The following is a 72,089-nucleotide window of genomic DNA, read 5'->3' as shown; positions in this document are numbered from 1 at the left end:
GGGCTGGTACTGAAAATCAAGTCTGCCTTACTTCAAAGCCAAAATGTATATTTGTGTGTGTTTGTGTGTGTATCCATTCTTGCACTGTTTTTATTTACGAAAGTTTATGAGGCTCTAACAGAATTAAGAAGGATGCATCTCAGAGCACACATCACAGTTTGGGTTAGGGATGGCAAAACAATAGTTATATGTCAGTGTGAACACATTGAATTTGCAAAGATATTTTGGAGACTGGGCTCTCCTAAAGTATTAAGATGCCACCCAGATATCATTTGGGGGCAATGTGTAAAATACTTCTATTAATAGAAATACACAGTACTAAATTATTCCTCAGGAGTTCTCAATATTCAGACAAATCTACTCCCTCTCCCATGAGTGACATCATCCCAAAGCACAACAGCTTGTAAGCCTCCAACATCTGCAAACAGACTGATTGTGTGCCTTCTGTTTTCCTAGATAATTGTTGTAGATCATCACCGCCAGTTCCCCATATCTTTGTAGTCTAAAAATGATTATGATCCCTGCTTTATACAAATCAGGCAACCAGAAATCTACAAATGTAAGATACTAATACTGTATTGGATATATGTCAGAATGGAAAGAGACTTGGCATATGAGTCTGTAAAATCATGGAATCCCTCTCTGGGTTCAGGTTGACCTGGGTATTTCCGGGCTCCCGAGTCCATGATGCTATGTCATTTGCAGAGGACTACCTATGATCTGCTCCTAACCAGTTTGTTTTTATTTGTCACCTAAATAGTTTTCAGTGCATTAGCTATAAGGAAGAGAGAAGAAGGGGGTTTTATAATTTTTAAAAAGCAGTTTTACCACTGGCTAATAAAGGAACCCATAATTTTTCATTGCATGATTTTAGTGAAAGAAAAAGCCAAGCAGATGTTGGGTTTTTAGCTTCTGTAGTAAATAACCATGTCTACAATGGAAGAAAATTGCCCTTTATAAGGCAAAGCAGAAAAGTAAACATTTGCTTGAGTATCAGATAGCCTAAAATGCTTTAGCAGGAACTCTTCAGGTTAGAGGAATTGATGCCTAGAAGTTAGAAAATAAATGGTCAAGTATTCTTTAAGAAGTATTTTCACTTACTCCCTCATTCATAAAACAATTATGCACTGAAGTTTTGGTTGAAGGCACTACTATAGCTATACAAAAAAAATTCCTTAAAAGTACAGCTACAAGTAAACAATTATGATTTGTTAGTGCTACATAATGACATGGCAAGATTTAACATAATATGGTTTGACTAGACATAGCCCTAAATGAGAGTGAAGCAAGCTGATAAAGGCCAAGCAAGCGTAATATAGCAAACAGTGGTCCTAAAGATTCAATCTAAGGATTCACGGAGGTAAAAACTAAGAAACATAAGTAAGCCAGAAACCAAAGGGAAGGAGTCAGATTTAAACTAGTCAGTAGGTAAAACTCATGAAATGGATTTCTTTATGCCTATTAAACATTTAAGAACCAATGGGGCAGCCTATAATATAGTCCTCCTTAGGGCCTACAGCTTTTTTATTCTGACCCTCTTGGCTGTCCTTTTTTCAAACCTTTCTTCAGAAACTGAGGCCATTTGGGGAAGCAGTACATCACCAAGTTCAGAAAGTAAAATGACCTTCTCTTCGGTAAGACTGGATATTTCAGTCCATCTCATCTCTTCCCTTGCAGACCAGGGAACATGGCCTCAGAGATCCGCATGCCGGCCCCAGTGTGCCTCATTGAGAACACTGAAGGGCAACTGGTGGCTAATCAGGAAGCTTTGGAGATCCTGTCAGGCACCAAGAATCCTCTCGTGGTGGTGGCTATTGTGGGCCTCTACCGCACAGGCAAATCCTACCTGATGAACAAGCTGGCTGGGAAGAACAAGGGTGAGTGGCACCAAAAAGCTCCGCGGAGTCCCTTCTGTCCACCTACACTGCCTGCATTGAACGTGATGATGCAAGGACAGGAAGTTAGAGAACGCGGAGGAATATTGAAAGCTAATGTTTGGTTCATAGCTGGCTAATTATGTTCCGAGAAACAAAGGCAGAGGTCTTTTCCTGACATATCACCTCTTTTTTTCCCCTTAGTATTGCCTTGGGAAAAGCATACTTTCCAATCTTAAGGAGTAAGACGTCAATAAAATAATTTTTTATTGTTTTTTAAATTTTAGTTTTTGGGAGAGGGAGAGAGAGAGCACCAACAGGGGAGAGGGGCAAAGGAAGGGGGGAGGGAAAGAGGGAGAGGGAGAGGGAGAGGGAGAGAATCTTAAGCAGGCTCCACACTCAGCACAGAGCCCAATGTGGGGCTCAATCCCACAACACTGGGATCATGACCTGAGCGGAAATCAAGAGTTGAACATTCAACCAACTGAGACATCCAGGTGCCCCAATAAAATAATTTCTATATATGCAATTATAAACTATTAAAATTTTAGCAGCATGACATTCTTGTAAAAAGGAAAAACATCAAATTTCCAACCTATGATATTTGATATTTTAATTTTTCCATTCCTCTATTCTAATTCAGATCAATATTGGTTATAGTTTTTGATGTGTCCTCATCTTGAATTTCTTAAACCCAAGTTCAGTTGTCAAGAAGGTCTCCAATTTGCAGATCCCCTCCTCTATTACAACCTCTCCCCTACCCCTTGCAGGCTTCTCTCTGGGCTCCACGGTGCAGTCTCACACCAAAGGAATCTGGATGTGGTGTATGCCTCATCCCAAGAAGCCAGACCACACCCTAGTTCTTCTTGACACAGAGGGTCTAGGAGATGTAGAGAAGGTAAGGAACAGGAATCCCTTTTGATTCCTCCCCACCTCTGAACATTCTTTACACAGGGAGGTTTTATGTTTTGTTTTGTTTTTCTAAATTTGTACTTCTACTTGACAGAGTGTACCTTTTTTTCCTTTTCTATTTTTAATAGTCAAGACTTGGAAATCTCAGATGAGAAAAATATATTTATAAGCCAGAATCATGACTGGGACAAGACACTAAAATATGGAGTTAGGAAGTTAACTGAAATACGGAAAAGATGATACAAATAAAACCACTGTCCTAAGTCTGATCCTGCAGGGAAGAGTGATTAGGAGTGAGCTCTGGGTCAGAGGATCTTGGATTCAAATCAGGGTTCTGGCACTTGTAGCTCTCTGATTTTGACAAGCAAAACTCCCCCAAATCTTTTTTTCCTCTTTGGTCTTATCCAACTTAACATTTGAACAGTAGACACATGGACTTTTTTCCACTTCTATGCTGGTATTTAACAACCAGCCCACTGAGTGGGGGTGGGGGAAGCCTTGACTGGTAGCACCTGCCAGTTTTCTAAATACTCCCATCATGGCTGATTCCAACAAACTGCGGGTTCAGAATAGATGTATACAGTTAGCTCCTGTGACCTAGTAAGAGCTGGCTCTAGCACATAACTGAATCTGTCCCTTGAACTTCCCTAGTCTTTTATGTTTTCATTTTGCTTTTGATTTATCACAAAATCAAAACAGTCACCTCATTTTGTGCTTTAGTTTTTCTCAACTATAACAATCGGAGATAGTAGTTATAAAGCTATCTTATGGCACTGTTTTGAGTATTGGATAAGATCAGTAATACGAATTAGTGTGTGTTTTTTAAATTCTTTTTTAAAAAATATTTATTCATTGTGAGAGAGATAGCACACACAGGGGAGGAGCAGAGACAGACGAAGACAGAAAATCCCAAGCGGGGGCACACTGTCAACATGAAGCCTGATGTGGAGCTCAAACTCATGAACTGTGAGATCATGATCTGAGCCAAAATCAAGAGTTGGGACACTTAACTGACTGAGTCACCCAGGCATTCCTGAATTACTGTGCATTGTACTGTAATAACTAGTCAATAAAATAAATAACTAGTCAATAAAATAGATACATGCATGTGTGTACAGGCCAAATTTGTTTTACACAATTGAAAATTGTGATTTTTTTAATGCCAGTATAATTAACGTATACTGTTATATTAGTTTCAGGTGTATCATATAGAGATTCAACAATTCTATACATTACTCAGTGCTCATCACTATAAGTGTACTCTTAGTCCTCTTCAGCTATTTCATCCACCTACCCACCCACCCACCTCCCCTCTGGTAACCTTCTGTTTGTTCTCTATAGTTAAGAGTCTGGTTTTTATTTTTGTCTCTTTTTTCTTTGTTTTATTTCTTAAATTCCACATGAGTGAAATCATATGTCTTTATGAAATTATTTAAGAAATTACTTGTCTTTCTCTGACTGACTTATTTCACTTAGCATTATATCCTCTAGATCCACGTTGTTGCAAATGGCAAGAATTCATTCTTTTTTTACAGATGAGTAATGTTCCGTTGTATATCAATTCCACATATTCTTTATCCATTCATCTATCAACACTTGAGGAGCTTCCGTATTTTGGCTACTGTAAATAATGTCACACTAAACACAGGGCTGCATATATCTTTTCAAATTAGTTTCTTTTGTATTATTTGGGTAAATACCCCATAATAGAATCACTAGATCATATGGTAATTCTATTTTTAACTTTTTTTTTAATGTTTATTTGTTTTTGAGACAGAGACAGAGAGATGCAGCATGAACAGGGAAGGTGCAGAGAGAGAGAAGGAGACACAGAATTTGAAGCTGGCTCCAGGCTCTGAGCTGTCAGCACAGAGCCCGACGTGAGGCTTGGACTCACAAACCGTGAGATTATGACTGGAGCCGAAGTCAAACGCTTAAGCAGTGAGCCACCCAGGCATTCCTCTAGTTTTAACTTAAAATTTTTTTTCAATGTGTATTTATTTTTGAGAGACAGAGAGACAGAGCATGAGCAGGGGAAGAGCAGAGAGAGAGGGAGACACAGAATTTGAAGCAGGCTCCAGGCTCTGAGCTGTCAGCACAGAGCCCGACACGGGGCTTGAACTCACAAACTGTGAGATCACGACCTGAGCCGAAGTCCGACGCTTAACCAATTAAGTCACCCAGGCTCCCCTATTTTTAACTTTTTAAGGAACCTCCATACTTTTTTCCACAACAGTTGCACCAGTTTGCATTCCCATCAACAGTGTACAAGGGTTCCTTTTTCTCCACATCCTCACCAATACTTGTTTTGTGTTTTTGATGTAAATCTTGATTTTAAGTATTCTAGTTACTCCACAAACTTTGACTATCCATTTTTCAAATACCTAACTAGTTATAAAAGGAACTGATGAATTAAAAATATATGGTTCCGTATAAAAATTATCAATGTTAATAGAACTATTCTATTCAAAGTTCATATGTTTCTCACGATCATTTTTGTTGGTCTTGTTTAACATTTGTAGGTCAAGGGACTATTTTTAATGATTGTTCATCTGGGAATACCATGAGACATGACTTAAATTTGTTCTTCTAGGGTGACAAGAAGAATGATACCCAGATATTTGCACTGGCAATACTACTGAGTAGTACCTTTGTATACAATACTATGAACAAAATTGACCAGAGGGCTATGGACTTGTTGCAGTATCCTTTTGTGGTCCAAGATGGCACCAAAGCCAGAGAGAATTCTATTCACCAGTTGTGTTTGTGAGTCTTTGTGAATCAAACACAAAAATGAAAACATAATAAGTGTTAAGGTACAAGAAAAAGAGTCCTTATATTTACAAATGAAATGAGGAGTTGGTTAAGACCCAAAGGGGAAATAAAAGTATAGGGAGACATGGAATTAAATATGGGCTTAGATGTAGTCCTATATCCATGAGTTTTCCTTAACTGCATCCCAGCTATGTGACAGAACTGTCAAATCTGCTCTGGACAGTATCCTCACCTGATCTTGATGGGGTTGAAGATACAACTAACTTTGCTAACTTCTACCCAGACTTAGTGTGGACTCTGAGAGATTTCTACCTAGACCTAGAAATAGACGGGCAACTTATCACAGCAGATGAATACCTGGAGAAATCACTGAAGCTAAAGGAAGGTAACAGGGACTTCAGTTTTGGGAAGAGAGAGAGAGAGAGAATTAATACAAGAAATTACCTCTCATGTGTAGGCAGTTAAATTCATTGTCACCTGGCTAAACTACCAAATAAATATTAATTTATAGTGAACTAATAGACTCATCAATATTAAACTGTATTACTCCCCTGTTCTTGGAGCAAATTTGCTTTTCCTTTCCCTGATTAGTTACCTTTTAGCTTTTTGCCTAGGTTCTGTGAACATGTATTGAAATAAAAAATCAGGTGGAAGGCACATTTAATTGAAGAGAATAAATTAACACAAATGTTAATATTATACTAAATGAATCCTATTTTTCCTTCCCCAGGCACCGATAAAAGCCTTCAAAATTTCAATTTGCCCCGTCTATGTATAAAAGAATTCTTTCCAATAAGGAAATGCTTTATCTTCGACTCTCCTGCTCACTGGAAGAAGCTTGCCCAGCTTGAGACACTGCGTAATGATGAGCTGGATCCTGATTTTGTGCAACAAGTGGCAGCATTCTGTTCCTACATCTTCAACCGTTCCAAGACTAAGACTCTTTCAGGAGGCATCAAGGTCAATGGACCCCGTGAGTACCTTTTTAGGTTTTTCCTTCAATTCAACATAAAGAATAGGGTACTGTTAAAAGTTTCTCCTTCCATTGTCAATGTTGAAAATGCATTTCACGAAATTCCAGTGGGTACCAAAAATATTTCTAGTCCGTTTTTAGTAATGCCTCCAAAGTAGAACAAAATAGAAACATACCCTGAAAAAAAGGTCAAGGTAAAGAAGTTCTCCCCATAAGTGGTCCACCATTGAACTAGACTAACCCACATGGGTTGGCATCATTTGTTTCACCAATAGAACACATTATATATCATAGCCTTTGGGAGACACAAGATGAGGATATTCTCTGTAGAAATGAAGTAAGCTCACATAAACATTAAACAGAGGCCCAGGTTGTCTAGAACCCTAAAAGAAATCTAAGCAGAATTCTAGGTCCAGTTTCTCCTACAATCTGTACATCTCAGAAGTCTGTAAATTATTACGTACTCTGGAAGGAAGTGGAGTGCAAACAAAAGTATGCAAAGGACAAGGGAGACAAACAGGAAAGTTCCAACAAAGGGTAGAGGAGACGTAATCTAATGTGCTTACTTTGTGCTTTTCTAGAGCAGGATAACACTAATGCCAGCTTTACATACTGAAGTGAAAGACGGAAGGTAATTCTGAAGAGAATAGAAACCTGAGGAAGAGGGAAATAAAGGGAAGAGTAAAGAGGCAAAAGGCCCATAGCCTCCTAATCAAATGAAAATGCCTAACTTTATATAACCATTTTCTCATTCCACAATGGGAAAAAGATGAAACGTGGATGATCACACACATCTTGAGTCTTCCCCTTTGAATACTTTCTTTTCAATCTTAAAAAGAACTATCTTGCTTCTTGGTCACATAATTTCCCAAAGGAACTTATTTGGGCCACACGAACAGTGTGCAGAATGCTAAGAAAATGCAGGCAATGTGTTGGGAAATTAACATGCACAGAATTACCCAGTGTGCCACATGCCCTCTTTCTTGCAAATAACATAAGCGTCTCTTCCCCCTGTGAAGATCTGAAGAGCCTAGTGCAGACCTGTGTTAATGCCATCAGCCGTGGGGATCTGCCCTGCATGGAGAACTCAGTCGTGGCCTTGGCTCAGATCAAGAACTCAGCAGCAGTGAAAAAGGCCATTGCCCACTATGACCAGCAGATGGACCAGAAGGTGCAGCTGCCCACAGAAACTCTCTCTGAGCTCCTGGACCTGCACGGGGCCTGTGAAAGGGAGGCCATAGAAATCTTCATGAAGAACTCTTTCAAGGATGTGAACCAAAAGTTCCAGAAGCAATTAGAGGTAATTATCTTTTTCCCCCATCTAGTTCATGGGACTTATGAGCCATAAGAGGCAAAGTTGATTTTTATTGCTATGAAAGGCAAACAGGGAATGAATGATGAAAAGCAATCCTCACTAGACTGAAAAAATAATGATTACCACTTCTGTGATCAAGTTATCACTGTTATTCTGAAAACAAACAAACATGTGACTACTCTGGGCCCTACAGATTCTAAAGCTTCCACATACACACAACCTACCTTACCACGTTACACCTATGTAGAGTCATCTTTTCCCTTAAAACATTTTATGCATAAGGTATTCATTAACTTTCCTTTTTTTTATTAAATAAGCATACAGAATTGCCAAATGGGCCTACTAAAAGATTATGTCTCCAGGTTTAATAGCACATACTATATCATTCCAGCCAGGTATTGCATTCCCCTTACTCACTAGTAACCCCAGAAATGTTGTCAAATAGTAGGTTGCATTTAAAATCAAGGCTTGAGGCTAGAGATCTGTAGTCTAAAGACAACATCCAAAGCAGAAATAGCAAAAGAAAGAGGTTTTAGGGGATTCTATACACAAAAGCAAAGTAATTTTTCTACAGTGTACCATCTTTGGAACTTTTCTAGGTTTTGGTGGGAAGGATATAGTCTTACTTGTAGTCCTCCAGTTTCTAGAAAAAATATAAAGATTCTTCTTGAGAACCATTTCTAGAAATGCTGAAGTGCTGCTAACAGTTTTTCCATGGCTGCTTATCCCTTTGAAGACTCTGCTAGAAGCCAGAAAGGATGACTTTTGTAACCAGAACATGGAGGCATCATCGAACCGTTGCTCAGCTTTACTTCAGGCTATATTTGGTCCTCTAGAAAATGAGGTGACACAGGGGATTTATTCAAAGCCAGGAGGACATTTTCTCTTCATTCAGAAGACAGAAGAGTTGAAAGCAAGGTACTATCAGCAGCCCAGGAAAGGAATGCAGGTATTCTGAGTTTTATCTATCAGTTGCAGGAAAGTGTTAAGGGGCTTCTTTCAAAAATCAATGAGGACAGGAAGGAAGTATTTACACTCTAATCATAGCTGTGGAATTAAACTGAAGTATGTCACCATACTCACCAGACTTTTATTGCAACCATAAACATTCACTGTAATGAAGGGACTGTCTTGGTTACATGGCACAGAATCCCAATAATCGAAGCTAGCTTGAGAAAAAATGGTAATTCCTTGGCTCACTTAAACTAAAAGCAAGATATTTAAATGTCATTTCAAGTATAGCTACGTTCAGGAGTTGAAAGAATGTCATAGATTTCCCCCCTTCCTTCTTTCTTTTCAATCTCCACTTCAGTTTTTTTGTTCTGTTTTCCTTACTATTGGTTTCATTCTCAGGCAGGCTCACCCCACATGGCAGCAGGGTGACACCAACAGTTCCAAGCATAACTAGTCTTTTGTGCCCTCAGTCTCAGGAGAGAGTATATTTGCCCAGCATCCGTACCCGCCTCTAACACATCCGCGTGTTATTTCCCCACCTGTACCCAAATTCTTTGCACCTAGTGGCCTTGGATGCTCTGATTGGCCAGCCCAGGGCTTGTAACCACCCCTGTGACAGAAGAGACTTGATTGGCAGTTTCACCAAGTATGGGGCTGAGCACTTACGTGAAGGAAAAGATCCTGGGACAAAAAAGAAATAAAGGCTTGTAACATTCCTTGTCACGGTTTCCTACTTCTAACTGCATGTTTTTGGGGTTCCTAGGCTGAGAAAGCTCTGCAGAGATATTTGCAGTCCAAACAGTCTACAAGTGATACCATCCTACAGACAGACCTGGCTCTCACAGTGAAGCAAAAGGTGATGGAAGGTGAGATGAAAACGAAGGAGAGGCAAGACAGACATTCCTACAGATGTTAACTTAATTTCGCCTGGTTCACCTGCGATCAGAAAACTGGAGCAAGAATCCCAAAGATGATTCCTAAATGTAAACAGGGCATATACAGTCAGCTGCAATATGGTTTCCTGGAAGGGAAACACAGTTCCAGGGAATTTTCTTTATGATGTGGTAGCAATAACAAGAGTGGGAAGCAGAAGGAAGAGGCCCTTTAATCCTAGAGAGGGTTGTCATTTTCTTTTTTCCTCAGAGATACATATGAAAGCAGAGGCTGCAAGGATTGAAGCACAAAGGTTGGAGGCAATTCAAAGGTACAACCAGCAAGTGATGGAGGAAAGGCAGCGACTCCATCTGGAACAAGTAAGACAAATGGAAATGTTCCAAGAGTACCAGTTAAGACAACAGCAGAGGGTCCTGCAACTTCGATTCCAGGTATTCATCAATTATTGCATCTCAGGGTTTTCTCACATCTCCCCTCCCTGTATTGATGAGAGCAGGAAGCAGTGACAAGGGGGAGGGGCAGCACAGTATTATGGCTCAGGACAAGGACTCTGGAGTTAAATATCCCGGGTATGAATCCCAGCTCCCACCTCCTAAATATATGGTTCTTGTAAGCTATCTATCCTCTCTGTGCCTCGGTTTCCTCTTGTGGAAAACAGAGACAGTAATAATGCCCACTTGATAGGGTTATTTTGGTAATTAAGTGAGAACATTTGCGTTTTGAACTGTGCATGGCCCAGAATAAGCACTAATATGTGTGAAACGCCCAGGAGCTTTCTAACCCCTGGTAATTAGCACTTGTTTGTTTTTGTTGCTGTTGGTTTCTTGGTCATTGCTCTAGACAGTCTTCTTTGGGTGTGATTACCTTATTAAATTAATTCATCTTTTTGTGTCTATGCCCTGTCCTTGCCTTAATCATCACTGGTTCTGAAGGCCTTTACTTGCAGTTTGTTTCATTCAGTCCTTTACAATTATCATTGCTCACAAAGCAGTAGCTCCTATTTATTTCGCACTATACAAAGCACTTTGCATTCATGCTCTCACCTATCCTGTTCATTGCGAAGCACAAGTATTAGGTCCCTATTTCTGCAATGAGAAAAATTAAGTTGCAAAGAGGGAGAACACAATGTCAATATCGACTCAGCAAGTTACCTAAACTGCCTTCCCAGAGAGGAGGATCTGCAATGGTTTGTTTCTGCAAACCTGGTGGAAAAATCTTAGGTGAATACTCTTCTGAGACAACACTTCCCCAGTGTGGCCCGTCGACCAACAGGTCCCAGTTTCCCAGGCACAAGCTCCAAGACCTTTTGAGATTACAGCTCTGCACTGAAGGGCGGTATAGTCAACCCAAGGCTCTTGGTCCCCTCGCTCTCCTTGTACTTCTGCCCCATAACTATGAAGACCTAGAAAAAATTGCCTCATCAGAGACTCAGACTCCTCGCGTGATTGTAGAGATCACCTACACACCCTCCTACACACCTACACACCCTCCTCTGCAAGCTAGAGCTGACATTCCTCTCTGTATAGATGAGAATTAAAGTTGAGGTGTGACAAAGATCACCTGAGAAGGATGTATAAAATAAGGGGAGAAGGAGGAGGGGGCCTCAGGGTATATTTCTTGGGACACCAATATTTCAGGGATCGGGAGATGATGCTCCTGGAACTAGAGAGAGAGGTATGGGAGAGGGATTAGACAAGAGGAGACCAAGAATGAGAAATGCACATGAATGGGAAAGAATTCAGGGACTGTCTTCGGTTATTTACTGATGGATTAAAATAAACAAAGAAAAATCAATGATTTGGGCTTTTTCCCCTCAACTGATCTGGACATGAGCGTCTGCTAAACTCCATTGTTTTACTTATCACTCTTTAGGAACAGACCGTAAATCTCAATAGGGAAATCGAAGATGAACGCAGAAGACTTCACAACGAAATCCAGGATCTCCAGAGGAATATTGTCTCACAAGATGATACATGCATCTTACTTTAAAGAGCTAAACATCAGACCTTTCCTCATTCACTTTCACTAAAGAGAAAAAAGAATGAGAAACTATAGAACTTGGGACAATCACCACTTAAATAAACTTCATAATTATTGTATCAAACTTTTGTACAGTTATATAGTTGCAAGGCTTCTAATTAGTAAAATGTACATTTCAATAATTCCATAGTTTAATTGATTATCGCTTCCTTAAAGAGACTGTGAATTGTGTAATAAGGGAATTTTATCAATGTCTCTATTTGGGGTGATATTGGGTTGGTTCCATCAGGGAAAACTTTGTCTTATAACTCAAATTCATCCCTCCAATTTTCCATTTTTGCATTGGGGGGATTAGAAGTGGCCTAAGGGGTGTTATTCACAATGAGCTAAGTCAAGTAGAATTTGGCCAAAGTCATGGGCTGAGTTGAGTATCACCCCTGCCAAGTGGTCTTATGCTGGATGTCATCAGAGGGAGGCACCAATGGTGAGGACAACTAACCTCGCTTCTTAGGGAAATAATGTGTGGTTCTCAAGTGCGTGTAGGCTCTAAGGGCAATGATGTGAATCCTAGGTACAGTTAGTAAACAGTCTGCTTAGATTTTAAGCTGAAAAAAAATCCCACATGGTAATAAAATAGGGGTACTCCAGAAGATGGAAAGAACTACCAGCATAGAAACTATGCCATTAGCTGAGGGCTAAATAAGACTTTTCTTTGTTCATCCTCACAAAGGGCATAACTTAAATAGGACAGTTTATATCATGAGGCAATTTACATTAGACTTAATGACTGTGTGTCACATGTTTATAATCCTTTAAGGCCTATAAATAAAAGGTATATGGAATGCTAGATAAGGCGTCAAAAAATCTGATGGGGATCATTTAATTTTATGCTTACCTTAGTGCTTAAGTTAAATCATTGTAATTTTTTGCAATAACATATAAAAGCCTACTGATTTTTCTCTAAAATTATGGATTGTGTAAACATATTTGTTCGCATATATTTTTAACTGTAAATAACGATTAAATTTTTCAAAAACGTAACTGTACTCCTTTGTTTCTATTTTCTCCAAAATTGGAAACATTTGGAAGGTCCTAAATGTTTCAGACACAATGTTATCCACTTGCATCCACTGCTCTCTCTCTCTACATGCGCCAAACATGGCCTCTGAACGGCAGGACACTCTCACGTGGCTAGCTTCCAAGACAGAGTGCTCCAAAGAGCAAAATAAGAAATTAAAGATCTCTTAAGACCCAGTGAACTCAACAGCCCTTTCGTTGCATTCTGTTGATCAGGATAGTTCCTAGGGACAGCCCAAGGCAGGAGAAATGAAATCTACCCCACTCTGTGAAGTATGGCAATATATTTGCACCCATTTTTAATCCATCACTGACTTGTGTACAGAACAAAGGTGGTACATTGATCTCAGCATTCAAAAATTAAGTAAGACTGGGGGCGCCTGGGTGGCGCAGTCGGTTAAGCGTCCGACTTCAGCCAGGTCACGATCTCGCGGTCCGTGAGTTCGAGCCCCGCGTCAGGCTCTGGGCTGATGGCTCAGAGCCTGGAGCCTGTTTCTGATTCTGTGTCTCCCTCTCTCTCTGCCCCTCCCCCGTTCATACTCTGTCTCTCTCTGTCCCAAAAATAAATAAACGTTGAAAAAAAAAATTTAAAAAAAAAAATTAAGTAAGACTGAAGCTGATGGGCTATTTGGAATACTGACTATGTACAGACACAACTGCATTGTTGAGGGGTTTCTTACTACTCAGATTCACAATGGAAAGCTGGTTCACAGACCCAAGGAAGTAAAGGCCACTCCTTAGCTTCTGCCAATCCATAGCAAACTGCTATAATGACAGTCTTGTCTGCTGTCCTAGCAGCAGCAAGGCTTGAACTGAGAAGAAGGAAAAGAAGCAGCAGCAGCAGCAGCAAGGGGCGCCTGGGTGGCTCAGTCGGTTAAGTGTCCCATATTGGCTCAGGTCACGATCTCACAGTTCGTGAGTATGAGCTCCACGTCAGTCTCTGTGCTGACAGCTCAGAACCTGGAGCCTGCTTCAGATTCTGTGTCTCCCTCTCTCTCTACCCCTCCCCTCATTCACACACACTTTCTCTCTGTCTCTCTCTCTCTCTCAAAAATAGATGAACATTAAAAAAGAAAAAAAAAAGGCAGCAGCGGCTGCGGCAGGTTGTCCTTATGTACGTCACATTGGCACACTGGCTATAGTTGCTTCCCAAGTGCTCAGCATGCCACATGCATGCCTCAGATTGTGCAGGCAGAGAGAGAACCTGCAGATAACCTTCTCATCACCTGAAGAATTTTGCCTAAGATAGAATGCCAGCTGGACGTTCTGAGTCCTGTTTTGTTTACGTGGAATTTTAATTGAGATTCTATGTAAGGACACAGGCCTCAACTTATTTACACTCGACTAAAGTAGAGGTCACACGAGAGAAGAACTGCTATTAGGCTGGCATTACAACGACTACTTTGCTTTCGACTTAACCACTTATCTATATTCCTTGAAATTTTCCCCATTTTCACTCACTTGCTATGTGTCGAAAAGTGGTTTCTGTTCCTTTTGTAAAAACTCTAATTTTAGGCTGCTTACAGTTGTGTGGTATGGTAAAGTCTCTATGCTCACATTCGTTACATCCAAGCATTTATACATTGACTAAACTATCATTGAACTGGTTAAGTCTTCACAATGAGAAATCCAGACCAAAGGTTTTCATGGTATTAGAGGGGTAAGTATACATATAGTTTTCAAGAGTTTCACAATGCCTCTCATTAGCAGGTATATATACACTGTGTACTTATACATAAACACTGTGTCAAGTCTATATATACACACATATGTATATTCATATGTATATATACATATGTATACACACACATATACATATACATACTGTGTAGCTACATACACATACTGTTTCAAGCATGCAATATATACATATATATATGTATCTATATGCTGAGTAGCAATGGTTCAAGCTGAAATACATTAGGTGATACATTAGATAATCTTCAAAACTATAATGATTTTTGAAACAGAAATAGCTTTCCAGAAGTGCTTTACTTTAACAAAAGTGGAAAAAGTATATATACATATATATTTCTATGATTATAAAAATAATTCAATCATTGAAAAGAAATTCATAATATACAGAAAAGTATAAAAACAAAATATACCCTCTAATCCTTTGAAACTAGCAAAAAATGCATGGGATATACTTTGTTATAAAACATATTGCTGAACTAGAAATACTGTTAATTTTGGACTATATATTCTTCTAGGAATATATATTTATATATTATTGATTTATAGGGCTTTTTTTCCAGGGACAGAATGATCTTATACACACCATGAATTATTCTTTTTATTATTTATGTATTTATTTATGCATTTATTTATTTTTATAATGTTTATTCACTTCTTGAGAGACAGAGACAGAGTATGAGCAGGGCAGGGGCAGAGGAGAGGGAGACACAGAATCTGAAGCAGGCTCCAGGCTCTGAGCTGTCAGCACAGAGCCCGATGTGGGCCTCCAACTCACGAACCATGAGATCATGACCTGAGCTGAAGTCGGATGCTTAACCGACTGAGCCATCCATGAGCCCCATGAATTATTCTTTAAAAAAAAGTGTTTAAGAAAGAGAGAGCATGAGCTATGGAGGGGCAGAGAGAGAGACAAACAGAATCCCAAGCAGGTTCCATACTGTCATGCAGAGTCCAACTCAGGGCTCCATCTTGCGAACTGTGAGATCATGACCTGAGCCAAAATCAAGAGTCAGACACTTAACCAACTGAGCCATCCAGGTGCCCCCACCTGTTGATGAATTATTCTTCACCAACATTTCCAAATTTGCCTACAGACAATATGTTTATCAGAAAGCAGTTTGAAGGGTGCACAAGAAATTCAGCTCTTCTACACACAAAATTCACAAAACATTCAATTGTCCCTGGAATTCTTTTTAGTTCTCTGGAATAAACAGTAGATTGTAATGAATAGGAAAAAGCAGCTGATTTCTCAGCATTAGACCAATTTCAAAGTAGCCCTGCCCTATTGTCACTTTCAGTCTCAACTATATTAATAGAAAATAAAGTTTTAAACTTTGTCTTGAAATTGGAACCACACATTTATGGAGAGACAAGGAACTTTGGAAATTACCCATTGCAAAAAAATTACCAGACAGAAACTTAGGGAGACAACAGGAAAGACAGAATCAATGAGTCCTTGACTAATATCACTCAAATTATTGTGGAATATAACTCCAAACTCTTTTGATGCAATGACCATTTTAAGATCTGAAACTATTTTCTTATGGCTTGGGTAAGAATCCTAATTTATATCAGACTTTATATTATCCAGTAATCCTCCAGTGTCCTGACTTTATTAGATAACTTTGACATAGAAGAGGTAGAAGTTTGGAGCATGTTTCTTTTTGTCTTTCTTTTCTTTTTTTTTTTTTTCTTTGTGATTAAGACAAATATTGGTAACTAAAGGTCTCAAGCAGACTTTGTATTAATATAAGGACTTCTAAGAGAAATTTTTTTAACTTTTCAATTAAACTATAACATAGGGACTATAGAATGCTCAGGTGAAAAGTATACAGTGGGTGAAATATCACAAAATGTACATATCCCTATAATTATTACCCAGATCAAGAAAACAAAGACCTTTTTTTTCTAAGAAAAGTAACATTCACAGGTTATGGGAATTAGGACATGGATATGCCTTTGATAGCTCATTTTTTTAAACCTATCACACTGTTCCAGTATGGATGAGCACTTAAGATATTACACTAGCTAGGGGTACCTGGGTGGCTCAGTCGGGTAAGCATCCGACTTCAGCTCAGGTCATAATCTCACAATTTGTGGGTTTGAGCATCAGCTTGGAGCCTGGTGCCCGCTTCGGTATTCTGTGTCTTCCCCCACAACTGCCGCCCCCTGCCTCTCCCTCTGCCTCTTCCCTGCTAGTGTCTTTCTCTTTCAAAAAATAAATATTTAAAAAGATACTAAAGTAGCTATATTATAAATAAACACTTCTATGATTATTCTGCTTTGGAGGGCATGTGTATATGTGCCTGTTGACTATATAATTAGGAGGGAAATAGGCAGGCAATTGGCTACTTACGCTCAACTTTAGGGTTTATGGCTTTAGGGGTGCCTGGGTGGTTCAGTCAATTAAGTTTCCAACTTCCACTCAAGTCATGATCCGTGGTTTGTGGATTCAAGCCCTGAGTTGGGCTCTGTGCTGACAGCTCAGAACCTGGAGCCTGCTTCAGATTCTATGTCTCCCTATCTCTGCCCCTCCCCTGCTCATGCTCTTTCTGTCTCTCTGTCTCTCAAAAATAAACAAACATTAAAAAAATTTTTTTAAATGACTTCAAATAAAAAAAATGACTTCAAATCATCCTCAAAATTATAATGATTTCTAAAACAGAAGCAGATCTTCAGGAGTAGCATTTTTACTACCATACCCATTTGTGTGTTTAATTAGCTTATTCATAGTAGATATATCGGTTTACAAATGATACACTCCTGCAAAATAGCCAAATAATGTGAAGAATACATTTTGTAATAAATACACATTTCTGATTCAACGGGCTGTGCATAACACCCTATGAAGAGGAGGAGCTGTTTGGCTTCAGAGAAGGAGAAAAAGAGGAGGGAAAGAAGGAACGGACGCTGATTCTGCCAAACCTCTCTGAAACATGCTGGGCATACCACCTCAGCAAAAAGTGGCATCACTGTAACAGTAACAGCTCTCCTCAGTTGCAAGGGGTTGATACTCTCCTTCATGTTTGCTCATTGCTCCCACAGTGGGAAGGATTCCCATATTGGAGAAGGATTTTTTCCTAAGTAGCTGGTCCAATTAGTGATCTAACTCTGGTGTTTAGGTTCTGGCTGGCACACCTCAAGCAATATTGGGAAGCCTCTCTAACTACCAGACTCCAGGATGTCCTTAGACCTTGAACCCTTCAAAGAGCACTCAGGGGATCTAGATCAGGGAATTCAGAGCCTTGTACACTTCCTAGTATGAGCCTTTTTCTTAGATTATGCTGTATCTATTAATTCTGTTTTATCAACACAAATGCTGGTTTGAGATCCTTGGAGCTATAATAATGACAAATAGGCAAAATGCAAGTCAATTGCTTTCAACAGTGGATTTTGACTGACATGATACCAAATTCATAAATTTGAAACTTCCTTAACCTTAAATGAACTATCCTTGAAAAGTTTTAAAAATGTATAACAGACACATGCAATTTTACAAGAATCTACTCACATGTAATATTCACCACCTGGAAACCAATGTCAAGTCCAAACAGTTACTGTTTTAATTTCACAGTTTGGATCTTGAGACCAAAGGTGAAGATGTTCTTTCCAACTGGCCTCACTTACAAATCGCTAAATCTGTTCTTGGGGAAAGAGGCCAAGGCAAGCAAAGGAAAGACCAAGAGTCTGGGCAGTCCCTGCAGGTAGTACCTGTGGTCACCATCGATGATGTGGCATGAAATGAATAGAAGGAGTTAGGTGTAAAAGAGGAAAAAAGGTACAGTCAGCTGAACCTGTGCCAAGGAACAAGGAACCCAAGTGTCTCTCAGAGGGTGACATAAAAGATCTTTTTCATATTTACAAATAGGTGATACCATATTTGGAAGGAAGCTATTTTTGTTCTCTAACCATTCATCCTACAAACAGGAAATCTTCCTAAATTTTCATCTTAGTGGTCTGCCATTCATTTCCCTTAAGGCTGCTGCTGATGAAACCTTGGCTGAGGACAGCAGGAGTTCTCATTACTGCTTCCAATATGGGCTCTGCTGTTACTCACAGTTCGGTGGCCTCCTTACTCCTGAAAGTCTTGCCTGTCCACTATACCTTCTCTGACACCACCCAGTGAGAAGGGGGAAGGGTGCCTCATGATCACACAAAAAGAAAGAGAGCCTAGGGGAGCGTGGGTGGCGGGGTTGGTTAGGCATCCCACAGGTCATGATCTCACTGTTTGTAAGTTTGAGCTTGGGATTCTCTCTCTGACTCCCTCCCCCCTCTACTCTCTCTCTCTCTCTCTCTTTCAGTATAAATAGAAACTTAAAAAAAAAAAAAAGAATGAGAGTCTACATTTCTAGTGGATTTTCTGACACCATTTAGGCAGTGGATAACGGTACCTCTTTACTCCTAGGTGAGGCAGAAGTCTAGGCCTTTCCTTGCTCTATGGGAGTCTGGAGGTTGGTCCACAGATCTTACTGTGCTGTTGGGCTGGAACGAAGTGCTTTGTCTAGAATTTTCTTTGTCTTGCCAAGTTGCCTCTTTTGTAGGCCTCTGGCTAAAGAAAATGTGCTTTGCTGAGGTTTTTTGTTTGGGAGCCTACTGATATTTATGGGTTGTCAGCTTTCCCAGCACTAAAACTGGTACACAGCTAATTTGCCTTCTCCTCCCCTTCCAGAATCTTCTAAGGTTTGTTATGCCAACAATATCCAGGACAGTTAGTGGTAATTAGTGTGGGGAATAGGGAAAGCATTTCTCCTTTATCCTTCTGGAAACAGAACTCTTCTCCTCAACACTGAATATTTTTAACTTAGGGTAAAAATAGTGGGGAAGATAAAAAGGAAAAGGGGCAGGAAAAAATAAATCCTCTCTTGACCCGTATTTCAATCACAACACAATCTTTTGCTCCTTTTCAAAGCAATATTTTGACAAATGGCATCCCCGTTTTTGAAGATTTTGAAATATGACACATACGTAAGAGTGCACAGAACATAAATGTAAGATATACAATATAAATATAATTTTTAAACAAATACCTAATTACCACTAGGTATAGAAATTGAACATTTCTAAAATTCTAAAGGCACACATTTCAACTTCTGACAAGCCTGCTAAGGGCCAACTAACATCACACATTTCACAATCCCTTTCTAGGATCTGATCATGTACATCTGAGCCCTAAATAACATTATTTACTTTGGCCTGCTTTCAGGCTTCACATAACTAGAATTACATTGTATGTATTGTATCTTGCTTCATTTGTTCAATAAGCTATTTGTAAAAGTCTCCTAGTTCATCATGTGAATTGTAAGCTGCAAACGTTGAGCTGTATGAAGATAATTTATTCATTCTACTACCAATAAGTATTTGGATTTTCAGGTTTATTTTTTTTGAAATATTAAAGATTTGTTGAACACAGGTATAAAACTCCCTTGCATAATAAACTCAGAAGTGGAATCCTAGGTCATAGAGGAAGGTTTGTCTTGGTATTGCTGAGTAGAAGGACCAGAAAATGCTTTCTAAGCTGTACCAAAGCCTCCTGAATAAGCTGTCTCTCCGGTGTCCCCTCTCTATTCCCCCTCCCTCTTCTCCTCCCAACAGGGTGATGGAACTCAAGCACAGCTCTGAACGTGTCTAACAATCTTCAAAGACTACCTGCCCTGGAATAAAGTGTATGATCCAGGTAGCAAATGATATATTTTTTAATTTTTTTAATGTTTATTTATTTTTGACAGAGCGCGCAAAGCAGGGGAGGAGTAGAGAGAGAGGGAGACACAGAATCGGAAACAAGCTCCAGGCTCTGTCAGTACAGAACCCAACATGGGGCTGGAACTCATGAACCATGAGATCATGACCTGAGCCAAAGTTGAACATTCAACTGACTGAGCCACCCAGGCACCCCAGCAATTGATCTTTCAACCTCAACCTCAAAGAGCCCACTGGCTACAATAGACTCCAGGTGATTCCTAGCATTTACTCACTACCTTTACATATTTGCTTATTCCCTTCCTTTGCTTTCCAATCTCTGTTTGATGAAATCAGAGTCGTTCGTCCTCCAAGATCCAGCAGAAATGGCACCTTCTTGTGAAGCCATCTACATATAATTTTTCCAAGTACAATTAATTGTTGCTCTTAAAAAGACTCAAATGTTTCAGTTGTAACATATTAGCACCAATCACTTCTTATTTAATTTATAGTATCTGCCCCTTCAACGTATGGTTTCACCAAGAGTAAGAACTCTGCTTTGGTCGTTTTTAAATATCCATTAACAATGAGTTCCATCTTGAGTTACACACATTAGTAAAATGTGCCCCGGAGTGTTGCAGAAGGAAAAAAAAACAACAAAAAACAAAACAAAACAAAACAAAAAACCCTCATTGCCCAATTTGAATAATCCCAAATAAAGACAACTGAAAAAAATAAGAATTTACTTTCACCATGATACTACCTAAGAAGAGTACACTTTAATATTTAATATGAGGAAGTATGGTATACAGGCTCGTTGAGGTCAACTTTCCAATAAAAATGTGATTAATAGCATTACATAATACATCAAAGAAAAAGAGATTTTAAAACAATATGAAATTTCATATTGAAATTCTTTTTATATGGTAGGTTACACTGTTATGATACAAGTTTGTCACATTAGGAACTTTAAAAAGCTATGAAAGTGAATCTCTAATATCTAAATGTTGGTACTTAGTTTCTACCTCATTATTGTCAGTCAATTTCACAAAAATATACTGGTGAAATTGGGTAAAATCCTTAGTATCTTCTCAATTCACTCAGAACATTCTGGACATAAAAAAGCAGCGGACGAACCAGAGACCACATGGGTCTATTAAAACAGCTCCTACCTATATCCATCCAGAAGACAACATAATGTCGTGAAAGACTAATTTCAGTTCCTGTTCTGTTGCTCAGTATAAGGGAATACAATTTTAAGATGCATTCAAATAGTTCACCTGTATGCCTCAACTTTATATGCCAGAATTATTGCTCAAACTGAAATTCAAATATGACAGGAAGGAAGCACCCTAACAGAACTAAAAACTGGAAACGAAGATAAAATGTTTGTAGCATTTGTCAGCTTAAAAAAAAAAAAATAGTTGCTTATGATTCCTTTGCTCGTTTTAAATATTTAGAGTTTTTATTCGTTATTTTCTTTAAAGCAGAACCCGAAATTATATAAGCTTCACGATACCAAAACTCATATGAACACATAGAGTAAAATTCAAGAAAAATATGCAACAAAATCATAGTGATTACCTCTGGACTGTTAATACTAGGTGTTTTATATACGCATGTGCATATATGTATTTTATTATGAAAACAATACTCACGTTAACCACAAGCGTACTTTTTAAGGTAAGCGTGAGAAGAGAGAAAAAATAAGAAATGAGTAAGTAAATATTACAACCCCCACCCCCACCCCAAGCCCATTCAAGGAAACCAGCCCCAAGGCATCCCGGGAAACCGGCGGGTTCCTGAGGAGCCAGACGCTGGCGGAGCGCGCGAGGGGCGAGCGAGAGCTGCTGAGAACTTGTCCCCTGACCGCAGCGCCAGCGCCACGTAAGTTCGCTCCTAAACCCGGCTTTCCGCGCGCGCTTCGGCTACCAGACTAACAACACAGGCCCAGGCGCAGGCTCCGCGCCGCCCGCGGGAAGGCAGCGGGAGGCCGGCGCGGGGCGCTTTGCTCCCGCCACTCAGCGAGTGCGCGTCCACGCGGGCGCCTGGGGGGCGACGGCGCACGCGCGCCGCCGTCCCGGGAGGCGCCGCTCCCCCTCGGGCGTCCCGGGGAGCCCGGCGCGGGAAAAGGACCCGTGCGGGCCGCCGTGGCTGCGGAAGGGGGGGCCGTAACCTTCCTCCGGCTGGCTGGCGGACAGACCCCCGACCCCTCCTCGCAGGGACGCCGGGTGGGGTCGCTCCCTCCGGGCAGCCCCTCCCTCCTCCCGCCGCCACGACGGTCCTCAGCTCCCCAATAACTTCAATCCCAAAAGATGGTTTCTGGTTTATTTTGTATTAACTATATTGAATTCCATAGAGGCTACAAAGCTGTGTTATGTGAACAATTCAGTCTCGTTGACACTGATCAACTGTTAAAAAGATAAAGTTTATTCATGTTTATGTATCATGTACTTTTTAAATACATGGTCCATGCACAAACTACATCAGAATTAAGTGGTTGCAAATATGGATGGAACACTTTAAAATTTTTTTTAAACATTTATTCATTTTTAAGAGACAGAGATCACGAGTGGGGGAGGGCAGAGAGAGAGGGATACCCAAAACCCGAAGCAGGCTCCAGGCTTCGAGCTGTCAGCACAGAGCCAGACAGGGGGCTCGAACCAAGAACCGTGAGATCACGACCTGAGCGGAAGTCAGAAAGCCTAACCAACTCAGCCACCCAGGTGCCTCATGGATGGAACATTTTTAATCATCACTCTAGATTACTCTTATGAAAAGTTTCTTTCGGAACTGTTGATTGGCTAAAGATCTAATAGAATTATCTCATTCTACTTGCATAATTTGGCGTTAAACGCTTCTTTGCTTGGATATCTCAGCCCTCCAGTAATATTTAATGTTATTGATCACTGCCTCCTTTGGGACATCCGCTCCAACAAGGCTTCTGAGGCATGTTCTCCTGGAACTCATAAGACCATTTCTGACCACTCCTTCTCAGTTTCCCTCATGTCTTATTCTGTCTGTAGTAACACCCAAAATATTAGTGTTCTCAGGGCTCCATCACCATTCCTTTGCTTTTCTCATTCCAACTTTATGCATCCTCTGGGCAAAGTGTTATAAGGATATTCCTACTGTTTCCATGCATACACTAGAGTCTTACAGATATATAATGCATGTGTATCTAACTTCCCAGGGAGAACTTTCTCCTAAGCCACACATTAGTTCATGGTAGCAATGTTTACTTAGTATCCTGTATGAACTGAGAATTGGCCTCACATCACAGAACAATACATATAGCCTCTGCCCCCTTGAACTATCAGGAGATACAGATAAGTATGATAAACTGTGAATAAATGCTTTTCTATCAGGAGATACTTGTATTCAGGGTTATGTAATTCCATTTGAATGTTCTATGAATATACAAGAAATTAAACATTTCTAGAAAAAATTCAACATCGACTGAATTTTATTTTTGTTACTTTTTGACATCTACTTAGTTATTCAAGCTAAAAACCTAGGAATCATTTAGATACCTTCTAATCATCTTAATCCTTTAAATCATTCTATATTCTGTTACTTTTCAATTTTAACTCTCTTCATCTTTACTAACTTGCTCCTTCTAGAAACTTTTTTTTGCTCAGTTTTCCTTCAGTGATATTAGATTATCCTTCTTTTTTGAGTATAGTTGTCACACAATGTTAGTTGTCACACAATATAGTCACACACAACTTACTGATTTGGCAAGTTTATATGTTCTGCTATGTTCATCACAAGTGCAGCCACCATCTGTCCTGCTACGTTGCTATTACAGTATCATTGATGGCTTCTTTTGAAGCTGTTCCAAAAAATAGATACGCAAAGAAAACTTCCAAACTCATTCTATGAAGCCAGGATTACCTTGATTCCAAAACCAAACAAAGACCCCACTAAAAAGGAGAACTACAGACCAATTTCTCTGATGAACATGGATGCAAAAATCCTCAACAAGATACTAACTAGCCCATTGGATTCAAAAATACATTAAAAGAATTATTCACCACGACCAAGTGGGATTTATGCCTGGGATGCAAGGCTGGTTCAATATCTGCAAAACAATCAGTGTGATACATCACATCAATAAAAGAAAGAATATGAACCACATGATCCTCTCAATAGATGCAGAGAAAATATTTGACAAAATACAGCATCCTTTCTTGATAAAAACCCTCTAGAATGTAGGGATAGAAGGATCATGCCTCAGGATCATAAAAGCCATACATGAAACACCCACTGCTAATATCATCCTCAATGGGGAAAAACTGAGAACTTTCCCCCTAAGGTCAGGAACACGACAGGGATGTCCATTCTCACCACTATTATTCAACATAAGTGGAAGTCCTAGCCTCAGCAATCAGACAACACAAAGAAAAGGCAGCCAAACTGGCAAGAAGAAGTCAAACTTTCACTCTTCACAGATGACATAATACTCTATATGGAAAACCCAGATATTACACCATAAAACTGCTAGAACAAATCCGTGAATTCAGCAAAGAGCAAAGTCTCAGGATATAAAATCCATGCACAGAAATCGGTTGCATTCATATTCATCAATAATGAAGCAACAGAAAGAGAAATCAAGGAATCGATCCCATTTACAATTGCACACACACACACACAAAAAAACCATAAAATACCTAGGAATAAACCTAACCAAAGAGGTGAAAAATCTATACACTGAAAACTATAGAAAGCCTATGAAAGAAACTGAAGAAGACACACAAAAAATGGAAAAACATTCCATGCTCATGGATTAGAAGAACAAATATTGTTAAAATGTTGATACTACCCAAAGCAATCTACATATTCAATGCAATCCTTATCAAAATAACACCAGAATTCTTCACAGAGCTAGAACAAACAATCCTAAAATTTGTATGGAACCACAAAAGACCCGAATAGACAAAGCAATCCTGAAAAAGAAAACCAAAGCTGGATGCATCACAACTCTGGACTTCAAGCTGTATTACAAAGTTGTAATCATCAAGACAGTATGGTACTGGCACAAAAACAGACTCATAGATCAATGTAACAGAATAGAGAACCCAGAAATGGACCCACAAACATATGGCCAACTAATCTTTGACAAAGCAGGAAAGAACATCCAGTGGAATACAGTCTCTCCAGCAAATGGTGCTGGGAAAACTGGATAGCAACATGCAGAAAAATGAACGTGGACCACTTTCTGACACCATAACACAAAAATAAACTCAAAATGGATGAAAGACCTAAACATTAAGACAGGAAGCCATCAAAATCCTAGAAGAGAAAGCAGGCAAAAACCTCTTTGACCTCGGCCACAGCAACTTCTTACTCAACACGTCTCTCAAGTCAAGGGAGACAAAAGCAAATATGAACTATCGGGACCTCATCAAGATAAAAAGCTTCTACACAGGGAAGGAAACAATCGGCAAAACTAAAAGGCAACTGACAGAATGGGAGAAGATACTTGCAAATGACATATCAGATAAAGGGTTAGTATCCAAAATCTATAAAGAATTTATCAAACTTAACACCTAAATAACAAATAATCCAGTGAAGAAATGAGCAGAAGACATGTATAGACACTCTTCCAAAGAAGACATCCAGAGGGCTAACAGACACATGAAAAAATGCTCAACATCACTCATCATCAGGGGAATAAAATCAAAACTATAATGAGATACCACCTCACACCAGTCAGAATGGCTAAAATTAACAACTTGGGCAATAACAGATGTTAGTGAGGATATAGAGAAAGAGGATCTCTTTTGCACTGCTGGTGAGAATGTAAACTGGTGCAGCCATTCTGGAAAACAGTACGGAGGGAGATTTCCTCAAAAAATTAAACATAGAACTACCCTATGATGCAGCAATTACACCACTAGGTATGTATCCAAGGGATACAGGTGTGCTATTTTGAAAGGGCACATACACCCCAATGTTTATAGCTGTGCTATTGACAATAGCCAAAGTACGGAAAGATCCCAAATGTCCATTGATGGATGAATGGATAAAAAAGATGTGGTATGTATGTATATATGTACATATATATATATACATATATATGTATGTGTGTGTGTGTGTATACACACACACACACACACACACACACATAATGGAGTATTACTTGGCAATCAAAAAGAATGAAATCTTGCCATTTGCAACTACATGGATGGAACTGAGGGTATTATGCTAAGCGAACTTAGCCAGAGAAAGACAAATATCGTATGACTTCACTTATATAAGGAATTTAAGATACAAAACAGATGAACATAAGGGAAGGGAAGCAAAAATAATATAAAAACAAGGAGGGGGACAAAACATAAGAGGCTCTTAAATACAGAGAACAAACTGAGAGTTACTGGAGGGGTTGTGGGGGGGTGGGCTAAATGGGTAAGGGGCATTAGGGAGGACACTTGTTGGGATGAGCACTGGTTGTTATATACAGGGATGAATCACTGGAATCTATTCCTGAAATAGTATATTATAATCAGGAATTATAGTACTATATGCTAACGAACTTGGATGTAAATTTAAAAGTAAATAAGTAATTTAAAAAATAAAATTAATTTTTCAGGTGTGGAGTTTGGTGAGTTCTTTATAGATTTTGGATACTAGCCCTTTGTCCGATATGTCATTTGCAAATATCTTTTCCCATACCACTGGTTGCCTTTTAGTTTTGTTGTTTCCTTTGCAGTGCAGATCTTATGTGGATCTTGAGAAACTTAACAGAAGACCATGGAGGAGGGGAAGGGGAAAAAAAAAGTTACAGAGAGGGAGGGAGGCAAACCATAAGAGACTCTTAAGGACTCTTAAGGACAGAACAAGCTAAGGGTAGATGGGGGGTAATGGTGAGGGGAAAGTAGGTGATGGGCAGGGAGGAGGGCACTTGTTGGGATAAGCAATGTGTGTTGTATGGAAACCAATTTGACAATAAATTATATTTTTAAGATAATAATAAAAAATAAAATTAATAAAATAAAAAAATTAAAACAACACCCGATTTTTACCTGGACACATGACACATAGGTTGCAATGACAATGAGAAATTAGAATTTCTAATTTAAGTAGAATAAGAAATTACAACTAGAGAGATTAAACTCCCCAGGCTTCTTTGCAGATAATCTTGCCATGAGATGTAATTCTAGTAAATAATTGTAAGGAGATGTTATTACACATAATCATTTAAGAAACGTATTAAAGGGAGGAAACATTGCCTCTTTTTCCCTATATTCTTCTGCTGAGTTGAAGGTACATGTGAAGATAAGAAAATTTTGACCATGATGTGGCATGTTAAACAGCTAAGGCAGCATATGAAAGGAACCAGGGATGTTCAATTCTTATAAGAGAGGGGGAGAAAAAAAACACATACACACACATTAGGCCACCAAGGCCAGCTGAATGGGTGCGGACTGCACATGCATTGGACTCTAAAGTAAGGGGAGCCAGGGACCAGGAACAGGATGAGTGTCAACAAAGCCTAATCACAGGAGCAAGCTCTTAGGGCTATAAAGTATCAACCTAATTCCAAGACATGACCTACAGAAAAGCCCATATTCTCCATGAAGGCAAAGCAGAAGGAATCAGAGCTCAATCCCAGTATAAGGCAGGGGGAGCTGACAAGGGGTTTTATCCAGTAAAACAAGCTAATCAGAAAGGTCCAAAAGGGGGACAACTGTAACCCATTTGCAGCAGCCCTTTCAGAACAACTTTTGGGGAGTGGCCTCCCTCCCTGAATCCATGCTGGTGGTTGGGGCCATGCTAGAATGTCACAGGCATGAAGGATCCCTGGGAGCAAGGCGGTGGGAACAAGGCCTCCCACTGATCACAAACCCTGGCTACCCAGTGGGGAATATTGCCCCTGAAGGCAGAATTGGAGTCAGTGGCCTTGCCAGGGAGGTGCCAGGGCCTGCTGGCCAGGTGACCCTCTAATAAGTGACACCTGGGGGCCCTGGCTGCTGGAGAAGCCTGTGACCTCTCTAGTGCACAAATCCAAATGGGGATTGGCTGTTGCCAGTTTAAAGCCACCCCTCGGAATGATTTTCACCAAGTGAACTTCCTCCACCCTGGAGTCTCTGAGGGGGCTAGAGACTGGCCCAAGCCCCCACAGACAAGGAGGGCTTAGGCTGCCCCAAGCCAGCTGATGAAGTGTCTACTACCTATGTGTGGTCTGAGCGGGGCAGGGTAGCCAGGCACCTGGAGCAGGGTTAGTGCGGGCAGAGGCTGACTCACAGCGCACACTCTTGGAAGTACAAGTCATCTGCCTAATTCCAAGCCCTAAATTACACAAATGTGCACATTCCCCCTGAAAGCAGAGCTGAAGGAATCTGTATTGCCTTACCTGGTTCTGGATGGACTGGCTAGTGCGCTGACCTTCCATTAAGATATACCTGGGAGACTTGAATCTTGGAGAAGCCAGGACTCCATTATGCAGCAGGTTCAAACGGAACCTGTCGCCCAGTAGCACCTGAAACCTCAGGATTTTCAGGAGATGGGCTGCTTCCACCGTGGAGGGTACACCAGTAGTCACGGAGAGTCGAGCTCTACAGGTCTGGAGAGCCTAGGCGCCCCAGGCCAGCTAATTGGGTGCTTTATGCGCGTGCGCAGTCTGCAAGGCGCCAAGAACCAGCAGCCGGCAATTGGCCAACTAAGCATGTGCATATCACAAACTCTACCTACCCAATGGGGCATAGTTTCTTTGAAGCCAGAGCTGGGGCAATCTCCATTGCCTTCCCAGGTTCGGGCGGCACTGCCTGGCTGAGATTCCTCCCGTGACAGACTCCTGCAAACCTTGATTGCTGGAGAATCCTTGGATCGTATCAGGCAGCCAGTCTAAATGAGAATTCACTGTGGCCAGTTTAAAGCTACTGCCTCAAAAAGGTTTCAGGATATGGACTCTCTCTGCTCTGGAAGCTACGGAGGTGGCTGGGGCCTGGCGGAAGTTCTACAGGTACGGAGGACCCCGGCTACCTAAGGGTGGCTGATGAGAGGCTTACTGCGCATGCGCAGGCTTTGCAGGGTAGCATAGCCCTGGGCCTTGGAATAGTGCAAGTGTAGGCAGGTGTCCGGTCTCAAGAACAGGCTTTTGGAGGTGCAAGGCATCTGTCTAATCCTACGCACTAGGTACCCAATAGGGAATATTTCTGAAGGCAAACTGGAGATTTTTCACAGCTGCCTTGCCAGGGAGGGGCTGGGCAGGCAGGATAGGGTATCCTCTGTTAGGAAAAACCTGGGAGTCCTGGTTCCAGGAGAAGCCTGGGTCTCCATCAGGTGGGAAGGCCACATGGGGACCGACTGTTGCCAGTTGAAAGCTCCTCCCTCAGGAAAATTTTCTTGTGGTCAACTTTCTCTACCCTGAGACTATGCAAGTGTGTGGGGATCAGCTTGAGCCACACAAGCATGAAAGGGACAAGCTGTCCGAAGCCAGCCTATGGATTGCATAGTTCACATGCATGTGCCCTTGCAGAACAGGGTAGTCAGGGGTCTGGATAAGAGTGTCAGGATAGGCCAGGTCACAGAAATGGGCTCTTTGGGATACTAGGCATCTGCCTCATTCCAAATATTAAACTACACAAACGTGCATATTCTCTCTGAAGGCAGACCTGGAGGAATCTGGGCTGCCTTGCCAGGCAGACTTGTCATGATATCCTCTAATAAGAGACACCGGGGACTCTTGACGGGTGGAAAAGCCCAGAACTCCATCAGGCAGAAAATCCAAATAGAGACTGACTGTCACCAGTTTAAGGCTCCCGCCTCAGAAAGATTTTTACTGACCCAGTTTCTTCCACATTTGAGGTTATGCAAGTGATTGGGGACAGGCCTGAGTCTCTCAGCTGCCCAAGGCTGGTTGACAGAGTGTGTACTGTTCGGACATGGGCCAGAAGGTTCAGAGTAGCCAGGGACATGGATCAAGCAAGTGTAGAAAAAGGCTGGGTCACAGGAATAGGTCTTAGGGGTTCCGGGCATCGGCCTAATTCCAACCTCTCACTTAAACAAATGAGCATATTCCCCCACCTGAAGGCAATACTGGAGGATACTATGCTGCTGACTTGCCAGGAAAGACGTGGCTGGCTTTCCAGTCTATTCCAATAAATTATACCTTGGAGCTCTGGTGGGGAAAGTCTGGTCTGCAATCAACAGCAAGTCTAAATGGAAAATGACTGTAGCCCACTTGCAGCTGCCACCTCAAGAGTAGCACCTTTTGAGATGTGGGCTCCTTACATCCTGGGAAGCAATACAAATGTTTGGGCCCAGGCCCTAGATTCCCAGTTCCAGTAAGTCCCAGCTGCCCAGTTTACTAAAGGGGTGTGTACTGTACATACACTTGCAGCTCATTTCAGTATTGTCAGTGATGTGGAATATAGCAAGGGTTGGGAGAGGTTGATCACTAGGAGCAGAATCTTGGCTAAGTAAGGCATCTGCTTAATCATAAGCCCCAAACTACCTACTGGTTAATATTCCCCCGAAGGCAAAATGTGAGGTTACTGGCATGGAGGTGCTTGGCTGGTTCATCCTGGTTTCCTCCAACAAGAAATACCTGGGATTATGGGAGAAGCCTGGGACACAATCAGACAGCAAGTCCATTGGTGCCTGGGTGGCTCAGTCGGTTGAGCATTTGACTTCGGTTCGGGTCATGATCTAGTGGTTCTTGAGTTCAAGCCCCACATCAGGTTTGCTGCTGTCAGCCTGTCAGCGCAGAGCTCACTACAGATCCTCTGTTCCCCTCTTTCTGCCCCTCCTCTGCTTGAGCTCTCCCCAAATAAATATTAAAAAAAAAAAGACAGCAAGTCCAAATAAAGACTGACTGTTGCCAGTTTAAAACTGTTGCCTCAAGGGGCGCCTGGGTGGCGCAGTCGGTTAAGCGTCCGACTTCAGCCAGGTCACGATCTCGCGGTCCGTGAGTTCGAGCCCCGCGTCGGGCTCTGGGCTGATGGCTCAGAGCCTGGAGCCTGTTTCCGATTCTGTGTCTCCCTCTCTCTCTGCCCCTCCCCCATTCATGCTCTGTCTCTCTCTGTCCCAAAAATAAATAAACGTTGAAAAAAAAAAATTTAAAACTGTTGCCTCAAAATAATTTTTAGCAGGCTCTCCATCGTGGAGTCTATACAGATAGTTAATCATGCGCCTGAGCTCACAGGCCTAGGGACCCTGGATTCCCAAGGCCATAGGGTGGAATATGTACTGTGTTTGGGGGAACAAGGCATCTGCCATTCATAAGCTCTAACATACCCAGTGGATAATGTTACCTATGAAGGTGAAAGAGTTTACTTGACTGTCTTGCCAGGGAGTTGAGTGGACTGGCTATAGTAACCTTCAAAAGGAGACACCTGTGTGCCTTGATGGGCATATTCTCATGGGAGTAGGTAATGGCAACCTGGGTAACTTCCATTTCTGAAAGTCGATTTGTATCGTGTAACCTAATCGTGGGTTGAAAATCCAACAAATTCCCAGGGATGATGCAAATGCTTTCTTTGACTTAACCTGGAGCTTGATAACTAGTGTTCTATACAGGATCAACAGTTCTTATTATTTGTTATATGCATGAGCTTATGCTACCTCAGTGGAACTGAGACTTAATTAGGATCAAACTTACAGTCCCTCCCCAACAGGAATAACATATTAAGGAGATGGTACTTAGGCCTGACCCAGACCCAGCTCCTTCCCACTCTCGGTGGGATGGTACCCACGGTATCATGGGAAGGTATAAACCCTAGACACTCCCACTTTTCATGTGCAGTCATATGCAAATATTGGACAAACTCATCAAAGAGCACCCTAAAGTGGTAGAGAAATAGACATAGTACTTGTTGAAATTGTTAAATATGAAATCTTGACTCTTCATAACTAGGGGTTTTCAAAAGTGGACACTTTCTCTTTTATAGAACTGCTTAATGAAGAACTGCTTAATGGAAGATTTAAAAAACTGAGCAGTAGGGGTGCCTGGGTGGCTCAGTTGGTTAAGCCTCTGACTTCAGCTCAGGTCATGATCTCACAGTTTGTGGTTTGTGAGTTCAAGCCCCACGTCGGGCTTTCTGCTGTCAGCACAGAGCCTGCTGCAGATCCTCTGTCTCCCTCTCTCTCTGCTCCTCCCCAGCTTGCATGTGTGCACGCTCCTTCTCTCAAAAATAAACAAGCATTTTAAAAAGTCTAAAAAAATAATAAAAACTGAAGAGTTGCATTTAGAGATACATTGACTAAAAGAAGAAATTGAAACAACTAAAAAAATAAGTGGTTATTGATTTCAAAGGTCATTGATATGTCTGGCAGTGTTACAATTGTTTTACTATTTGGTGTTGGGATAAAAATTTTCAGTTCACTAACAAAACAGGTGTATATTTCCTGGCACGGATATTATAAAATGAAGTGTCTTTTGTTTTAATAACATAATACTGTAGCTCATTTTTGAAGTCTGTACGTCCTGTGACTTTCATTCAACAAGAGTTCAAAAATAAAGAAATTGTAACAAAAAATATTAGTATATTATAATTATTAATATTATCAGCACTTTGCTTAATTTCTTTTTTTATATTTAATACACATTTGTAAAGTCTATTCGACTTTATTGCAGACCTTATTGCAGAGTTTTCTTCTTTGTAAAATAATAATCTTCTAAATACAAGTTGTTAGAGCCATGGATTTATAGACACCATATTCTAATTAAATGACTTTCCTGTTTTTGTCCAATGGTCATAGGTGAAAACAGCACAGGGGAACAGCACAGTGAACACTCAAAAATGTTCACTGACAGGCTCAGCTGATAGAGAATGTGACTCTTGATCTTGGGGTTGTAAGTTCAAGTCCCATGTTGGGTGGAGAAATTACTTAAAAATAAAATCTTTAGGGGTGCCAGAGTGGCTCAGTTAGTTACGCATCCCAGTCTTGATCTTAGCCCAGGTCTTGATCTCAGGGTCATGAGTGCAAGCCCTACATTGGGCTCTGTGCTGGGTGTGAAACCTACTTTAAAAATAAAATAAAGGGGCGCCTGGGTGGCGCAGTCGGTTGAGCGTCCGACTTCAGCCAGGTCACGATCTCATGGTCCGTGAGTTCGAGCCCCGCGTCGGGCTCTGGGCTGATGGCTCGGAGCCTGGAGCCTGTTTCCGATTCTGTGTCTCCCTCTCTCTCTGCCCCTCCCCCCGTTCATGCTCTGTCTCTCTCTGTCCCAAAAATAAATAAACGTTGAAAAAAAAAATTAAAAATAAAATAAAATCTTTAATAAAAAATGTTGGAATCCTTCTCTATTGGAAGTTTATCCTCCTATGATGTTGGTTCACAGTATGGATTTGGTCAGGAAAAAAGGGCTACCACCATGCATTAGAGAATTAGGGAATTATGTCAATTTAGGACTAAATGATGCAGGACATCTGGGGTGTGAAGGTCTGTATAGGGGAGACATGGTGGGATAAAGAGTTACTAAGCACTTCTGCCCGAAGCTTTTGTGCACCAATAAAAGTGGAGGTTGTAAGAAAGTCCAAAAACCTGTGCCCATCTGACTATCAACATAACACTGGAGAGATCTTCTGAACAGTTGCATCTGACCAGCACTGTGAATGAAGAAGCCAAAATTGCTCTAGAATAATGGTGTTGGCTCCACATCTGCCTTCCAAATAACCCTTGAAACTTGTATCTAGAATGTATAAAGAGCTCTTACAACTCAATAATAAAAAGAGAAATTACCCAAAGAACACATGGGCAAAAAATCTGCATAAACATTTCTCCAAAGAAGAAGATATACATGTGGCCAACAACACATGAAAAAATGCTCAACATCATTAGCCATTAGGAAGATTAAATCCAAACCACAGTGTGATACCACCTCACACTTACTAGGACGGTAATAACCAAAAAGAGAGTAACATGTGTGGTGAGGATGCAGAGCAATTGTGACCTTCATACATTCCTAGTGAGAACGCAAAGTGGGACAGTCACTTTGGAAAACAGACTGGCATCTTCTCAAAAGATGAGACGTACAATTCCCATATGACCCAGCAATTCCAATTCTAGCTGTATACTAAGAGTAATTAAGTCAGGCACACAAAACCTCATATTGTATAATTCCATTTATGTGAAGTTAAGGTTGAGATACATTTAATTTGGTTTCAGTTTGGGATGATGAAAAAGTTCTGGAGATGGATAGTGATGATGGTTTCACGACAATGTGAATGTACTCAATGCCACTGAACTATATATTTAAAAATGGTTAAAATGGTAAGCTTAATGTTACATGTATTTTACCACAATGGAAAATTAAAGAATCTGTTTACAGCTTTATTGGTCCAGCAACATCTAAATGGTCTGTTTTATGGTAGAATCCATTGAATCCATGGTCACATAAATTTAAACTCATTCTGTATTGTGTCAGTACCCAAGTTCATCTGCAAGAATTGAAGAGAAGCACACCTTGAGAGGAAGCTGTTGATGTTATGTTGTCCTCCTGGTATCCAGTGTAGAAAAGGAGCTAGCCAAAGAGCTATGGCTTTAACAGCAAATTAATAAGATGACTTTTAAGAATGAGCTACTTTTATTTTCTTATCATTTTGATGTGCTAGTACATGTGCGGAGGAAAAAATAAAGACTCAATATAAGTTGAAGATAATATTGATAATATTGAAGAATTGAACATGCTGAAAATATTGAAGAGTTGGGGGTGCTGAAAATAAAACTATCTGATTCCTAATCAAAGTAGACCTCTGGCAGGTCATTAGTGCAGTTTCTGTTTTTTTCATACTCTAGGAAACGTAACAACCAAGACAAAGGAGGTTGGGTTTAGTGATGTCTCTAATTTCCTCCCACTGAAGAAATTGTGTGAAATGATAAAATGTAGTCTAAGTACTGCACTCTACTTCTATATTTGTGACGTGATTGTTAGAAACAGTATTTTGAAAGAGTAGTGGAGATGAGTAAGAAAGCAGACACTCCTGCTGGTGTATGTCTTGAGCTAGGAGGCTTAATGGAACCCATGGAACTGAATGAAATTTCCATTACATTATGAGCTCTTTATGGTGAAGAGGACAGAGACACTTAGGTCTTCAGGTTTTGAATTAGATTTGTTTTATCATCATTATTGTGGTAGGAACACTCAATATGAAATATACCCTCTTAACAAATCTTTTTTTTTTTTTTTTTAATTTATTGTCAAGTTGGCTAACATACAGTGTATACAGTGTGGTCTTGGGTTTTGGGGGTAGATTCCCATGACTCATTGCTTACATATAACACCCAGTGCTCATCCCAACAAGTGCCTTCCTCAATGCCCATCACCCACTTTCCCCTCTCCCCTGCGCCCCCCATGAGCCCTCAATTTGTTCTCTGTATTTAAAAGCCTCTTATGGTTTGCCTCCCTCCCTCTCTGTTTGTAACTATTTTTTCCCCTTCTCCTCCCCCATGGTCTTCTGTTAAGTTTCTCAAGTTCCACATATGAGTGAAAACATATGATATCTTTCTCTGACTGACTTATTTCACTTAGAATAATACCCTCCAGTTCCATCCACATTGCTGCAAATGGCAGGATTTCTTTCTTTCTCATTGTCAAGTAGTATTCCATTGTATATATAAGCCACATCTTCTTTATCCATTCGTCAGTTAATGGACATTTAGGCTCTTTCCATACTTTGGCTATTGTTGAAAGCACTGCTATAAACATTGGGGTACATATGCACCTATGAATCAGCATTCCTGTGTCCTTCGAATAAATTCCTAGTAGTGCTATTGCTGGTCATAGGGTAGTTCTATTTTTAATTTTTTGAGGAACCTCCACACTGTTTTCCAGAGAGGCTGCACCAGTTTGCATTCCCACCAACAGTGCAAGAAGATTCCTGTTTCTCCACATCCTCACCAGCATCTGTTGTTTCCTGAGTTATTAATTTTAGCCACTGTGACTGGTGTGAGGTGGTATCTCAGTGTGATTTTGATTTGTATTTCCCTGATGATGAGTGATGTTGAGCATCTTTTCATGTGTCTCTTGGCCATATGGATGTCTTCTTTGGAAAAGTGTCTATTCATGTCTTCTGCCCATTTCTTCACTGGATTATTTGTTTTTCCAGTGTTGAGTTTGGTGAGTTCTTTAGAGATTTTGGATACTAACCCTTTATCCAATATGTCATTTGCAAATATCTTTTCCCATTCTGTCAGTTGCCTTTTAGTTTTGTTGATTGTTTCCTTTGCAGTGCAGAAGCTTTTTATCATGATGAAGTCCGAATAGTTCATTTTTGCTTTTAATTCCCTTTGGAGATGTGTCAAGTAAGAAATTGCTGTGGCTGAGGTCAGAGAGGTTTTTTCCTGCTTTCTCCTCTAGGGTTTTGATGGTGTCCTATCTCACATTCAGGTCCTTCATCCATTTTGAGTTTATTTTTGTGAATGGTGTAAGAAAGTGGTCTAGTTTCATTTTTCTGTGTGTTGCTGTCCAGTTCTCCCAGCACCATTTGCGAAAGAGACTGTCTTTTTTCCATTGGATACTCTTTCCTGCTTTGTCAAAGATTAGTTGGCCATATATTTGTGGTCCAATTCTGGAAGATATACATGTGGCCAACAAGCACATGTTCTGTATTCTATTCCATTGGTCTATGTGTCTGTTTTTGTGCCAATACCATACTGTCTTGATGATTACAGCTTGGTAGTTGAGGCTAAAGTCTGGAATTGTGATGCCTCCTTTTTTCGTTTTCTTTTTCAACATTACTTTGGCTATTCAGGTCTTTTATGGTTCCATACAAATTTCAGGACTGTTTGTTCTAGCTTTGAGAAGAATTCTGGTGTTCTTTTCATTGAAATTGCATTGAATGTGTAGATTGCTTTGGGTAGTACTGGCATTTTAACAATATTTGTCCTTCTAATCCATGAGCATGGAATATTTTTCCATTTCTTTGTGTCTTCTTCAATTTCCTTCATAAGTTTTCTACAGTTTTCAGCACACAGATCTTTTACATCTTTGGTTAAGTTTATTCCTAGGTATTTTATGGTTCTTGGTGCAATTGTAAATGGGATCAATTTCTTGATTTCTCTTTCTGTTGCTTCATTATTGGTGTATAGAAATGCAACCAATTTTGGTACATTGATTTTGTATCCTGCAACTCTGCTGAATTCATGTATCAGTTCTAGCAGCTTTTTGGTGGAGTCTTTTGGGTTTTCCATGTAGAGTATCATGTTATCTGCAAAAAGTGAAAGTTTGACTTCTTCTTTGCCAATTTGCATGCCTTTTATTTCATTTTGTTGTCTGATTGCTGATGCTAAGACTTCCAAAACTATGTTAAACAATAGTGGTGAGAGATGACATCCGTGTCATGTTCCTGATCTGGGGTGGGGGGGACTCTCAGTTTTTCCCCATTGAGGATATTAGCAGTGGGTCTTTCCTATGTGGCTTTTATGATCTTGAGGTATGATCCTTCTATTCCTACTTTCTTGAAGGTTTTTATCGAGAAAGGTGCTGTATTTTGTCAAATACTTTTTCTGCATCTATTGACAGGATCATATAGTTCTTGTCCTTGCTTTTATTAATGTGATGTATCACATTAATTGATTAGTGAATATTGAACCAGCCCTGTAGCCCAGGAATGAATCCCACCTGATCATGGTGAATAATTCTTTTTATCTGCTGTTGAATTCGACTTGCTAGTATCTTGTTGAGAAGTTTTGCATCCATGTTCATCAGGGATATGGGCCTGTAATTCTCTTTTTTTGTGGGGTCTCTGTCTGGTTTGGGAATCAAGGTAATGCTGGCTTCATAGAATGAGTCCAGAATTTTTCCTTCTGGTTCTATTTTTTAGAACAGCTTGAAAAGGATAGGTATTAACTCTGCTTTAAATATCTGGTAGAATTCCCCTGGGAAGCCATCTGGCCCAAGACTGTTATTTGTTGGGAGATTTTTAATAACTGATTCAATTTCTTCATAGTTGTGGGTCTGTTCAAATTTTCTATTTCTTCCCATTTGAGTTTTGGTAGTGTGTGGGTGTCTAGGAATTTGTCCATTTCTTCCAGGTTGTCTAGTTTGTTGGCATGTAATTTTTCATAGTATTCTCTGATAATTGCTTGTATTTCTGAGGGCTTGGTTGTGATAAATCCATTTTCATTCAATGATTTTATCTATTTGGGTCCTCTCTCTTTTCTTTTTGAGAAGCCTGGCTAGAGGTTTATCAATTTTGTTTATTTTTTTTTGAAAAGCTAGCTCTTAGTTTCATTGATCTGTTATACTGGTTTTTGGGAAATCTATACTGTTTATTTCTGCTCGGATCTTTATTATTTCTCTTCTTCTGCTGGGTTGGGGGTATCTTTGTTATTCTGCTTCTAGTTCCTTTAGGTGTGCTGTTAGATTTTGTATTTGGGATTTTTCTTGCTTCTTGAGATAGGCCTGTATTGCAATGTATTTTCCTCTTAGGACTGCCTTTGTTATATCCCAAAGGATTTGGATTTTTGTGTTTTCATTTTCATTTGTTTCCATATATTTTTAAATTTCATCTTTAATTGCCTTGTTGACCCATTCATTCTTTAGTAGGATGTTCTTTAACCTCCATGCATTTGGAGGTTTTCCAAACTTTTTCCTGTTGTTTATTTCAAGTTTCATAGCATTGTGATCTGAAAATGCGCATGGTATGATCTCAATTCTTTTATAGTTACTGAGGGCTCTTTTATGACCCAGTATGCATTCTGTCTTGGAGAATGTTCCATGTTCATTTGAGAAGAATGTGTATTCAGCTGCTTTTGTATGAAATGTTATAAATATATCTGTTAAGTCCATCTGGTCCAGTGTGTCATTCAGGGCCATTGTTTCTTTATTGATTTTCTGCCCAGATAATCTGTCCATTGTTGTAAGTGGAGTATTAAAGTCCCCTGCAGTTACCATATTCTTATCAACAAGATTCCTTATGTTTGTGATTAATTGTTTTATGTATTTGGGTATTTCCGAATTGGGTGCATAAACGTTTATAATTGTTAGTTCTTCTTGATGGGTAGACCCCATATTATGATATAATGCCTTTCTTCATCTCTTGTTACAGCCTTTAGTTTAAAATAGTTTGTCTTATATAAGTATGGCTACTCCGGCTTTCTTTTGACTTCCAGTAGCATGAAAGATAATTCTCCATCCCTCACTTTCAATCTGAAGGTATCCTCACTTCTAAAATGAGTCTCTTATAGACAACATATAGATGGGTCTTGTTTTTTATCCATTCTGATACCCTATGTCTTTTGATTGGAGCATTTAGTCCATTTACATTCAGAGTTATTAATGAAAGATATGGATTTAGTGTCCTTATGCTATCTGTAGGTTTCATGCTTGTGGTGATGTTTCTGGCCCTTTGTAGTCTTTGCAACATGTCACTCACAGAGTCCACCTTAGGATCTCTTATAGGGCTGGTTTAGTGGTAATGAACTCCTTCAGTTTTTGTTTGTCTAGGAAAACCTTTATTTCTCCTTGTATTCTGAATGACAGCTTTGCTGGATAAAGGATTCTTGACTGCATATTTTTCCTATTCAGCACATTGAATATTTCCTGCCACTCCCTTCTGGCCTGCTAAGTTTCAGATGATAGGTCTACTACTAGCCTTATGTGTCTACCCTTGTACATTAAGGGTACAGAATTCTCTTTCAGAATTCTCTCCTTATCTTTGTATTTTGCCAGTTTCACTATGCTATGTCGTGCAGAAGATCGATTCCTATTATGTCTGAAGGGAGTTCTCTGTGCCTCCTGGATTTCAATATCTTTTTCCTTCCCCAGATTGGGGAAGTTCTCAGCTATGATTTGTTCAAGTACACCTTCTGCCCCTTTCTCTCCTTCTTCTTCTTCTGGAATTCCTATGATACGTTTATTATTACATTTCATTGAATCACTAAGTTCTCTAATTCTCCCCTCATGGTCTAGAATTTTTTTTATCTTTCTTTTGCTCAGCTTCATCTTTTCCATAATTTTATCTTCTATTTCACTTATTCTCCCCTCTGCCTCTTCAATCCTCACTGTCACCACATCTAGTTTTTTTGTACCTCATTTACAGCATTTCTTAATTTGTCATGATTATTTTTTAGTTCCTTGGTCTCTGCAGCAATAGATTCCCTGCTGTCTTCTGTGCTTTTTTCAAGCCCCACAATTAATCTTATGACTATTATTTTAAATTCTTGATCAGATATATTGTTTATATCTGATTTGAGCAATTCTTTAGCTGTCATTTTTTCCTGGAATTTCTTTTGAGGAGAATTCTTCCATTTCATCATTTTGGCTAGTTTTCTGTCCCTTATATGTTTTTTTAAATTTTTTTAATGTTTATTTATTTTTGAGACAGAGAGAGACAGAGCATGAGCAGGGGAGGGGCAGAGAGAGAGGGAGACACAGAATCCGAAGCAGGCTCCAGGCTCCGAGCTGTCAGCACAAAGCCTGATGCGGGGCTCGAATTCATCAATCACGAGATCATGACCTGAGCCAAAGTTGGATGTTCAACCGACTGAGCCACCCAGGCACCCCATGTCCCTTGTGTGTTTTAAAAGTTTGTTATGTGTCCTGCACTTACAAGCACTACTATATTAAAGAGGGGTCATACAGTGTCCACAGCCTGGCCCTTCAGGAGGTGGTTTTTGGAGTGTGTTACTTGCTCTCTGTTGTTGTGACTCTGGTTGCTTTATCTCCCTTCTTGTAGTGATGTTTTGGGCTCTCCACCAGGTGTGCTTTGATTTGTTCATTGAAGGGAGCCCTTTGTATTTCCAGTCATAATCACAGAACCAGGTCCAGGTGCTCCAAAAAGGATGCACAGGTGAATGATTAGCCCTTTGGTGGCCTCGGCCAGTTTTCCCAGAATACCTTCTGCCGGCCGTGGAGGGAGCAGGATACCCCTGCATTTTCATCCTGGTCACCAGATACTTTAGAAAAGGAACAAAAATTTTCCCTCTGCCCTTAATGGTGAGTGCTTGGCTGAGACACCTTTTCCTGTAGGGCACCTCATAGATGCATGAGCTTATGTAGGACAGAAGTTCTCCACCATGGCTGCTGTAACTCAAGATTGTCTTTGGTGGGGTTAACGTGCTATTTCAGCCTTCCAGCAAAAGACTCACTGGAGGCCTCACACCAGATCCACTCTGGCACTGGAACCAGTCAGTTTTTAAAGTGGACGCAGAATAACCCTTACCCTCTTAACAAATCTTTAAGTGCACAGTACATTACTGTCAGCCATAGGCATGTAGTTACACATCAGATCTCTAGAACTGATTCATTTTGTAAAACTGAGACTTTATGTGTGTTAAGCAGCAACTCCCTATTACCTCCTTTTATTAGATCCTGCTTTTTCCTCTGGGGTGGCTCTAAATACAACCTTTCCAAAGTCTATCAACTTTTATTATGTGAACTCTCTGATACTCAAGAAATGGTAACATTAATCCAGGGATAACATTTTCTCCCTTATAAATTGGGCGTGAAGAGGCTTTAGAGTGAGTACTGCCTAACAGTGAGACCTGAAACCAAAGTCAAAAATTTCAAAATTTCTCAACTTAAAGTGAACCAGCCCTGACAAGTGTTGCAAACATGTAAGGGGGAGTACTTCTTGAGGTGTGGCCCAACAGCAGTGCACTTACATATGTCTTCACAGCAAAACAGATGTGCTGGGCCATGGTGGGGCCACACAGCTGACTGTTGTAAAGGTATTTTCCATATTGGGTCTCTGGGACAAGGAAGAAATGTTTTTTTCACTTCAGGCCCACTTATAGTCACTGAATTGTTCTCTGGGGGAGTCAGGGCAGTGTCTCTGAAGGGTGACCCTGAAGCAAGAATAACCAGGTACTTGGAGCTATAGCCCAGGGAGTGCAGTGATATGGCACCAGACTAAGTCTCACATCATTTAAGGGTGAATGAATGAAGGGAACACACTGGACTGAACTAGTGTAGAAAAAGGGAACAGGGGATCTCCCAGGGCCTCTCAGAGAGTGACACGAGAGGTACTTTGGACTTTGATAAACTCATAAATATGTAATAATAGCTTTCCAGTGTCCAGACATTCCTCATGGCTCTTTCTTCTCCTAAATATCTATCCTACTAATTAAAATCCTCTGTAATTTTAGTGTCCATGTGTTCCAAAAACATCATCACTGAATTGAATATGTACCCTTCCCTCTAGTGATGTAACCGTTGCTCTAGCTTCCTGGCAAGGCGACATATTTATTATAATCAACACCCAAGCAAGATCCATTGCCTTACATTTTGCATAGTTCTGAATTCTCTTCTTTTTTTTTTTTTTTTCAACGTTTTTTATTTATTTTTTTGGGACAGAGAGAGACAGAGCATGAACGGGGGAGGGGCAGAGAGAGAGGGAGACACAGAATCGGAAACAGGCTCCAGGCTCTGAGCCATCAGCCCAGAGCCCGACGCGGGGCTCGAACTCACGGACCGCGAGATGGTGACCTGGCTGAAGTCGGACGCTTAACCGACTGCGCCACCCAGGCGCCCCTGAATTCTCTTCTTTTATTGTGTTTTTCTTTTTGTGTGTGTGTGTGGCAAAAATACCATCTATCCTTTAAGCAAATTTCAACAATAGAATACAGTATTGTTAGCTATAGTCACATTGTGGTAAATTAGATCTCCAGAACTTATCTTGCACGGCTGAAGTGTTGTACTCCTTGATCAATATCTCCCCATTTCCCCTCCCCCAGCTCCCAGCAACCTCCATTCTACTCTCTGCTTCTATGATATTATTATTTTCGATTTTACACATATAAGTGAGATCATGCAGTATTTGTATTTCTGCATCTAGCTTATTTGATTTAAGATTTGTTCTCTAGTTCATTCCATGTTGTCACAAATGGCAGGATTTCCTTCTTTTTTTTAAATGAATAATATTCCATTTCATTTATATGCCACATTTTCTTTATCCATTTATTGAGTAATGGGCATTTAAACTTTTCATATCTTGGCTATTGTGAATAATGCTGCAGTGAACATGGGGGTGCAGATATGTCTTTGAGATCCTGATTTCATTTCCTTTGGACATATATCCAGAAGCTGGATTGGTGGGTAATATAGTAGTTCTGTTTTTAGTATTCTGAGGAACCTCCAATTCATAATAGCAATGAAAATAATACAATACTGAGAAATAAACTTTACCAAAGAGGGGGAATATTTGTACACTGAAACTTATAAAACATTACTGAAGGAAAATAAAGAAAACACATATAAATGGAAATATATACTACATTCATGGATTGGAAGAATTAATATTGTTAAAAGGTCTGTACTACCCAAAGTGATCTACATAGTCAAAGCAATTCCTATTCAAATCCCAGTGGCATTCTGTGCAGAAATAGAAAAATTATCCTAAAATTTGTGTAGAGTCACAAAAGACGCTGAATAGCCAAAGCAATCTTGAGCAAGAAGAACTAAGCTAGAAGCATCATATCCCCTGGTTTCAAAATATATTTTAAGTCTAACAGTAATAAAAAGAGTATATACTGGCATAAAAACAGACATATAGACTAATGTAACAGAATATAGAGGCCAGAAAAAAACACACATATTTAAGGCCAACTAATCTTTTACGAAGGTACCAAAAACACACAATATGAAAAGGATAGTCTCCTTTAAAATGACGTTTTGGGGGCACCTGGGTGGCTCAGTTGGTTGAGCATCTGATTTTGGCTTAGGTCATGATTTCGTGGTTCCTGAGTTCAAGCCCCACATTGAGCTCACTGATGTCAGCCTGTCAGCACATAGCCCACTTCAGATCCTCTGTACCCATCTCTCTGCTCTTCCCCCACTTGGGATCTCCCCCAAAATAAATATTTTTTAAAAATAAAATAATAAAATAAAATGATGGTGTGAAAACTGGGTATTCATATGCAGAAGAATGAAATTGGACCCTTACCTTACATCAGATGCAAAAATAAACTCAACATGGATTAAAGGCTTAAACACTGTGGGTTTTGATGCTCAAAAACACCCAACATGCTTAGTTTGCAGTTGATTTTTATAGTAATATCACAGTGCCTACCCTTTATGATTCTAGAATTCTTTAAGCCCTGTGCATCTTGTCTCTAAAGGACCCATATTCCTTTGCACACACACTTTTCTCAGCAACAGAATTGCATTAAACAGATTTCTAAACAAAAACTACTTTAAGCTTGTGTTCCTTCGGAAGGGCTAGGACATCCGTAGATTTATCACCAAGCTTGGTGTAGCAGGATGTTAAAATGAAACTCTTCCTGTCTGAGAATTTCCATCAAATAAACAGTTCCTAAAACACCCCCATTATTTTTGGAGTTAAAGTAGTATAACATGAAAAAATTTTCACTTTAGCTAACCTGTTTCATTAACTTCCATAAGTTTAGGAAACTATTCAACCATTCTTTCATTACTAACATTATACTCTCATTATTACTTGGACTATAATTTTAAATTTAAACCTTCAGAGATTTTTTTTTTTGCAGTAATTACAAACCTGGAAAGCTGGAAGAAAGACTCAAAATTAATTTTCTTCCATTGCTAAATAATAATTATTATTACCTTATTATTATAATTTTTAAAGTAAATATATATTTTACTTAAATATATAAAATATAAACATCAAATTTAAAAGATATAAAATAATAAATTAAAATAACTTTTTAGATCTTTTAGGCAAAAATAACTAGCTTGAAATTCTTCATCCCTAGATTTGCATTTTTATAGCCTCATGAACAAAAACAAAAGAGACAGAGAGAAGCTTTTAATCAAGTTGGCTGAAGGATTGTACTCATGGGACTTGGCTCATGTGCCCACCCCTCCTCCAACACAAACCTCCGTTTCTCAAGATATACATGGTCGTTGTACTTAGCCCAGCTAGGGTTCAAGTTTTGAAGCTGCTATATTCAATTTCACAACTTAAAAACATCTGTCTGTGATATTTTTGCATAGACTTTTGAATGATAACCAACCATTAAATTCTAAATTTTGTATTTTTCTATTTTACCAAGTATCCCGCCCCCCAGCAAAAAACCTGAATCCATCCTAATATAAGCTGAGAGGAAAACTGGAAGACAATGAAACAAAATATTGATGAATATCTCTGGAGTATAAAATTAAGGATCTTATATATACACACATGTATTTTTTGTTACATATGAAAAAAAGCAGTATTAAAATAAGAGTACTTCTGAAAAGGGGGGAAGAGAAAAGAAATTACTAGGTAAAATCTTTTTAAAAAAATGCCTTCTCACTAACAAAAAATACTCTCAAGAGAGACGCTATAGAAGTCTTCTCAACCTGCCACTATTTTGTTCACATTCACACCTGGTTCTCTAGATTTATTGTGCTAGATGAGGATGTCTAAGGTACTTGTGGAAATTCCATTAATACTTCTTTGTAGATGGGCAGAGACAAGAAAACAGGGGTAAATACTAATGTACAAAGAAGACTTTAATAGACTGCAAGAGATAAGGAAGGACATTAAATAATAATGAAAGTATCAATTCACCAAGAAGATATAACAATTATGAATATGTATGTACCCAACATCCGAGCTCCTAAATATATGAAGCAAGCATTGACAGAATTGAAGGAAGAAACATTTACATAATAATAGGAGAATCAATACCTCCCTTTCAAGAATGAATACAATAATCAGACAGAAGATCAATAAGGAAAGAAGGACCTGAGCAACATTAGAGGCCAATTGCACCTAACAAACATTTATAAAACGCTACACCAAACAACAGAATGCACATTTTTCTCAAGTGCATATGGAACATTGTCAGGGTAGACCTTATGTTAGGACACAAAATAAATCTTAAAACATTTAAAATTATTGAAATCATACCACCCGTCCTGATCATAGTGGAATGGAACTAGAAATAAACAGCTGAGGGAAAATCGGAAAATTCACAAACATGTGGAAACTATACAACACATACCTAAACAACAAATGGCCTAAGATGAAATCATGAGAGAAATTAGAGACAAATGAAAAGTAAAACACAACATACCAATAAATAAATAAATAAATAAATACATAAATACATAAATACATAAATAAATAATAAAACATAACATACCAATGCTTATAGATACAGCAAAATAAGTGTAACAAGGGGCACCTGGGTGGCACAGTCGGTTAAGCGTCCGACTTCAGCTCAGGTCACGATCTCGTGGTCCGTGAGTTCGAGCCCCGCGTCAGGCTCTGGGCTGATGGCTCAGAGCCTGGAGCCTGTTTCCGATTCTGTGTCTCCCTCTCTCTCTGCCCCTCCCCCGTTCATGCTCTGTCTCTCTCTGTCTCAAAAATAAATAAACGTTAAAAAAAAATTAAAAAAAAATAAGTGTAACAAGGGGAAGTTATGGCTATAAATGCTTACATTAAGAAATAAAGAAGATCTCAAATTAACCACCTACCTGTACACTTTGAGAAACTGTAAAAAGAAGAACAAACTAAATCCAAAGCTAGCAGAAGGAAGTAATAAAGATGAGAGCAAAGACAAATGAGATAGAGAATAGAAAACACAGAAAATCAACAAAATCAAGAGTTGGGTTTCAAAAATATCAACAAATTTGACAAATGTTTAGGTAAAGTAACCAGATAAGAAAAAAGGAGAGAAGACTCAATTAAAATCAGAAATGAAGGAGAAGACATTACGACCAATTTTATAGAAATAAGGATTATAAAGAATGAAAAATTGTATGCCAACAAATTAAATAGCCCACATGAAATGGATAAGTTCCTAGAAACACAAGGCCCACCAAGACTGAATCATGAAGAAATAGAAAATCTGAACAGACCTCTAATTTGCAAGGAGATTGAATCATTAAACAAAAACCTCCCAACAAAGAAAAGCCTAGGACCAGATGGCTTCACTGGTGGCCACTACCAAATACCATTACATTCTTTAAAGAAGTAAAACCAAACCTCTTCAAACTCTTCCAAAAAATTAGGAGGGAACATCTCCAAGCTCATTCTATAAGTCTAACACTATTCTGATATTAAAACCAAACATCAAACATACAGAGAAATTGAATCACTCTGTTATACATCTGAAAGTAACATAACATTTTGTGTCAACTATTCTCAAAAAGACCAATATCCCTGATGAATATTTATACAAAGGTCTTCAACAAAATACCATCAAACAAAATTCAAAAGCACATTAGGAGGAATATATGCCAAGTGGGATGGACTCCTGCAATGTACAGATGGTTCACATTTGAAAATCAAGCAATGTAACATACCACATAAACAAAAAGAGGAAGAAAACCACCTAAAAATATCAATTAATGCAAAAAGCATTTGCCAAAATTTGACAGCCTTTCATGATAAAAACACACAACAAACTGGGAATAGAAGAAAACTACCTCAACATACTAAAACCCACATATGAAAAGCCCACAGGTAATATCATACTCAAAGGTGAAAAACTGATTTTCCTCTAAGGTCAGGAAAAAGACAAGGACCCTCACTTTTGCCACTTCTGTTCAGCATAGTACTGGAAATCTTAGCCAAACAATTAGGCAAACAAAACAAATAATAGCTGCTAAAATTGAAAAGGAGGAGACAAAATTATCCCTGTTTGAAGACAATATAATCTTATATGTAGAAAACTCCAAATATTCCACACACAAAAAAAAGATGTTGGAATTAATTCATTCAGCAAAGTTTCGGGATACAAAATTAACACTCAAAACCAGTGGCATTTTTATAAGTTTATAATGAACAAATCGTAAAGGGAGTGAGGAAAACAGTTCCATTTACAATAGCACCCAAAACCAATAAATTCTTAGGAATAAACTTAAATAAGAAAGCTGAAGATGTATACACTCAAAAACTACAAAACTTTGCTGAAAGAAATTAAAGAAGACAACAATAAATGGAAACACATCTTGTGTGCATGGATTGATTGCAAGAGTTAGGATTGTTAAACTGTCAAGACCATCCAAAGAGATGTATACATTCAGGGCAATTCCCATCACAATCTCAATGTCACTTTTTGCAAAATTAAAAACACAAACAACAAAGCATAATAAACATCCTAAAATTTGCATGGAATCTCAAGGAACCCAGAATATCCAAAACACTCTTGAAAAGAAACAATGAAGTTGGAGGTCTCACAGTTCCTGATTTCAAAATTTATTTTAAAACCACAGTAATCAAAACAGTGTGATACTGGCATAATGACATATAGACCAATGGAAAAGAAGAGGGAGCCTAGAGAGAAACCCGGCTTATATGGTCAAATGATTTTCACCAATGGTGCCAATACATTTAATGGGAAAAGAGCAGTCTTTTCAATAAATGATGTTGTGAAAACTGCATTTCCACATGTAAAAGAATGAAATTAGACCCTTACCATATACCATATACAAAAAATAATTTAAAATGAATCAAAGACCTAAACATAAACATAAAACCTAAAAGTGTAACACTCTTAAAAAAAAACATAAGCAAAATGCCTCATGACATTGACTTTGGCAAAGATTTCTTGAAAATGCACAAAAAGCAAAGACAAAAAATAGCATATGAAAATTAAAAAGTCAAACATCTGTGCATCAAAAGACACAACAGAGTGAAACACAACTTTCAGAATGGGAGAAAATATTTGCAAACCATATTTTTGATAAGGGGTTAACATTTAGAATATATAAAGAATTCCTACAACTCAACAACAAAAAACAACCCAATTTTAAAAATGGGGAAAGGACTTGAGTACACATTTTTCCATAGATGATACACAAATTGCCAACAAGCATATGAACGGATACTCAACATCCCTAATCATTAGAGAAATGCAAATCAAAACCACAATTTTACCTCACACCGTTAGGATGGCTAGTATCAGGGGGAAAAAGACTATAACAAGTGTTAGCAAGGATTTAGGAAAATTAGAACCCTCGTGCACTGTTGGTGAGAATGTAAAATGGTGCAGCTACTATGGAAAACAGTATGGTAGTGCCTTAAAAAAGAATTACTATATGACCTAGCAATACCATTTCTGGGTATACATACAAAAATCTTGAGGGGCGCCTGGGTGGCGCAGTCGGTTAAGCGTCCGACTTCAGCCAGGTCACGATCTCGTGGTCTGTGAGTTTGAGCCCCGCGTAGGGCTCTGGGCTGATGGTTCAGAGCCTGGAGCCTGTTTCCGATTCTGTGTCTCCCTCTCTCTGCCCCTCCCCCGTTCATGCTCTGTCTCTCTCTGTCCCAAAAAAAAAAAATAAAAAAAATTAAAAGGAAAACAAAATTCTTGAAAGAAGGATCTTTTTTTTTTTCAATGTTTATTTATTTATTTATTTATTTATTTATTTATTTATTTATTTTGGGAAAGGAGGGGGCACACAGAGAGAGAGAGAGAGAGACAGAGAAAGAATCCCAAGCAGGCTCTGTAAAGTGGGATTTTAAAGAGACTTGCACACCCATGTTCACAACATTATTCAAAACAGCCAAGAGATGTAAACAACCCAAATGTCCATCAATGGATGAAAAGACAAACATAATGTGGCATTATACATGAAATAAAATATTATTCAGACTAAAAAAGGAAGGTAATTCACATGCTACAATATGTGGAAATTATGCTAGGGAAATAAACCAATCCCAAGATTTATATGGGGTATCTAGAATAATCAAATTCACAGAAAGAGAATGTAGAATGGTGGTTGCCAGGGACTGAGAGAGAGGGAAATTCGGAATTACTGTTTAATGGGTATAGTTTTGCACGATGAAAAGAGTTCTGGAAACTGATCTTTAACACTATTAAACTTTCTGCTTAAAAAATAGTTAAGATAGTTATGTTATACACATTTTTACCACAATTAAAAAGAAATGTGATTGGCTGCATTCCATCAAATATCACAGGAAATGGGTCTATTCAAAATTGACAATTAAAAATTTGTTTTCTGATACTCCATGTACTTTCTTGATTCAAGTCTGTGATTTTAAGAAGCCATTTTTGATAGCGTTATAAACAATGAATCTCTAACATCTCTTAGTACTTCGTTTTTACCATGTTATTTTCAAAGAGCCGATTTCACACAAACATATTAGCAAAAACGTAATTAATACTCTTAACATCTTTTCAATTCACTCAGAACGTTTTAGGCAGAGGAAAGCCGTCAATGAACCAAAGCGCACAGATTCCATGGCACAGCTCCTGTCTATATTCATCCAGAAGGCAACACATTGTAGTAACAGAGTAATCTGTTACACAGTCCAGTTCTGTAGCTCCATACTATGGAATGCCTTAAATTAACATATTTTGTTATTTTTCCAGAATTCTTGCTCATACTAAAGTTCAAATATGATAGGGAGTACCCTAATAGAAGAAACACTGAAAACGGGGGGGGGGGGGGGGGCGGGGGGGGAAATGCAGCATTTGTTAGATTTAACTTTTTTTTTGTTCTTATTTCTTTGTTCGTTTTAAATAAATACCTGCTTCTGAAATTTTCCTGATATTTGAGTGACCCCCCCCTCCCAAATATATAAGCTCCAGTTTCCCAAAATCTGCATCCATCTAGGGGAAAAAAATTGGAAAAATATGACTTAAAATAATAGTGATTATTTCTGAACTATAAAATAATTATTTCTAAACTACATGTACATATCCCCCAATTTTATACGTACACATACATATTTTATTATTATTTTTAAAGTACTTACATTAATACCAAAAAGACTTTTTTTTTTTTTTTTAAAGCAGTGGGATAAGAAATAACCAAGTAAAAACTTAAAACAGACAAACAAAAACTTGTTCCCTGACAAAGTACCGCTGCGAAAACCGGCTGTTGAAATATTCACAACCTACTGTTACTTCGCTCACATTCGCTCCTACTGTTCTGTATTTACTGCGGGACCAGGGAAGCCCAAGCCGACTGTACAGGAGGGACCGGTGTGGAAGCTTCTACTTCTAGGATTTCCTGCTTCGCCTCATTCACACACTCCAGGGTCCTGACTTAGCTAAAAGTGAAAATCCACCGCAGTTGAAACACGACTAAGCATGTCGTTTCGATTTCAGTTCTCCTTCATCCCGAACCTGCAAAGAATGGCTGTAATATCCGGTTTGCTTTTCACTTCTAAAGAGACCGGTCCATATCCGTAGAAGGCAGACGCTGCAGGAGCGCGAAAGGATAGGCGAGGGCAGCTGAGAACTTGTCCCTGACCGCAGCGCCCGCCCTAGGTAAGTTCGCTCCTAAACCTGGTCTTCCATGCACAAATCCATTAACTAACAACAACAAATTCCCAAGCGCAGACCCCACGCGGGCAGTCGGCAAAGACAGCATAAGAACGGCGAGGGTGCTCCGCGGTGTGTGGCCCTTGGGATGGTTTGCTCTGCCTGAAAAGCGACAGCGCCTGCACGGTGTCCCCGGGATGCGTTGCCCCTCTTGTGGCACCCACCCGGGTTTGCACCAAAAGCCCTGCACGGAAGGACTGCATCCGACTGCATCTTTAGAAAGGGGGATTGAAGTCCTTTCTTAGACTGAGGGACCAAACCCCGACCCAGTCACAGAGGTGCGGCGTAGACTCGCCCCCTCCCTTCCCAACGCCCTTTTTCAGACAGGCCCTGCCTGCGCCCCTGCTGGGCATTGGGAAAACAGAGAGAAAAGATGATCCTTACCTTAGGGACCGTGTAAATCTAAATTTTGGACTGTTGGTTGTTCTTTCATTAATTACACTCAATATTCTGAAGTTGCTACAAAGCTATATTACGTGAAATAATTCAACATTCTTCCTAATCGATTGTTAATCAACTGTTAAAAATAACCGTATGACCGAACTCTATGGTTTGCTCATCACGCACTGTTTCTAAACGCACCATCCACACAAATAATAACCTGCAGTATTTATTAAAAATACAGGTTTGAAGCATTTTTAACCATCACTCTAGATAACTCTTACAGGCAGTAACTTTGGAAAATAATGATCATTTATCAGTATATAATACAGCTATCTCATTCTACTTTTTATTTTGGAGAGAAAAGCTTTTTGCCTTGCTTCCACAGTCCTGCTTTGCATTAAACATTTTTTAAAAGAAAATCACTCTGTAAGATCATCTCTTTCCCAAAGCTTTTCATAACATTAACCATGAGAACTCCACATTTCCTCCTAACACGGCATTACAAAGGCTCATGTTTTACTTCTAATTTCTCCTTGAACAACCATAGAAGAAGTCTCATGAGAATCAGGTTGAATTTTTTACCAAAAAATATTATAGTTACCCTCTTACTCCTTGGTAATTTCCAGTTTACAGAATCCTATTGACACAGAACTTGTCTCACTATTCTGTGGCTTCACAGGCTCATTATTGAAACAGTACATTAATTGTGGAAAATTTAATGTATTGAGAGGTTTTGTCATTGATCCAGACAGTAATGAATTAACCAGGAATTACCGTTTTACCCATAACATTGATAAGAAAGTTGTAATTTACCGAGGCGAGTTCCTTTTTCAAGGTCGTCCAGGCAATAGATGACTAGAACTCTAGGTGTTAATTCATAGCAGTCTCCCTCCAGAATCTGAACTGTGACATCCCAGGTGTCTCTGGGTTGCCCCTGCCTAACACTCTCCACAGTGCCCTCCTTGTCTGTGGTTCCCTTGGGGTCTGATTCTGCCAGCTCATACTTCTCATGGGACAGTTTGTTTTGTGGTAATCCTTCCTTCCTTCATACCAGCTTTAACTTGTGGGAAGGAGTTGTCACCATTTCTACCCAAACCAATTCTTTGCCTTCTTTTGGAATTTCACCCCTCCTGCCTCCTTCGATACTTATTTTTTAAGCAATACTTACATAGCATTTATTACGTATCAAATATAATTTTAAGTGGTTCATATGTATGCAATCTGGGATACTTTTTATTCTAGTAGCCCTACAATTTAGTTATTATAAGAATTCCCATTTCACAGATGAAAAAAAAAGGAGACAGAGAGATATCTTTCCAGTAATCACGCAGCTTGGAAAGTATGAATCCAGTGTTTGAGCCCAGGCAGTTGAGCCCCAAACAAACAGTATGATGCTGTCTCTCTTTAACTTATCAGTCATCCATTTCTTTCCAGGATCTTCAATCTCTCTTTCTCTGTCTGTCTGTCTGTCTGTCTCAATCTTTATCTCCTTGCTCTTGCTCTAATTTTACCTCTACTCTACATCTCCCCCTCTGTCATCAACACCTTTGACAAACCCCTTTTATGGGCCTGAAAATTCATGGATATCTGCCATGTAATTAATCATTTTTGTTTCTCATAAGAAACAAATGGACAATATTTTCTATTCCCCCAAATGTGGAGAGTAAATATAATATTGAAAAGTTATGTAAGGATGCATTCTTTATCCAGAAATTATTCTTAGTTTCAGACTGCTATTTCAATTAATATCTCAAATTAGCTAAGAAAGTTGTAATTGCGTGTTACCACCTGTCCCAAACTATACTGGATTATATTATCCAGACTCACCTATAATGATACAGGAGTGGTGAGCTCACTTCTGTCTCCTGAAGGAGGTGCCCAATTGTGCCCAATGAGCATTTACTTACTTGAGGGCATGCCCTTGTAGGGGCACCTTTTTGCATGAGACCTCCTACCACTTTGGGTCCCGTACTGCCTAAATGACTATTCAAGTAACCCCACCTTAGGCAGAGGACTGGAACCAGTGTGGGGACATGTGAATGTTGCTTAGCGTTATCTTAGAATAAAGGCACAGTAAATGTTCTTTGGATGGTCTCTATCTTTTGGTATGATGAAATGTTCCATTCATTTAGATGACAACAATCAAAGCAGAGTCTAGCTCAGATGTGGAGCTCTGTCAGATCCGGGAAGATCCTCACACATCCTCACAACTGGCTGTCTTTGCTGTAAACTTATAAACGAGAAATGTTTTTCAGTACATGAATGAATCCTGGCCCCATATATTTCCTTTTTTAATGTTTGTTTGTTTGTTTCTTTCTTTCTTTCTTTCTTTCTTTCTTTCTTTCTTTCTCTCTTTCTTTCTTTAGAGAATGAGCAGGAGAGGGACAGAGAGAGAGATTGAGAATCCCAAGCAGGCTTCTCGCTGTCAGCTCAGAGCCCAACATAGGGCTCGATCTCATAAGTCCTAAGAGTCTGACACTTATCACCAACAGAGCCACCCAGGAACCCCTGGACCCATATATTTCTTTAAGCACTGTGTATAAAGGTTTTGGATATTGAGACAAGCTGCATTATTTCTTTTCCCTTCTTCTACGCTCACTCCCCCAACCAATCCACCTCCTGTCCTCTTCCTTTCACTAAATCTATCCTTATCACGGGCACTGTTCACCTTCATTTTCTCTTTCTCAGAATATTTTGTGTATAATTCAACCCCCAATAACCCTATTGCCGTGTATTTCATCTCCTGCTTACTTTACTCCAGACCACTTACCATCATCTAACACATGTAGATCTTTTCTCATTTGTTTTGTTAATTACCTGACTGCCCCTACTAGACTGGAGCTCCACGAGGCAAGAATCTTATCCATTTTGTTCATTTCTGGATATTGAGCACCTAGAACAGTGCAGCATACAGTAGATACTCAATAAATATTTGCAGAATTGATGAGCCACTATATTGTCCTGGAATTCTTAGAAACTCTATGACCACTCTTCTCATTTCCTTCGTGTCTCATTCTGCCTTACCCCCAAAATGTTGGTTTTCTCAGGACTCTATCATCAGTCCTTTGCTTTCTTCATTCTGTTCATTTTATGCATCTCTTGGATATGGTTATTTTAGGATTCACTTTAAGAACAATTAAGATAATAGATACAGGTTTTCTGTACCAAGCCTTAAGGCACTAACTAGGGTACACACTTTTCCCTTAGGAATGATGTCTATATTCCATAAGCAGAAAGCTGATATGTGTGTAATTTGTACAACCATTAGAGGTGACTTCACAGGGGACGCCTGGGTGGCTCAGTCGGTTTAGCATCCCACTTCGGCTCAGGTCATGATCTCGTGGTCCGTGAGTTCAAGCCCCACGTTGGGCGCTGTGCTGACAGCTTGGAGCCTGTTTCAGAATCTGTGTGTCTCTGTCTCTCTGACGCTCCCTCGTTCATGTTCTGTCTCTCTCTGTCTCAAAAATAAATAAACGTTAAACAAAAAAAATTTTTTAGAGGTGATCTTGTGTTTTTAGAGATGATCTAGATCACCTCTAAATAGAGGTGATTTAGAGGTGATCTTCAGGATCTTGTGTTATATTGAACAGTTCTTCTGGATTACAGGTTACCATGGCATCTGGACTCACCATGGAAGCCCCCATTTGCCTGATAAAAAACAAGGAAGAGGAGCTGGTGGTGAATCCAGAAGCACTAGAAATTCTTGACAAGATATCTCAGCCTGTGGTGGTGGTGGGCATTGCAGGGCTGTCTCGGACAGGAAAATCCTACCTGATGAACCGCCTGGCAGGACAGAACCATGGTGAGTGTTGTCCTGGGACCAGGGCCATTTGCTTGGAACCATCAATATAACAGGCTGTTCAGGCCTCCTCTAGTGTCATCTCAAGGAAGAGCCTAACCCCTCCCACTGAAGAAAAATTCTAATTCTCACCATCAAATTTACAACCTAACCCTATCTATCCACAAAATCTTACTCTTGTATCTAGTAAAAAGAGTCTCCAACCCTGCTTGTTCTCTGGAACCCATCCACTCTCATCAGCTCAGCTCCTGTCGTGATTCCCTTTCTTTCTCTTGTGTCACTTTTGCCCAAATTACAGGGCCATTCCCAGCAGCATAAAATTTTAGTTTATTGTGTCTTCTTTCTAAAGAGGTAGAAAAAGGGGCGCCTGGGTGGCTCAGTCGGTTGAGCGTCCGACTTCGGCTCAGGTCATGATCTCGCGGTCCGTGAGTTCGAGCCCCGCGTCAGGCTCTGTGCTGACAGCTCAGAGCCTGGAGCCTGTTTCAGATTCTGTGTCTCCCTCTCTCTGACCCTCCCCTGTTCATGCTCTGTCTCTCCCTGTCTTAAAAATAAAAATAAAAAAAACGTTAAATTGTTTTAAAAAAAATTTTTTTAAATAAAAGAGATAGAAAAAAAGAGGAAGGAAGGAATGAAGGAGGGAGAGAGGAAGGAAGAACCTGTTATTCCCAAATCTCAAGGGAGCTAAGATTAAATTTTTTCTTCCATTTCATAACAAAAGTTTGATAAATTGTGCTCCCTCTCTTTCTGTATTCAGTGTTTTCTAATGTGAAAACTGTAATATGCCCAGAAAAGTTTGTAAAACATACATGTACTATAAAGTTATTAAATGTAAGATGGTCACCTGATCAGGTAAAGAAATTTAATATTACCAACACTCAAAGCCCAAATCACACCCTCTCACACTCTTATCTGTGCTCACCAGTATTTTTAATTTTGATGGCAATTCTTTGCTTTTTAAAGATGGTTTCAGGGGCACCTGGGTGGCTTGGTCAGTTGACTGTCCAACTACTGATTTTGGCTCAGGTCATGATCCCAGGGTCATGAGATAGAGCACTGCATCAGGCTGTGTGCTGAACCCTCTCTCTCTCTCTCTCTCTCTCTCTCTGCCCCTCTATCCTGTTCGTGTGTGCGCGCGCTCTCTCTAAAAAGAAAGAAAGAAAGAAAGAAAGAAAGAAAGAAAGAAAGAAAGAAAGAAAGAAATGGTTTTATAGTCTATGCATTTCAAAAAAGTTTAATTTGGTCTGCTTTTAAAGTTTATATAAATGAAATTGTACCATGTGTATTCTTTTGTGTGTTGTTTTTCTTGTATGTATTTGTAATTTATTTCTGTTAACTGCTGCATAGTGTACAATCATATGAAGATATCAGAATTTGTTTCTCCATTTATTATTAATGAATGTTGAGATTGGTCCCAGATTTTCTTGTTTATGAATTCAACTATCATAAATGGTTTTGTACTTAAATTCCAGTACACACTTACTCAACCTTCCCCCGTTGATTATACCCAGAATTGGACTCACAGGGTGACAGGGTATCTGTGTTTTCAGCCATTCTGGACAGTATCAAACAGCTTTTTTTTTTTTTTTTTTTTTTTTAATTTTTTTTTTCAACGTTTATTTATTTTTGGGACAGAGAGAGACAGAGCATGAACGGGGGAGGGGCAGAGAGAGAGGGAGACACAGAATTGGAAACAGGCTCCAGGCTCTGAGCCATCAGCCCAGAGCCCGACGCGGGGCTCGAACTCACGGGCTGTGAGATCGTGACCTGGCTGAAGTCGGACGCTTAACCGACTGCGCCACCCAGGCGCCCCTCAAACAGCTTTTTAACTTTTATGTACAATTTACATGACTGTTAGCAGTCACTGAGATTTTCCCACATCCTTATCACCATTTGGTAATGTTAGACATTTTGGCTTTTGCTAACCTTGTGACTATATAGTCACATAGTCTATGTCTCACTATGAATCAGTTTGAGAACCTTTTCATATATTTATTTGCTGCTTGTATTTCTTATTTTTTTCAGTGCAATAAAGTTTTTTTTTCCTTTTAAGGGTCAGCTAAAACTACACAGGTTAGTAGAATTTACATTAATCTGCCCTATGACCTATTTGAGCCTACACAGGTACAAGATGAATAGGGGGCCCAAAGTGTTTCCTCAGAAAATCCTTAATGTCTGTAAACAGTAGATTGTCGCTGAAATGGAAGAAACTCCTTTCCCTGCTGGACCCTGAAATGGAAGACATTTATAAGTTTCACCACTGTAGCTCCTGGGGAACCTGGACTATCTACTGTCCCTGTATGTTGTTAACTCCTCCCTTGCAGGTTTCCGCATGAACGCCACAGTGAGATCTGAAACCAAGGGCATCTGGATGTGGTGTGTGCCCCACTCCTCCAAGAAGAACCACATCCTTGTCCTTCTGGACACTGAGGGCCTGGGGGATGTGAAAAAGGTAAGGAAGAAAGTTGAGTAAACTTCCTTGCTCTTGCCTATTAATTCACTACCTCAATTCTACTTCTGTGACCTATTCCTACAAATAGCAAGTGCAAATTATAGATAATGAGGTTAAATTCTCTTATCTTGAACTTTTTTCCTTGAGAGCACAAATATTTTGATATTTTGAGTTAAGATATTCATCTTACTTTTAACACTAGGGTTAATGACACAATTTAATAAACACTTTTGAGTAGCTACATCCAGGCCTCTCTGCTAACTACTACAGACACAGCAGGGAAGAAAGTAAAGACCCAGAGGTTAGCGGGGAGACCTCAAGTACTTAGTACAATCAGTACAAGGTGCCATGGATGCAACCTCGTAGTGGGTAGGGATTAGATTTCAACTTTCCTGGTGAAGTAACATGAAAACTGACTGAACTGTAACCCATCAGGTCAATGGGACTACCAGTTAAATTGTATGGATTGGTGAGTTTGAATATAGTAGCCTCAAAAATAGGTTTGAGCAAAGTAATATATTTAAATAAACTCCAGAAAAGCTTTGGCTGTTCCAAGAACATCCATAATGATTTTAGTCTAAGTTTCTTCACTGACTTCTAAAAAGCATGATCTTGACCGATAGAAAATATTGTAAACAGGATACTTGTAGGCATGTTGTCTTCACAGTATTAGGCACAATCAGTAGTTTCTCCTTACTTCATATAAGTCTGAGTCTACACTGTAGCAGCAGAAGATGCGTTGATTCTGATACTGCCCCTCAAAAAATAAAGGAGAGACTTAGAAATTCTGAATTAAAATTTTTTAATGTTTTAAAACTTTAAGTTTTAAAGTCCTCAGTATAAAATAAAGTGTAAAATAAAAACAGAAGAGAAACTAAAACAAAACCTATCAGGCCTCATGAATTCATCTCACCATATGTTTGGATTTTAACAAGTTTATCCCTTCTTTGAATGTTCCAGCAACTTCTCAAACTAAGAAAAAAGAACAAAAGTACCAACTTGTTACTTACCATTCAAGGGCCCTGCAACTTCATTCCTAGTGAGTTAGATCTACTCTAATTACCACCCCCCACCCAAAAAATGAAGAGGGACTCTTGATGGTGAAATATATTATATTTTGGCCAAAACTTGTTTCTTTTTATCTAATTACACTTGTTTAAGTGTATTTATTAGTACACTTAATAATGATTAATAATATTATTAATAACTGGTGGCAATAGAGAACAACTCACTAAATTTAGATTTAGGTAGTGTCTAATTCTGTTTTCCTGGCCTTCAATGCCCCTCCCATCTTGTCTTGAATCTCCTTCCCAGTCTTGTCATCTACTCTCACACATTTATACATTGCTTCAGCCAAATGGAGTAATTCTAAAATACATTTATATGATTGTGCTTTTTAATTCCGACTTGGCTTGTGTTGGTCCTCCCATGATCTTTTCATTTCCACAAATCCACACTGCATCATTTCTTTAAAACCCACCTATTTTTTTTTACCCACTGCCATCATTTCACAGTCAGATGTAATCTCTTGCTCAGAATTCGCAGGGCACTTCTCTTTTTTACGTTTTTGGTTTTTACCCCTTTTCCTTTTACATTTTAGGCTTCTGGTTCTACTCCTGGCAGAGATCATTAACTTGGTTTATGTTTCTTGGTTGTATGTTTACTCATTGGTTGACCAACCCAGAAAGTCAACTTCTTGAGGGCAACGACTATCATATGAGTGGTTGTGTCCACCCAACCAAATGTATTGCCTGACATTTAGAAGACAACCGATGAATAGTTGTTGAATTTAACTGAATGACATTGTGTTTTTAATGTTGTCCATGACGCATAAAGTTTGCTGTAGGAATAATTTCCTGCTTATTGGCATATATCTACTGTGTTCTAGTCACTGTGTTAATGAATGGAAATGTTAACAAGTAAATGAAGGGGAGACTCTTTAGTCTTTTGCTCTAATGTGCTTTCCAGGTCAACCCTAAGAATGACTCATGGATCTTTGCCCTGACTGTGCTTCTGAGCAGCACCTTGATCTATAACAGCATGGGCACCATCAACCACCAGGCCCTGGAGCAGCTGCAGTATCCTTCCAGGGACCAAACCACCACGTTTTACTGAGTTTACAGGAATGGCAACTGAGACTGTCATCTTAATTGTCTGGTTGAGGAGAAGGGACATGGGAAATAAGTTAATGTTTATAAAATTTGTTTATATAAGACATGGAAATTGTGGTATAAATCATTTCTCCTTCCTTAGCTGAATTCTCAGCTACGTGGCTGAACTAACGCAGCTCATCAGGGCAAAATCCTCAACACCTGATGAAGTAGAGGACTCCACCGAGTTTGTGAGTTTCTTTCCAGACTTTGTTTGGACTGTCCGGGATTTCACTCTGGAGTTGAAGATAGATGAGTCCTCAATCACTGAAGATGAGTACCTGGAGGATGCCTTGAAGCTAATTCCAGGTCTCAGAGCATGGCATGGGTGATGGAGGTTCCAGAGGGAGTGGGAGCAACTAAGCCCTGTCCTTCAGGACTTGAAATCAAATTTTGTTTGCCCTTGGTTCGAGATATAGTCTATTAGTGAGGGGCGATTGGTGAATGATGTGTGGTGATTGTTTTTCATAGGTTATTAGCTGTAAAACTCCAGCTGCTGGAGTAAGCTCGCTGAGGAAATTTAAGGACCACTGTGGAACCAAATGATTTTAGACCAAATGGGTGTTGTGAAACATTTTTCTAGGCTACAGTGCTGCAGCTTCCTAAGGCCCACATACTCGTGTTCCTTTTATGTGCTCCTCTTGTTTCATACTGACAAAAATAGCTCATCAGATTAGAAGTTGGTGAACACTGAATCACAAGAAATAAACGGACATAAATTGTTTGTTATGGAAAAATATACAAAACATAAAATTTACCATCTTAACCATTTTTGAGCTTATACTTCTGTGGCAATAAATGCATTCACATTGTTGTACAAGCATCACCACCCACCAACTCCAAAAACTTTTTATCTTCCCCATCCAAAGTTGTACCTGCTAAACACTAACTCCCTAATACCCCCTACCCACAGCCCTTGGCAACCACCATTCTACTCTCTGTCTCCATCTAGGTACCTCATAGAAATGAAATCATACACTACTTATCTTTTTGTGACTGGCTTATTTCAGTAACCATAATGTCCTCAAGATTCATTCATGCTGTAGCAGGTGTTAGAATTTCTTCCTCTCTGAGACTAAATAGTATTCTACTATGTATATACCATATTTAAATGACCGTATTTTAAAAATACATTTCATGTTTCTATGAAATATTCTATGAATACTTTACTAGTTCCTGGACAGTTACAAATTTCAGAGAAAGGATATTTACACATTAAGAGTCCAGAAAAAAAAAAAAAAAGATGTCCTTCTAGTAAGACTTTCAGATCCACATCCATCTGTCACATGATTTCACTTTCTTCTTTCTTACGGTCTTGTACATTATGTTACCATTTTAATATCATTAATTCACTACATGTTAATTTTACTTGCATTTTATTTTTACTTTATTTTAGCAGAGTGAATAATTGATGGCACCTGGAAATAATACAAGTTTTTATTTAATCATTCATGTATTCATTTTTCCAAAAAAATTTTATTGAACATCTTATATATCCCCCAAAATCATTCTATGAAGTACTTCCAAGTCAGATCTAGCCGGATATAGATAGTGTTAAGACCTCCAAATTACCTGCAGGTTAACCTTACCACGTGGACACTTCCGCTAAAAGAGCTCCAAACATATTTTTTTAGTGTGATTTTTTTTTACTCTGAATTTTAGAAATTTTTTTCCTCCCTTGGTATTATTTGTCCATCTCCTGTTATTTTCACAAACAATGTCTTACTCTTCTTTCTGGCATTACTTTATTTTAGGAATTTTCACTACTTTTGTTCATTCATCAGTCATTTGATAAACATTTTATAAACACTTAAACCACTAAACTCCATACCGATGCTAAGGAAACCAATTATAAGATTGTTCAGTTGAGCCTGATGCCTTTCTTTCTTCTCCCATAGTATTTTCTTGACTCTGCTCCATGCAGAAATGGATTTTCCATACCTGTGGTGATGGCCCAGGTTGGTTAGAAATGACTGGATGAAAGGAGATTTACAGACACAGGAGCTGCAATGATGGGAAAATTCCTGGAAATGAAGTCCTCACTCCTCTACCTGAAGGCTGCCTTTCAGTGATCACCTTTTTTCCACCTTTGCAGGCACAAATCCCAAAATCCAAAATTCCAACATTCCCAGAGAGTGTATCAGACAGTTCTTTCCAAAACGGAAGTGCTTCATCTTTGACCGGCCTACAAATGACAAAAATCTCTTAGCCCATATTGAGAACGTGCCAGAAGACCAGCTGGACAGTAGTTTCCGGGAGCAATCAAACAAATTCTGCACCTATATTTTCACTCATACAAAGACCAAGACCCTACGAGAGGGAATCATTGTCACTGGGAACCGTGAGTCACCTTTGTCCTACAGCATGTCTCTATATCAGTGTGCGTGGGGGAGCTTTGAGTATACTCTGAGTTTGGCAGTAATTTTGTTGACATCTGTGTGTAATGATGGGGAAGCAGATATTCATGCCATGAAAAGGTATCCATACATGTTTCTTAATTAGTCTCCCTATGTGAGGGTTTGCTGAGACTTAATATATCTCAAAACCCTAATTCACTAATTATAAAAAGGCAAGACAGAGTTAAAGAGAGGACATCTGCAGATTGAGAAATCCTATAGGATATCTTCTGGTCTTTAAGGATATAGTAGATATTTGGTAAACTTACATGAGTCAGATCATGAATAGGAAGCTATAAGTTCCGGCAAGCCCATTGACAAAGAAAATTATGTATAGTCTTATATGCAGGGCAGGCTTCATGGGCACGTGACTTATACAGTCCGGTAATACCTTGTGCAGAGATGAGCCAATACTCTCTGTGTGTTTTGTTTTAAGTTTCCTTATTTATTTTGGGAGAGAGAGTTCTAAGCTGTCAGTGCAGAGTCTGATCTGGCTTCAACTCAAACCATGAGATCATGATCTGAGTGGAAATCAAGAGTCGATTGCTTCACCAGCTGAGCCACCCAGGCACCCATCTATCTGTGTTTTGAATTCTTGATCATTTTCAACTAGGAGCCCATGTTTTCATTTTGTCCTGGGCCACACAAATTATGTAGCTGGTCTTGTTTGTGTATACTACTTCACCTGTATAATCTATTCCTTTTTATTCTCATTGAATGGGAAACTATTTTTCCAGTGACCCATGAGCATATTAATTGCAATTAATCAATTATTAAAAAAATTGTTTTAATGTTTATTTTTGAGAGAGAGAGAGAGAGAGAGAGCGCGAGCGGGGAAGGGGCAGAGAGAGATGGAGATACAGAATCCAAAGCAGGCTCCAGGCTCCAAGCTGTCAGCACAGAACCCTGCCCAGAGCTTGAACCCATGAGCTACAAGATCATGTCCTCAGCCAAAATTGGATGCTCAAATGACTGAGCCACACAGGCGCTCCTGTAATTGATCATTTAAATTATAATATGAAGAAATGGAGAACAACAAAAGAAAGAATAGGAAAACAATGTTGTTAGAAAGAAATAGATTCCCAAAGAAGAAAATAAAGTTTGTTTCTAAATAAGGTGGGGTTTTTGTGATCTCAGGATGATGCTCCATAAAAACTGGAAGCCAATGATTAAGACCTCGCTATTTATCCTCAAATTTCCTGCCTTATTCAGGGCTGGGGACTCTGTTGAAAGCCTATGTGGATGCCATCAAGACGGGAGAAGTTCCTTGCTTGGAGAACGTGGTGACAGCTCTTGCCCAGCGTGAGAACTCAGTGGCCGTGCAGAAGGCAGCCGACCACTACACCGAGCAGATGGCCCAACGAGTGAGCTTCCCCACAGACACGCTCCAGGAGCTGCTGGATGTGCATACAGACTGCGAGAGGGAAGCCATTGCAGTCTTCATGGAGCATTCCTTTAAGGATGACAAGCGGTCTTTCCAGAAAAAGCTTGTGGTAGTGTGTCTTAGCATTTATCCTTCCTAATTCCTACCCTTCTGGATGAATGCTTACAGTACATTTTTTTGACTCCGCAGCTCTTCTACCTCTCATAGTGGATGGAACCTGGGTTCTTGTGAGTGACAGGGCACTACAGGGTTACTAGTCACCTTTTTACTAAAAGATGGGCATTCTATTAATTTTCTATTGCTACATTTGAAAATTACCATTAATTTAGCACATTGTAATAATAAATATATATTTGTATATATATTATTCATATATAATATATATAATACATACATAATATACATGCATAAGCTTACCATTCTGTAGGTCACAACATAGGCATAGGATGGTGCCATCCTCTGCTCAGAGTGTCACAGACTAAAAACAAGATGTTGGCCAAAATGAGTTCTCAGCTGCAGGCTCTGGAGTGGCTCCAAGTTCATTCAGGCTGCTGACTGAATCCCCTTCCTTTTGGCTGTAGGATTCATGTTCCCTTTTTTGTTGGCTTTCAGACAGGGGGTGCCTCCAGCTCCTAGAAGCATTTTTTGTATATCTCCATGTTCTCCTTTCATCTTCAGGACAACAATGACACATAAAATTCTTTTCATATTTTAGTTTTTTTTTTACTTCCTCTTCTACCAAGAGCTTGGGAGAACTCTCTGCTTTAAAAGAATATATGGTCTTATCTAAGCCTTCTCCAATCCCACCCTCTAGTAATCTCCATTTCTTAAAGTTAACTTGTACCATGTAATATCTAACCACTGGAATAAAATTCAGCAAATTCATAGGCTCCAGGACCATGCAAGGGGTATACGTCAGAAGAAGGAAATCTTGGAGGAGAGTTTAATTCCTGGGGACAATTAATTACCATTGGCATATTTCTGGAAGTTTGTCTTTCAGTCTATGACCACCCTACAGTGAAAAAAATCTCTGTTCGTATTGAGAAAATGCCAGAAAGTCAGCTGTATTGTAATTTTCAAGAGCAGGGGAAATGTTTATTTTTTCCTCTTTACACACTCAAATTCTTGTTAAAAGAATTCATGGAGAGTTCCAAAGTCTGCTCAGAATACACTTTAGTCATTACCAGATGATTGTTTGGGGGGCAAGGGGATGTACATTTTCATCCATAACAACCCAAACTCTCTGAGGAAACTCTACTTCTAGCCACAATTCAACTTCCTATTGCTCATTGTTGATGATTGGGTCACTGTTAATCATACTACAGCAGAAGGAACCATGGAGTTCATGTCTTCCAACCCCAGGGAAGTAAAGGGACTTTCCACAGGTCACACAGAGAATTGGTCAGAATTAGGGCTAAAAGTCTGTTGACTCCTGGTCTGTTCCATGTTTCATTGTACTCTTAGGTAATCAGGATGCTTTTTCTAAAAGGATGACAGTTCCCTCTCTCTCTGCCCCTCCCCCGTTCATGCTCTGTCTCTCTCTGTCCCAAGAAAAATAAATAAACGTTGAAAAAAAAAATTTTAAAAAAAAGGGGCGCCTGGGTGGCGCAGTCGGTTGAGCGTCCGACTTCAGCCAGGTCACGATCTCGCGGTCCGTGAGTTCGAGCCCCGCGTCAGGCTCTGGGCTGATGGCTCAGAGCCTGGAGCCTGTGTCCGATTCTGTGTCTCCCTCTCTCTCTGCCCCTTCCCCGTTCATGCTCTGTCTCTCTCTGTCCCAAGAAAAATAAATAAACGTTGAAAAAAAAAATCTAAAAGGACGACAGTTGAACTTTCCCTCCTAACAGCTTCTTCCCATTGGATTTCTCTACATTTCCCTGGCAGGACACCATAGAGAAAAAGAAGGATGATTTCTTGATGCAAAATGAAGATGTATCTTTCAAATATTGTCAGGCTGCAATGGAGCAGCTTTCAGAGCCTCTGAAGGAAAGCATTTCAAAAGGAACTTTCTCTGTTTCTGGAGGATATGATCTGTACTTGAAAGCAAAGAGAAATGTTGAACTTGGTTATAAAGAGGTGCACAGGAAAGGAGTTAAGGTAAGGAATAAAGGGAAAGAGGTTGAACAGTAGAATGGAGTCAGGTGGCCTTTGTTGCACCTTCTGAATATCTAAGACCCTAGTACCAATTATGGGGAAAAACAAGAGCAAGGCAATAATTCCCTATGGAGCATATGATAATATTTGTGCTAAGTCCCTGGGGAATACAAATATTAGAGACACAACTTTGCTCCCAAGATGCTGATTTTACCAGAGATACAAATAGTGAACAGGATAGGGTATGATAAAGGTTATACTGGTATGCTAATAGATTAATGATAATGGTAATGATGATAATAATGGTTAACACATTGAACACTGACTCTCTCTACCACACATGGTCTTTAGGTGCTTTTGTTGGGTTATTAATTTAATCATCAGAGTAATATTGTGAATTAGGTATACTACTATCTACATTATACACTTGAGAAATGTGATGCACAGAGAAGTTAATAAATTGCCTAAGCCCATGCCACGGTAAGTGGTAGAGCTGGTAGGGCAAATCAGTATCTTGGTGGCCATTCAAAGCTCAGATGGCAGCTTAGGAAACATTACAGAAGGTTGCTCCTAGAAGTTTAAGATGAAGTATTCATAGATGTTAGCTTTATTAAGAAAAGCTAGAAGAGCTTCCAGGAAGAAGAAAAGAATGTCCAAATACATATAAACAAAGTTTTAATATGTTTGTAGAATCAGGAGTCTGGTTGGCTGTAACCCATGGTAGGGCTTGGGGGTGGGCATCAGTTAGAAAAGGGTCTCAAGAACTAAGAAGACTATGATGGAGTTTTTCCATTCTCATCAATAGATTAGAATTTATGCTGTGGACATAGAAGGAAGGGAGTCACTCAGGGATACACAATTTACTGGGCCACATTTGAGGTTTTGTTGAACAATTATTTCTGCAACCAGAGACAAGATCTTTGTTGCCTGACATGTATTTGCTCCTTGTTGGTTGGTTCCTCAGGCAAATGAGATCCTCCAGAACTTCCTACAGTCACAGGCAGCAGTAGAGGAATCCATCATGCATTTAGACAAAGCCCTCACTGCTGGGGACATGGCCAAAGCAGGTACAGGGGAGGGCTCAACTCACAGCGGGATGGGTAGATTCCTGCAGTGCCCACTGACAGATCTGACCAAAGACCTTCTTGCAACAAGGAGTTTCCTCTTCTACCACAGAAAACATGCTCTGTTCAATCAATTCTGAAAATAACAAGACAAGTGGTAGTTGTACATCAGCCAGCCAGGCAGAGTCTCTAACTTCAAAATGAGAAACCTGTCAATGGTGTGGCCATGTGGTGAAATTACACATTTCCCAGTCACCTTTGCAAAGTCAGTTTAGTCTCTAAGCTCAGGAGGGTCAGACCTGACCTGTTATTTTATTCCCTTTAAAAACTTGCATGGGGCAGTGGAGCAGGCCAAAAGGGAGGCCTCTGAGAAGGAACAGGAGCAGCTAAAACAGAAAGAAAATGAACAAAAGCAAAAAATGGAGGCTCAAGAGAGGAGCCTCAAGGAAAACCTAAGCCAGCTGGAAGAGAAGATAAAGAAGGAAAAAGAAAACGCTCAGGAAATGCTGGAAAGGATGTTGAAACATTATCTGAAGGTAAGTCTGGCCTGGATTTGGGCAGATCCTCACTCCTCAGGAAGAGAAGGACAAAATTTTAAGCAAAGTCATGATCCAAGAGTGAAACACAAATGGCATGTGATTTACTAACTGCCTCAGTCCATGTGGATCCTGCTGTAACCCTTAAAGCCATAATACATCTGCCCCTTCCATAGTGCTAGACTTTCGAGTATACAAAAAACCCCCTTGAGGAATGGTTTGCTATTTGGAGTGGTTATGGAATGGTCTTGTGAACCCCAATTGAGTAGGGTCTTTGTCTTCTAGTCCTATAGTCCTTAGGATTCTTGATACAACCATCAGAGAGATCAGAAATAGATTTTTTTTTGTCTTGAAAGTACCCAATTAGGTCTGATATGAAATGAAAAGTCTCCAAAACTTGCTGCATTTTTTTCCAGATCTGTCTGAATATCCTGGGATTATTATAAAACATAGAGGAAAATCTTTCCTTGGTCCAACCTGCAGCTTGATAAGCAATATTCTGTACAGAGTCAGTAGTTACCATGTTTTATTAGATGATTGTGGCCATGCAACCTCAAATAGAACTGAGAATTAATTAGAATTAAAACTGTATTCCTGGGGCGCCTGGGTGGCGCAGTCGGTTAAGCGTCCGACTTCAGCCAGGTCACGATCTCGCGGTCCGTGAGTTCGAGCCCCGCGTCAGGCTCTGGGCTGATGGCTCAGAGCCTGGAGCCTGTTTCCGATTCTGTGTCTCCCTCTCTCTCTGCCCCTCCCCCGTTCATGCTCTGTCTCTCTCTGTCCCAAAAATAAATAAACGTTGAAAAAAAAAAAAATTAAAAAAAAAAAAAAAAAAACTGTATTCCTACCCAAAGAGCATTGTTTGGGCTAGAATGCGTTATGGGGAAAGTTCTCATGTCTGATCTAGGCCCAACACCTACCCACCCCCAGAGAGATGATGCTGAGGACATCTTAGGATGTTATAAACCATGGATACTCTCATTATCCAGGTCAAAATGTATGGACACATTGGATATCCTCCAAACAGCAGTCTAAAGTGGCAGAAAAATAGACACCTACGTTTGCTGCTGGCTGAATCCTGATAATGGTGATTTTCACAAGTGGACTCTTTTCATTTTATAGGTCCAAGAAGAATTGCTTAATGAAAGATTTGGAAAGAAATCCGAGGAGTTGAATAAGGAGATAAATCGACTACAAGAAGAGATTGAAAGAAACAAAAAAACTGATCCATTATTGATTTCAAAGGCGATTGATGTGGCTGGGAATGTATTAATTGTGGCACTACCTGAAATTTTTAGGCTAGTCCGTCAAGGGAGGAAAATTCTCAATGAAAACAATTAAATAAGCTTAGATGTCTTGTTAAGGATACTATAAAATGAGGCTTCTTTTGTTTTAGTAGTGTAATACTGTGTTTATTTTTGAAATACATGTGTCATGCCACTTTCATACAACAAAAGTTTAAAAATAAAAAGTGATTGCAAAAAACATCAGCTCATGGCATATACAAGATAAACTTAATTTTGACTGAATGAAATAATTTAGTGAAATGGGAACCAAGTTGAAAAATACAATGGAAGAAAAGGCTAAATTTTCAATGCCATTGTAACAAAATAATTCTGAATAAGATTATAAAGACATTTGTAAAATTTACATAGAGATATACTTTATTTTTTTTTCAACATTTTTATTTACTTTTGGGACAGAGAGAGACAGAGCATGAACGGGGGAGGGGCAGAGAGAGAGAGGGAGACACAGAATCAGAAACAGGCTCCAGGCTCTGAGCCATCAGTCCAGAGCCTGACGCGGGGCTCGAACTCACGGACCGCAAGATCGTGACCTGGCTGAAGTCGGACGCTTAACCGACTGCGCCACCCAGGCGCCCCCATAGAGATATACTTTAAGTGTTACTGAAGAACACAAAAATTTATAAAATGAACCAAAGTAAATAAGACATATATGGTGTATGTGTGTGTCTGTACGTATATACATATATGTATACATATGTGTATATGTATGTATGTACATGTACACATGTATGTACATGATTCCAACAAATATGTCAAAAATGTTTTGAAAGTAGACAAATTTGTTTTACAGTATACATTGAAAAACTGTAAGCAAAAATATCCAATGCAATTCTATAAAGAGAAAAATAATGAGAGGCAGTTATCTCTAACTGTATGTTAAAACATCCCAACAAGTAGCACAATGAATATTGAGTGAATAGCACAATGGTGCTGGCACCTGAATATTTAAACATCAGTAAAATAGTGTTGAAAGTTTGGACATCAGTAAAAATTCAGGTAGAAATTTATTATACAATAAGTTTGGCACTTCACATTAGTGAAGGGATAAGGAATATTCTGTAAGTGTAATTTGGACTCCACATACCCATCTGGAAAAAAAATTTCAAGTCTTCCTTTCACATCATACCAAAGCAAATTTCAGATGTATCAAAGATTTTTAAATGAAAATTAAATTGTAAAAGATTAAAAAGTAGTTTTGTGGTAGAAAAGTCCTTTTTCAGTGTGAATATGATGATTAAAAAGAAAAGATTAATATATTCAACTACATAAAAATAATGAAATTATTCATAGAAAAGAAAAAGCAAGGCAAGAAGACAAATACCAATATGAATATAAATTAACAACTTCTATCACAACAAGTATATTTCATGAAGCTATAGGAGCCCTTATAAATCAGTGAGAAAAGATAAACAACCCCATTAAAAATGTGCAGAACGGTAAGTAGAAAATATAGTTGGTCAATTCTGCTGATAATAAGAGCTATGTAAAGTAAAACTGTCAGCTACCCGTTTCACCTCTATGATTTGCAAGGAAGAACACATTTGACAGAAGACTAGGTTGTAAAAATATGGAGAAGCAGGAAGAGTCTGCTCAGTAGAGCAAGGAACTAGAAAGACACAGAGATGCTCCCAAATCTTGTTTTCATTAGGACTTTTCAATAAAGCCTGAAAAATCCAGCCCCTCGTTTCTTTTTAGATAAAAATTCACTTAGGAAGTCTTCTGGAGTAGCCTCTGAATTCCAATTCAAATTGATAACATGGGTAAAAGAAAAGGAAATTTTTCTTTGAGGTCAATTCAACTTTTATGGAATTCCTTTCCATGTCTCTGTAGATTCTGTAAATTCTGCTCTGGCTAGAATGAATTCCTTCTGATTCTCCGAGCTTCATGTGTTTTATCTGGACTCTGGGCTTTTGCACAATACATATACTTATTAAAATAACCCTGCTTGATATTCTTTATATGTTAGCCTCTGTTCCTTCCTCCTCCTGGTCTCCTATTTCCTGACTTCCTGAGACTAGATGAGGTGACCCTTCTCTATGCTGCCATTGTGCCTTGTCACTCCTACCGTAGCACTTTTTATATAATTGTAAAATGAAACTGACCTATTTACTGCTGTCTCTCCTACTGTCTCTTGATCTCAGGTACTCAGTCTTCTTCATCATCTTATCTTTAGTTCCCAACAGGCCCACCATATGATCACCCAGTGTTCAAAAAATGTTGATTGAATAATTATATGAGCTGCCATCCAAAAGGACTCCAATTTACCATGTTCTAACTACATTATCTGATCTCTGGGGTCTAAACATAAAAGATGTAGCAGTTTCAAGGCACAGCTGACATGAGCTACTGGCCCTGCCATATGATATGTCGTATTCATACAAGGGTATCAGATCCTTTCCCTTCTCCTAATCCATCGCATAGTTTAAACTCTACAGACTTCATTATTTAGCCAAACGTTATGCCACAGAAGAGTGCTTCCTGTGTTAAATCACCAGCTGTTAAGATGATCATTACAGACCAGGGCAATTCACATGCTCACTAATCACTCCAAGGGCAGAAATTGGAGTTAGCATATAAACACATACATCACACTGCTTATTCTGGAGTATTTAAAAGTAAATTATCACATTAATAAGGTAATTTACCCCAGTTCCAATCTACTGCTCTCATAGTTTGTCTCCTCTATTTGTTCACCAGGAAAAAGCATTCTTTTTACCCAGCAACTATATCAAAAGCTGCTGGTATCTGTTCAAACCAGAGACTGGTACAACCCTTCATCCCTAGCAACCTTTGCGATCAGAACTATCATACTATAAGTAGCTCAAATGTGTCCAGTTTAACCCTAATATATGACAAAGTTTTACGTATAATCATTGCTTATTAAACAATTGTCTAACAAATAAATGTCTAATCTAAAGGCACTAAACCAGTACATGGAAGGTACTCAGAAAATGTTTCTTGAAAAAAATTGGCATTCTTTTGAAAATAGAAAACACCTTGTAATTATGTGTGTATGTATATTATAAAAATACATCACATTCATTGAAAAGAAATTCATAATACGTAGAAAACTCTTTAAAAAGCTAATTCCTTCAATGAGCTACTAATTTCAGAATATATATGCTTTCAGAGTTTTATCTATGCATCATCGATTTATAAGTGTTTTTCCAAATAGAATCACACTATATACTATATGTGCCAGGAATTAAATTACTCAGCCAATATTTCGAAAATTTTCCACAGAAAGTAATT

The 72,089-nt window shown here is 39.3% G+C and overlaps 2 protein-coding genes across 3 annotated transcripts in view; both read left to right on the top strand.

The window, feature by feature from the left end:
* GBP5 (guanylate binding protein 5) overlaps positions 1–12,718 on the top strand; it is a 14,009-nt gene extending 1,291 nt beyond the window's left edge. For both annotated transcript variants that reach the window (XM_045478187.1, XM_045478186.1), the window contains exons 2-11: positions 1,678–1,877; positions 2,645–2,772; positions 5,380–5,489; positions 5,750–5,946; positions 6,292–6,534; positions 7,554–7,834; positions 8,586–8,798; positions 9,567–9,669; positions 9,947–10,128; positions 11,570–12,718. In XM_045478187.1, the coding sequence (XP_045334143.1) occupies positions 1,688–1,877; positions 2,645–2,772; positions 5,380–5,489; positions 5,750–5,946; positions 6,292–6,534; positions 7,554–7,834; positions 8,586–8,798; positions 9,567–9,669; positions 9,947–10,128; positions 11,570–11,686 (1,764 nt within the window). In that variant the 5' untranslated portion in view covers positions 1,678–1,687 and the 3' untranslated portion in view covers positions 11,687–12,718. The remainder of the gene's footprint in view (positions 1–1,677; positions 1,878–2,644; positions 2,773–5,379; positions 5,490–5,749; positions 5,947–6,291; positions 6,535–7,553; positions 7,835–8,585; positions 8,799–9,566; positions 9,670–9,946; positions 10,129–11,569) is intronic.
* Positions 12,719–21,955: 9,237 nt separating this feature from the next.
* On the top strand, positions 21,956–69,020 carry LOC123598194 (guanylate-binding protein 4-like). The gene is made up of 12 exons (XM_045478185.1): positions 21,956–22,015; positions 51,065–51,226; positions 55,271–55,466; positions 57,785–57,912; positions 59,881–59,990; positions 60,178–60,371; positions 62,158–62,403; positions 63,671–63,951; positions 65,724–65,936; positions 66,898–67,000; positions 67,340–67,533; positions 68,653–69,020. The coding sequence occupies exons 3-12, from the start codon at positions 55,277–55,279 to the stop codon at positions 68,869–68,871; spliced, it is 1,878 nt and encodes a 625-aa protein (XP_045334141.1). The 5' UTR covers positions 21,956–22,015; positions 51,065–51,226; positions 55,271–55,276; the 3' UTR covers positions 68,872–69,020.
* The last annotated feature ends 3,069 nt before the right edge of the window (positions 69,021–72,089 follow it).

This window comes from Leopardus geoffroyi, chromosome C1, assembly GCF_018350155.1.
Source record: "Leopardus geoffroyi isolate Oge1 chromosome C1, O.geoffroyi_Oge1_pat1.0, whole genome shotgun sequence".
In the NCBI taxonomy this organism is placed as follows: Eukaryota; Metazoa; Chordata; class Mammalia; order Carnivora; family Felidae; genus Leopardus; species Leopardus geoffroyi.
This window is presented reverse-complemented; position numbering and strand designations above follow the sequence as displayed.

Coding starts and splice junctions, on each gene's coding strand:
- LOC123598194 (XM_045478185.1), top strand. CDS start 55,277: ATGGCATCTGGACTCACCATGGAAGCCCCCATTTGCCTGATAAAAAAC. Junction 65,937..66,897: donor TGCACAGGAAAGGAGTTAAG/GTAAGGAATAAA, acceptor TTGGTTCCTCAG/GCAAATGAGATCCTCCAGAA. Junction 67,001..67,339: donor TGGGGACATGGCCAAAGCAG/GTACAGGGGAGG, acceptor TGCATGGGGCAG/TGGAGCAGGCCAAAAGGGAG.